Below are 63,222 nucleotides of genomic sequence, written 5' to 3'. Positions count from 1 at the left end.
TGAATGAACACATCACAAAGTTTAATCAGTTGGTGGCTGATTTGTTTAATTTGGATGTGATATTTGGAGATGAAGATTTAGCATTGTTGTTGCTGGCTTCTCTTCCTGATGAATTTGACCATCTTACAATGACTCTAATCCACGGGAATAAAGATGTGACTTTCAGTGAAGTTCGTGCTGATCTTTACAGCCATGAATTGAGAAAGATAGAAAAGAAGGAAAAGGCAACTGAAGTAGAAGCTCTGGTGGTTAGAGGCCGTTCATGAAGCCAAAAGAAAGGGGAAAAGGAAAGTAGATCCCGTTTAAAAGCCAGAGTTGAAAAAGATGAGTGTGCCTTTTGTCGTGAGAAAGGTCATTGGAAGAAAGATTGTTCAAAGCTGAAAGCCAATGGCAAATTAAAGCTGTTATTGATTCAAACATAGCTGGGTATGATGATGCAGACTCAGACTTCTCATTAGTTATCATGGCATCTATAGACAATTCATCAGCAAATTTGACAAGTTCTGGTGAGGTATGGCTACTAGACTTTGCATGTAGTCATCATATGAGTCCCCATCGGGACTAGTTTTTTAACTTTAAATAACTTGAAAATGAAATTGTCTATACGGCAAATAATGTTCCTTGCTTCACAGAAGGGATTGGTTCAATCCATTTGAAGAATCATGATGGGTCAATCAGGATCCTAACTAATATTGATATGTACCGAGTTTGACAAAGAATCTCATTTCAGTGGGAGTCCTAGAATCAAAAGGACTCACTATAATTGCGAAAGATGGAATGATGAAAGTCATCTCGGGTGCACTTGTGGTGATGAAAGGAGTTCGGAGAAGGAATAATTTGTATTACTATTAGGGTAATACAATTATTGGATCAATAGTAGCAGTTGTTTCTAGTAATGACAAAGAGTTGGAAACAACCAGATTGTGGCATAGGCGCTTGGGACATGCAGGTGAAAAATCCTTGAAAAGTTTGGCAGATTAGGGATTATTGAAAGACGTTAAAACCTGCACGTTGGACTTCTGTGAGCATTGCACCAAAGGAAAGCAATTAAGAGTGAAATTTGGCACCGGAATCCATAATACCAAGGGTATTTTGGACTATGTTCACTCCGACTTTTTTGATGATTTCTCTCGAAGGGTTTGGGTGTATACTTTGAAGTCAAAGGATGAAGTGCTAGGAGTTTTCCTTAAATGGAAAAAATTGGTAGAAACTCAGACTGGCAGACGCATCAAATGTCTCCGAACAGATAATGGAGGAGAATACAAAAATGATGCTTTTGATAAAATCTGCACAGATGAAGGCATTGTTTGGCACTTCACAGTTAGAAATACACCGCAGTAGAATGGGGTGGCAGAACGCATGAACCGAACATTATTGGAGAAAGTTCGGTGTATGTTGTCTAATGCTGGGTTAGACAAGAAATTTTGGGCTGAGGCTTTGTCATATGCATGCCATCTTATTAATCGATGACCATCAACTGCTATTGGTGGCAAAACACCTATAGAGGTATGGTGTGGAGAACCTGCTAATGATTATGATTCCTTACGTGTATTTGGTTCCACTGCATACTATCATGTTAAGGAATTGAAGCTGGATCCAAAAGCTAAGAAAGCCATTTTCATGGGGATAAGCACAGGTGTTAAAGGCTATCGGCTATGGTGTACATAATCAAAGAAGATAATCTTTAGTAGAGATATCACTTTTGATGAATCTACCATGTTAAAAAAAGGTGATAGTAGAGCAGTCAGATGGTACTCCACAACAGGTGAAGGATACTCGACAACAGGTGGAGTTTGATAGAAAAATCCCAGTGACAGGTACTGAACCTGTAGAAACTCCAGAGGTAGAAGGAGGTTCAGATGAAGAGGAGGTTCAACTCCAAGAACCTCCATAGCAACTTGAGTCAATTGCACTTGATAGGCCAAGAAGATTTATAAGAAAGCCTGCTCGTTTTGATGATATGGTGGCCTATGCATCTTCAATTGTAGATGATAGCATTCCATCCACTTTTAATGAAGCTGTCAAAATTTCAGACGAAGTAAAGTGGAGAAAAGCTATGGAAGATGAAATGAAGTCCCTTTATAAGAATCAGACGTGGAACTTAGTTGATCCACCAAAGGGAAAGAAGGCAATAGGATGCAAATGGGTATTTGCAAAGAAAGAAAGATTTCCTGACAAAGACAGTGTTTGCTATAAGGCAAGGTTGGTAGCTAAAGGTTACGCTCAGACGGAGGGAATTGATTATAATGAAGTGTTTTCTCCAGTTTTAAAACATTCCTCCATTCAAATTTTGTTAGCCTTGGTAGCATAGTTTGATTTGGAACTAGTTCAATTGGATGGAGATTCGGAAGAGGAAATCTATATGACTCAGCCAAAAGGATTCAAAGTTGCTGGAAAGGAAAATATGGTATGCAAACTTGAAAAATCGCTTTACGGATTGAAGCAATCTCCGAGGCAGTGGTACAAGCGATTTGATAAGTTTATGCAAGGGCAGAAGTACACAAGAAGCAAATACAATCATTGTGTGTATTTGCGCAAGCTACAAGATGGCTCTTTCATTTATCTACTTTTTTATGTTGATGATATGCTGATAGCTTCAAAGAATAAAGAAGAAATTTAGAATTTGAAGAATCGGTTGAATCAAGAATTTGAAATGAAAGATCTGGGAGAAGCAAAAAGGATTCTTGGTATGGAAATTACTAGAGATAGGAAATTGGGGAGACTTTGTCTGAATCAGAAGCAATATCTGAGAAAGGTACTAAAGTGTTTTGGTATGGATGACAAAACCAAACCTGTTAGTACACCTCTTGCTCCTCATTTCAAACTTAGTGCTGCTCAGTCGAAAAAAATGATGCAGAAAGGGAATACATGTCAAGAGTTCCCTATGCAAATGTTGTGGGTAGCTTGATGTATGCTATGGTGTGTACGAGGCCTGACATTTCACATGCAGTTGGAATTATGAGCAGATACATGCATGATCCTAGCAAAGATCATTGGCAAGCTGTGAAATGGATTCTGCGGTACCTTCTGAACACCGTGGATGTTGGATTGATTTTTAAGCAGGATAAGAATAGTGGTCAACGCGTAGTTGGATATTGTAATTCTGATTATGCCAGTGATTTGGACAAACGTCGATCAACTACTGGTTATGTGTTTACTCTTGCAAAAGCACTAGTTAGTTGAAAGTCTACTTTACAGTCAACAGTGGCTTTGTCTACAACAGAGGCAGAGTATATGGCAGTTACAGAGGCTGTGAAGGAAGCAATTTGGCTTCAAGGATTGCTTGATGAATTGGGAATTAGGCAAAACAACATTGTTGTACATTGCGATAGCCAAAGTGCTATTCACTTGGCAAAGAACCAAGTTTATCATGCAAGAATGAAGCATATCGACGTTCGATTTCATTTTGTTGCAGAAATTCTGGAGGAAGGACAAGTTCAACTCCAAAAGATTTAGACTGCTGAGAATCCTGCTGATATGACGACAAAAGTGGTGACAGCTGTCAAGTTCAAACACTGTTTGGACTTGACCAATATTGTTAAAAATTGAAGCTTGATACTGCCAAGCGCATTTGAAGACATTGCAACTTTGTGAGAGAGAGAGAGAGCAGAAATTTGTATTGGTGGAATTTTTGCCAAGGTGGAGATTGTTGGTTTGGTGGCTCAATCCCACATCGGGATTTTAGCAAGGGAGAGGGTGGCCTCTCCTCTATATAAGGAGCCTACCTCCTTCAATTTTAGATGTCCTAACTTGTCTTTCAATACCTAGTGGGTTAGACAAGTTTCTCTCCTCTCTCAATTTGTACATTTCTTCAGTGAAATATAAATTTGGTAGTGTCCGAGGACGTAGGCAAAATTGGCCAAACCTCATTAAAAATTCTGGTGGTCTCTCTTATTTATTGCTTTGTCTTTATTTATTTAATAGCTATTGTTGGGCAAAAATATTATAGTGGTTATTGTCTGATTAATTGCATGTCCAGGTATTCTGTCAAACGACACGAATTTAGTCTAAGGCAAGTGGATTTTAAGTGAGACTGTTTGTGACTCCTCCACTTGTCTGGAAATTTACCTGGTTTAGTTACTCAGTACAGTAATTCACAAATTATTTTTAATCTGGTGGAAAAAGCCCAATTTCCACAACACTTATTGAGATCGATAGAAATAGCAATCCTAGCAAATTTGCCTCTAATAAAATTACTAGTGTTGTAGTCAATTTTAACCACTCTCCCAATGACGTTTCCAATTATTTAAGAACTGCATTATGATATAGATGAAGGGATAGCCCTGGAAGGCGAGCCCATACAGTAATAGCTCGAATGGAAGTGTCATGTAAGTCAAAACTTGCAATCCAAGGTTCCATAGTAAGGTAACTTCCCATTGCAGTCCAAGGACTATCAAGCAAAGCATGCTGATAGTCCGTTTCATTCGAGAATTTTACCCTAAGGTATCCATTTCCCAGCTCCCATAGTTGATGGTTGCTAAGGTTCTAGAGAGACTGTATTTTAGTACATAGTGCCTTTTATCCAATATACCTACCCACCAGCCTTACCAACACAACCCTAGACCAACGTTTGGATAATTTGTCAGTCAAACGATGGAAAACTGTTACTTCAGGACCCTCCCCCGTTTGAGATATTGTTATATCACCATCTAAAATCTCAATCTCCTCGTTAACGGTTCTCATATCGACATCTTCTTCAACACCTAGAGCAGCTTTATCCCTAAAAGAAATACCAAGTTGGAATGTACCAATGTCCTCTGCATGATGACGAACCTTTTTGGTTACTCGATCAGACTCTAGTGGCGGTGGGGCGGCCTTGGCCGCCGGCTCATCTAAGGCCATCAAACCCTGAACGATAGTGTGGTCTTGAAAGCAACTCAATAAAAGATTCTTCGGCGGGTGTTTTCCACCTTTCTCGTGTCCATTCTGATCATCAGCCTCTTTTAATCAATCCACATAGTATGGCTGCTCCTGCGCCTCATAGTCGTGCCTTTCGTTTTCAAGCAGCTTGGATGACCCATGGCGATTTTGGCCCTTTTGTGCAGGAGGCGTGGGATATGAATAAATTGCTTGTAAACAATATCTCGTACCTCACATCTCTCCTTAGAACATGGAATAAAGACATTTTTGGTAACGTCTTATATCAGAAAAAATCCTTTTAAAAAGGATTGTTGTCATAGAGCGGGTGCTGGAGACTGATTTTCGCAAAGACTAGTGGACTTGGAACTGACTTTTCGAGCTGAAGTGGATCAGGTTCTTTTTCAGGAGGAACTTATTGTTGAAATTTTGGAAGGAAGAATGGAAATGCACAAGATGATTAATAATGTTTAGCACTTCATGTTTTGCACTTCATTGAATTAACAAAGGAATGTGCCTATTTATAGGCTTACAAGTGAATCAAATAAGATCTAAAAATACTCCTAAAAATCATCAATCCTAATAACAAAAATATCAAATTCTATGCAGAAAATCTGCACTAAATAAAATTGAAATCTCAACAGATTTTTTATAATATTATTTTGAATTAATCCTAACATTCTCTCTTAATTCAAACATAATATTTTTATTACAATAATTAACAATTAAAATTTTTAATCTAGCATTTGAAGCACCTCTCTTCAATTAACTTTGTTGAAGTACCTCTCTCCAACTCATCATTTTGATGCACTTCTCACCAAATATTGATGCATTTCTCACCAAACTAGCAATTTTTTTTTTGAAGCATTTCTCTTCAAATATTGATGCACTTCTCATCACTTTCTTTTGTTTTGGAGCACATCTCTCTAATGTTCTCTTGGAGCACGTCTCTCCAATACTTAAAGAGGAGTTCCTTTCTCTTGCACAAAATTTGATTGATTTTTATACCTGCAATCTTTTTGAATATGAAGGCAGGTTTTTGCTTTGAATTTTTTGGCTTTTTCTTCATTATGATTCTTAATTTGAACCATAGTTGGGTTGGATGACAATGGAGGGATTTCTTTTTCTGTTTTAACATGCTCCCATAAGTCATAAGCTTGTAAATAAGCTTTCATTTTAACAGCCTATAGCTGATAATTTTCACCAACAAAAATTGGAGAGGAAAAAAATGGAATAGTGTTTGTAGCCATTTAACGGACAGGCTCTGATACCATGTTGAAATTTTGGAAGGAAGAATGAAAATGCACAAGATGATTAACAATGTTTAGCACTTCATGTTTTCCACTTCATTGAATTAACAAAAGAATGTGCCTATTTATAGGCTTACAAGTGAATCAAATAAGATTTAAAAATACTCCTAAGAATCATCAATCCTAATAACAAAAATATCAAATTCTATGCAGAAAATCTGCACTAAATAAAATTGAAATCTCAACAGATTTTTCATAATATTATTTTGAATTAATCCATACACTTATTTGGTATCAGAAATCTAGGGTTGAGTGGATACAATGGGGAGACAGAATACCTCTTATTTTCACCATAAAACCATCAAGGGGAGAAAGCAGAACTGCATTAAAATGTTGCGAACTGAGTAGGGGGTCTGGTTCACGAATCCTATGGAATTGAAATGTTTAGCGAGAGTGTTTTTTGTGGCTTTATATACGGAGGAGGCCATGATTTCACCAATATTTCCTATAACAGGTAAGTTTCCAGCTATTCCCTTTGCCAATTTGAATTCGTTATTGGATCCAGTTGATAATGAGGAGATTCGGGAAGCTCTATTTGGCATGAAGCCATGGAAGGCTCCGGGTCCAGGCGGCTTTCATGCAGGATTTTTCCAGCGATATTGGCCGGTGGTAGCTGATGCTATTTATTCTAATGTCCGGGAGCGAGGCTTTTAATGGTAATAGAGTTGATCTGGCTATTAATCATACTACTTTGGTATTGATTCCTAAAGTAGCGCATCCCACCTCTATTCCTCAATTTCGACCTATTAATCTTTGTTCGGTGATTTATAACATTATTACTAAGACTGTGGTAAAATCACATTCTGCCTCTAGTTATCAGTCCTACTCAGACCAATTTTATTCCAAGAGGGCATATTACTGATAATGTTATTATTGCAGAAGAGGTGGTTCACTCTATGCGTAAGAAGACAGGCAAGAAGGGATTCATGGCCATTAAAGTGGACTTGAAGAAAGCATATGACCAATTACGCTGGGATTTCCTCCATGATTCTCTGCTGGATTTGGACTTGCCAGTCTTTTTAATTAACCTTATCACGGATTGTGTCTCTACTTCTTCTATGCAGGTTTTTTGGAATGGGGAGCTTTCTGATGTTTTTCACCCTTCTAGAGGGATTCGCCAAGTAGACCCTCTCTCTCTCCATATCTTTTTGTTATCTATATAGAGAGACCGGTTCTTTGTATCTCTCTTATGATTGATCAAGGATTATGGAAGCTGGTCCAATTAAATAGGGGTGGTCCTCCTCTTTCACATTTATTTTTAACGGATGATCATTTTTTATTTGAAGAGGCTTCAGAAGCTCAAGTTAGTGTTATTAATAATGTGCTTGCCGATTTTTGTGCCTACTCTAGTTAAAAGGTAAATAATTCCAAGACTACTGTCTTATTTTCCAAGAATGTGTCCGGGCTTTAAGAAGAAGTCTGTGTGCTAAGCTGAGTTTCAGGGAGACATCTGATTTTGGTAAGTATCTTGGTATGCCTCTTTTGCATGGATGCATTACCAAATGTACCTACCAACATATTTTGGATAATGTTTCAAATCTTCTTTCTGGGTGGTCGGCGTCTCAGCTGTCCCTAGTAGGACGCATAACTTTATCTCAGTCGATTCTAGTGATGCCTATTTATTCTTTGCAATACACTATTCTTCCAGTTGCGGTTTATAATCAGGTTCAACAGTCTTGTCGTAATTTTGTTTGGGGTACTACAGCCATTCAACGGAAGATCTCTTTGGGGGATTGGGCTTTAGAAATTTATCTACTCTTAATGTAGCGTTCATGATGAAGCTTGGTTGGCACATGATCCATGATTCTGAGGCTTTATGGGTGCAGGTTCTGAGGTCGAAATACAAAATGGAATGGGATCCTTGGCTTGGGGAAGTGACGACAGCTTCTCCTTCGGTGGTTGCCAAGGGGATTAGTCAAGCTCTTCCTCTTCTCAAGTCAGCGATGCAGTGGGTTGTGGGGAATGGGCTTTCTATCAGAGTTTGGTTAAATGCTTGGATTGATGCTACGGTTGTGTTGATTTGTGAAGCTTTGGTAGAAGTCCATGTTCATATGCAGGAGGATAAAGTTGCACAATATGTAACGACTGAAGGGAACTGGAATATAGACGTGCTGGGTAATTTCTTAGCTCAAGACTTGTTGCATCGTTTGATTGCTATTCCTATCCCTTCCCCGACTCTTGGAGCTTATTCGATATATTGGGGCTTGTCTAGCTCCGGTCAGTATACTATTAAGTTTGCTTATGAATTTCTATCTGCTGAGGAGAGACAAGAGACTCATCCTATTTGGAAGATTATCTCGCGTTGGCCAGGTCCACAAAAGGATTAGAAGCTTTCTTTGGCTGCTGACTCATGACAGGCTGTTGACAAATGAGGTAAGGGGAAGGAGGCATCTAACGGAGGTGAGTTGCTCTCTCTGTGGATATAGGATTGAATCGGCTCTATATCTTTTTCGTGAGTTTTTTTTTTTTTTTTTTTTTTTTTTTTTTTTTTTTTTTTTTTTTTTTTTTTTTTGCAAAAGAAATATGGTGTTCTACTGTCCTAGTGCAAATCAGCAGGGCTTCCTTAATATTTCTTCATCGATTCTTGATTGGATTAGTTGGAATTTTAGACGTAAGGATTGGTATTTTAAGGATGAGTATTGGGTTTCTTTTTTAGGCTCCATCTGCTGGTACGTCTAGAAGTCAAGGAATCTAATTGTTTTCAGGGGAATCCATATATGCGTCTGATGTTATTGATAAAGCATATTCTTTTGCGAAGGACTATAGTTTGGTGGAGGATCATATGACTATTTTACGTGCTCGTATGGTGACTAAAGTTCAGTGGGTTTCGTGGTAGGCTCCTTCATTGCCTTTTGTGAAGCTCAATGCTGATGCCTCAATTCCAGTTGCGGCTGGTCATACTTATGCAGGTGGGATTATCAGAGATGCATTGGGTATTTGACAGGTGGGTTGTACTGCTAGCATTGTTATTACTTCAATGCTGGGTGCGGAGTTATGGGCATTACACAATGGTATTGTGCTGGCTATTCAACGTGGTTACACCCATGTTCTGATTGAGTGTGATAACTTATTAGGTGCAGGCTATAGAAGGCTTGGTGGGACCTCCAGCGAACCTGCTCTCTCTGGTTAGACAGATTCGTGCTTTATTGAGTTCAATTCCGTTTTCTCAGATTGTGCATTTATATCGTGAAGCAAATGCAATTGTGGATTGGCTCTCAAAGTTGCTTCCTCCTTTCCCCCGGGCATTTATATTTTGGTTGAGCCACCTCCTGGTCTAATAAAATGGCTGGATTATGATTTGGTTAGTGCCTCTCGGAGTAGGCTTGGTAGCTAGTTCTTGTTAGCCTCCTTTTTCTTACAAAAAATAAAAAAAAAAAAAAGAAAGAAAGAAAGAATATAAGCTTCTTTTTCTTGTGTTTGGCAGAATGGAAAATCAGGGTCTCATAATCTAAAAACTAAAACTTTTTAGAGAAAAATTGCTAAAAGCAAATTACCAAAATATAATATGCTAAAAAAAATAATCAAATCCAAAATTTTTTAAAAACAAAAAACAAAAAATATTAAGAAATCCATCAAAATCAAACCGGTTTAGTTCAATTAAATTACAAAGAGTGAAATGTTTAAAGATGATACAGTAATAGCCAAACACTTTATGCCCGTTGAATATGAGCAAAAAATCACTATCCAGTTTTATTGAATCTTGAATTCAACAATTAATTATAATACAGGCAGTTTATCAATCATTTAAGCACCAAAATTATGTTTTAAATATAATTTCAAGGACTTGAAATTACCAACATAAAAGTTGAGTTTTGAATTTGACCAGACACAACTACAAGTATCAAATATAGCTATTGAAGCATTGTCGCCTAAAACCCCACATTTCATTGCTAGGTAGCTCTTTCGGTGCAAGAAGACCACCATTCACTCTTCAAGCTTCTAGGAAAGTGACTTCTCATTTCTCCTAACTTGCCACTAATTTTGCAAATCGAAACTTCAAAGTTTTTAATTTTCTTCCCATCTTTTCTCCTTCACCACTGCTTGCCTATTGCTATTTTTGGTACCCTAAGACACATCCTAGTGGGCTGAAGCTCTTGGCAATGGCATTCTAGACCACTGCTCACTGGTCGTAGGGGTGGCCATGGTTCCGGAACCACCGGTTTCGGTTCCGAAATCGATAGTTTCAGTTCTAAAAAATTTAAAACCGGAACCGAACCGAAAATTGACAGTTCCGGTTATGGTTTGGAACCAAACGGTTACGGTTCTGGTTCCAGTTCCTTAACAGTTTCAAAATTGACGGTTCCAGCCGATTCTCCAATCTGTTTTCTGGCGAATCGCATAATTGTAAAATAAAAAATTAGAGAATATTTTTTCTTCAAAATTTAAAATTTAAAAATTTGTTAAATAATTTCTAAAAAAAATACCCTTAAAAAAATTAAAAAATGCTTGAACTTAATTTATTTTAAAAAAATTCAACTTAATTTATTTTTTGTTTAAAAAGTTGGATAATTTGAAGAAATTAATTGACAATAATTTGGACAAATAATTGGAGATTGGACTTAGAAAAAAGTTGAGAGAATAATTAGAGATCGGAATTTCAAAAATTAATTGACAATAATTTGGATAAATAATTGGAGATTGGACTTTGAAGAAATTCTTTTGCAATATTTTGGACAATAATTTATAAATGAAAATTGGAGAGATTGTAGAATAGAGAATAATATAGAGTAGAGAGTGTAGAGATAATTTTGTGTGAGGGGATTGTAAATGGAAAGAGATATTTATAATAAGTCCAAAATCATTTTTCTACAAATACCCTTAAAACTAGCAGTTATGTAGCCGTTTACAGTTATTAGGAAGGGTAATTTGAGAATTTCATAAAACTATTTGAAAAAAAAAAGTTGTTGGAACTGGTTGAATTCGTCGGTTCTGGCCGTTTGACATAAAATTCAAAATCTGCTTGGAACCTTCCAACCATAGGTTCTAATCGGCTGGAAAAACCGTTGGTTCCGAATGGTTTTGCTCGGTTCTTGGAACCACCAATTCATGGTTTCAAAAATAGTGGAACCATAATAAGCTCGTAGACCACCGGTTTCAGTTCCGATTCGAACCGATTCCTATTTTGAAAATCGTAATATGGCTACCCTTACCAGGTGGTGGTGTGCGGTTGTGATAGCGCCACCTTCCTTCTTTCTCCTTCTAGTTTCTGCATTTGTACATGAAATGACTTTTGGTTTTTTCTTTTTTACTTTAAGTGAAATAATGAGTTTTACTTTTGGTATAAATAGTCTAAAATTTTTTATAAAATATACTTAAACTAGTCATAAATCTGTGCTTCTTGCGCAGCTATTGATATATTGTTTAAACTGTTCTTTTGTAACATTTTTTTACAATTTTTATATTGAAATTCAAGTAGAAAAGTGATTTGAATAAGTTATTTTAATGTGAAAATAATTTTCTTCTATTTTTAATGAGTTTTAATAAAAATTATTTTAATGTTAAAACCAATAAGATAGTAAAATTAAACATAAATACATAAACTTTCATTAAATAATAATATAAATAGTAAAATTAAACATAAATACACAAACTTTCATTAAATAGTAATATAAATACTTTTATTAATTAGTATTGATTATTTTACTACCTACCTTTTACTTTGAATTATTTAGAATCTTAGATATTATTATTATTATTATATATTGAATAATGTTACTCAGATTCCTTTAGAACCGTCCATCGTACTGTGAGAATTCTCATAGAGCAACATTATCATTAAAACGTCAAAATTTCTAACAGAAAATAAAAAAGAAAATAATAAACATAAAAATAAAAAAAAATAAGCGTGAGTTACTAATAGTGTAGTGTTATATAAAAACTCTAATTTGTGGTTGAATTTAAAATTCACTAGATTTTAGATAGAGTGTATAATTTAACAACTAATATTGTATTTTACAATAAATAATTATATATAGATAAAGTTTAGAATATATAATTATATATAGATAAAATTGAATGATTTAAATAATTCATTATGGATAATTTAAAATATTAATTAAATAAAAATAGTTTAAAATATTAATTAAATTAAAATAGTTAAAGTACCCGGATAATATAGAAAAATAAAAAAAAATCTATTTCTGAAAAAATAAATAATAATTTTCACTTGATTTTACAAATAAATAAATAAATAAAAATCAGAAAAAAAGAGAATTGAATTACATAAACAAATAAGTGCTAAAACTTTATTATACTTCTAACAACCTGATTTCACTTTTTAAGGCATTTACCATTTAAAATATGTGCATGTGTGTGTGAGTGAGAGAGAGTGAAATTAGTACATTACCAAGTGGGTGGGCATTGTGAAGTTCTGGAACAACATCATCAACATTTTCTGCAGTTGCCTTAACCTGGGAAACAACCAATGAAGCTTTAAACAATTGGAACTCTGATATTTGCCAATGAAAAATAAATAATAAAAAAAACACCAATGACAACAAGTAAATTTCGTGACTTCCCACTTGCAATCTTGTATTATATTAATCACACCTTGAAAAATTGATCTCTCATGTTCAGCCTACCTTCCATCTGTTAACGCTTTTAATCAATTAAAATTTACACAAATTTATTAGTAATTTAGGTGAAAGCTTGCCAATTATTTTGTTTGTATACATTGTTCATTTGTAGTTTATAACTCATATCAAAACAGTAAAACATACAAAAGGATTAATGCATTCTAAAGAAGGAAAAAATAATAAAATTGTACATAAAAATTATTACAATAATCAACATAGAGTAGCTCACGCATTTATTGAAGGATTAGATGAGAAAAAAAAAATAATATTACAAATATTTGTAATAATATTACAATATTTAAAAATAATAATATTACAATAATATTAGAATCAATAATATTATTTATATATATATATATATATATAATCCTGAAGAAAAAATATTTTGAAATTTCTGACGTAAGGCTCTCCTTTTTTAGCATTCTATTTTCCTCTTTTTAGAAAATTTTGGATTTTTCCTTTTTTTATATATTTTCCTATGTTTCAATTTGATATATATATTTTTAAAATTATTTTCTCTAAATAGATATGTATTATTTTGAATTTTTTTGAATACTTTATTATCCATAAAATAACCGTAGTCAGTATATATATATATATCTTCTATAAAATAATTTGAAGCTCGCTCATAGTATCATATCTATTTTCTGATAAAAAATTATCCAGAGTCGTTCTGTTAAAAATACTTTACTTTCTCAGCTTTATTTTCAATTTTTTTTTTTTTGGCTTTATATTTTGCTTAGTGCTCTTTTTTTCAGGTTTGTGAAGAAGGAGCCTACACTTTTTCTAATCGTGTCATCCTTCATAATTTTCATGGTATTGCTCAGATAGTGGAAACAATTTGTGGGTTCTTAAGGCTCATAACAAGATTCTTTTGGTTGCTCTTTTTATTTATATAATCCATTTGTATAATTAAGCAAATATATTTATGTTTTGCCTGGAAATTAGAATAGTAATTTAGTAATATTATTATTTGGATGCCTATTTGGGTAAATATTCTTTATGTTTGTGTGTCTAGGGCATATGCATAATTATTATTATTATTTTTTTACTTACCCTGTACATTTACAGATGCAGTTGCAGCTATTTGTCTTTTTACGAATATTTGGGTTTAAAGAAAATGTTGTTCTTAGCCTTTTCTTTATCAGGCAAGGATTTCTCATTTCTCTCTATATTTTTTCCATCTTCAAGATTAATCTGTTTTTCTTTCTAACTTTATTTTTAATCTTCTTCTCTAAACATTACGATTCTTAATATTTAAAAAAAAAAAAAAATCTTCTTCTTAGATTCATAGATTCTTTAAATTATCATGATTTCAAATTTTAATTTGTTGGTTAAGATGGTTCATTAATTATATTTTATAAATTTTGAAAGAATGATTCTTTTTTATTTTAGTTGATTTATTATTTGTAGATTGGAAGTTATAAAGAGCACTTTGATCCAATATATGAGTAGAGAAAAACAGAAAAGCATGGAGAATAAATAAAAAAATAAAAAAATTCGGTTATTAATTAATTTATTTATTCTGTTTAAAGAATAAATAGGATATATAAAAAATAGTTAAAATTTCATACCAATATATATTTATTAAATTAATAAAATAAAGTAAATTATATATAAATGAATCTTTTTAATATTATATGAAATACAATTTACAATTATAAATTATAAACTATAAAGTATATATACAACAATAATGAAATACATGAGAAAATGAATATTTTAAAATGTATTGTTAATACAATTTATAGATTTTAAATTCTAAATAATAAAGTATGTATTACAATAAAGTAATTAATCCGCGCAATGTGCAGACCTTTATCTAGTATATACAAAATCTAGAAGCAAAAAATATTTTTAAAATGCTGACATGGCGCTTTTTGCATTCTATTTTCTATTTTTTTAGAAAATTTTGAACTTTTTCTTTTTTTACTATGATTTTTTCTTTGTTTCTAAAAATTTGATTTGTCATTAAAATATTTTTAAATTTAGAAATTAATATTTTATAATAATAGCCAACTTTTTTGAAATTGTCTCTAGGATTTGATAGGCAATTAAAATATTTTTTAAATTTAAAAATTGATATCTTATGATAAAAATCAACATTTTTGAAATTTAATCTCATCTAGCTATATACTTTCCTTCTGTTGAATCTTTATTTTTAAATATTTATTATTTTGTATCTCTAAACCTGTTGCCTGGTCTCTCCTTCTAGTGTTCTCATTTGATAGTTTTTATTTGCTTTGAATTTCTATTTTATAGATTCCTTTATTGTGCAACAATTCGTAGTGGCAAATCAAGGTACGTGCTTTAGTGTATTTTGCTCATTATTTTCATTTGATAAGCAGGATTTGACTATGAAGAGATTGAGAGAGCTTAAGTCACACCTTAATGATTTTCAAAATGAAAAGATTTTTTTTCAATACTTCTGCTATGAATTTGCTGTTAAAATAGAACTTTCATTTCAGTTTTATTTCATGCTTTTTATTATTTAATTTTTAGAGCTTGCAGTTAAGTAAAGAGAATTAAGAGTAAATAAAAGGATTAATAACAAAATATAATTAAAAAATCTAATTATTTGATGAAAAATAATGTTTGATATTTTTTAGCTCTTAGAAACATAAGACGAGAGAAGAGAGGAGCATAAAAAGCTCTGCACCAACTTGGTCCTTCCCAAAAATGGAATCTGAATCTCGAATCATTCTTAGGTTAGATTTTCTTTTGCTTGCTTTCTTTCCTTTCTTTGAATTCTAAATAAGAAAACTAGATTTATTTATAGGTTCTCTTTTAATATTTGATCTTCTTTTCTCATTATTTAATTTCTCATTTTTTTCCTCTTTTGTTTCACTTAGTGTTTTCGCACCACCCCCGAGCGACCCGAAAAGCGTTCACTTTTTTATTTTTTGAATGGAAAGTGATTTTATTTAGAACAATGGTGACAAAACACTTTGGATGTGATGCCGATAAATCGGTCTTACAAAATATTTTTGAGTCGCCACCCATTATTTTGGCAATGGGATCGTTTCCAATAAAAATGACTCCATTTAAACCTAATTTTATTTAAGGCCAAATTATTTAGAAAACTGGTCAGGCGCACTAAGGCGATTCTGAGTAAGGGAATTGGGTACGTCGGCCCGTTGGAAGTCGACGCCCGGAAAAACCGACCTCTTTTAACCTACGATTTCTAATTTATTTTAGTTAGAAAAGCCAAATTGTTTATTTATTTAAACCCAACCCGAATGAATCGAACCGAGTTCTTATATGGAAAATTAATTAATCGTCCCAATTAAATTCAATCATTGCATCCATAATCATTTAAATCATCCACACAAAAGCACTTAAATCAAATAAATAAAAAACCCGCTCTTGCCTTATGGTTAAAGGCGGGCCACAAACCAAACCTCAATATTGTAGTGGTGTTGCTGGTTGAAAGCATTATAAATCTCATCTCATGTCATCTTCTTAGTATTATCCAAGGCCACAAACCTTCGGAGGGTTGCGCTAGTCAAGGATTGTTGGAACAACTGAGCAAGGAGCTCATTGTTCACCCGAAGAGGAGAGAGGGTGCCCACATATATTTTCAAATGAACTTTGGGGCATGCGGTGCCATCAAATTTATCCATGCTTAGCATTTTGAATTTTGGCGGTAGCCTGGCTTCAAGGAACAGTGGCAGAGAGTCGACATTTATGAGGTCCTGATATTTCTTGATGCTCTTCAAGAATTTCTCAGAGAAGTCCATCTTCTCCATCATCTTATTCATTGAAAAAGAAGCCAAATCGCCCCCAGTCTGGCTCGTGGTGGCAGTAGCATTAGAGGTGGCTCCGATTTCAGGAATCAACCCTTAGGTAGTCTGATCATCGTTGGGTGGAACCACATGCTGGTCATTGGATCCTCCATTCTGGTCTGAGGGATACTACCATTCTGGCTAGTAGTAACAGGTTCCTAACTTCCCCCATTACTATAACGCCCCGTTTTTTCTGTGTTTCAATAGTAGTTTACCGGTCTGTGACTAGTAGCACCGGTCCGGAAGTCGGTATTATTTTTGGTCCAGAAAAATTACTATTTATGTTTTATATTTTATTTAACATTTTTGGAGCATGTATGCATGGTTTTTATGGGTAGAAAGTAAGTAAGGAATATTTTTGGAGAAATTAGATAATTAGTGAATAGTGAATTATAGTGTTATATTAAGTAAGGAAATTTGAGGAATTATTTTTATGGAGGAAATTTGAGGAATTATTTTATGGAGTAAATTAGAGAGTTTTGTGGAGATAAATAATATTTTGAAGGAATTTAATTGGAGAATATTTGTAGCCATTAGATTAGATTACTAGTGACTTAATCCTAGCCATCCAATTTGGGGAAAAAGACCAAAATACCCCTTAGTTGCTTTATTAAAGGCAACCATCAATTATTGAGCAACAAGTTTTCCTTCTTCTTCTTTTCCTTACACGTCTCCTTCTTCTTCTTCTTCTTCTTCTTCTTTTTCTTCAATTCTTACTTAGTAAACACATCAAATTCACCCCATCAACTTGATTTAAGTAATTAATCTTAGAGAGTGAAGCTTGAGAAGTAATATTTGGTGACTAATTTCAAGGAATTTGGTGATTTTCCTACTTGGGTCAAGTAAGTGATTTTATGATAAGTTAATTATTTTTGGGTTTAGAGTTTTCTTTTAGCATATACATGCTTAATCATGCTCCAATTACTTCTTTTATTTGTTTTCTTTGTTTGATTTTGAGTTTCTTACATGTAGCGAGTGGAGAGCCTTCTAATAAAGATAAGGGCAAGACCAAAGCTTGAGAAGCTTTGATTAAAGCTTATTAAAGCTTGTTTTGAAGGTTAGTGTTCATAAACACAGTTACCTTACTCAAATTTTTGATTTTGTGCCTTTATGCTATTATGTGGATATTTTGGGATTTTGTATGAAATGATTGATTTGTTGAATTTTGGTTGCACTTACATGCTCTTGGGTGATGTTTGATGAGTATTTATGTTGTGGTAGACATTTCTACCTTGTATCTTTGTTGTTCATGTTCCTTTCATAGTTAAAGTAAGTTGAATTTGGGAAAAACGGGTTATTGAGTGAGATTAAGGACCATTTTCTGATCCTTTCTAGTTTCCATTTGTGTCTGAGTACTTCATAAACGTTGTAGGTCTACCTCTTAGCTTTCCAACCCATCCTCTTGTGTCCAATTTGGAGATACATAGCTCAACTTATGGGTAAAACACCCAACCTGACTCTGTTGTGTTGGGCCACATGCATCAGTGAATTGAGTGCCCATTTTGACCACTATAATGACAAGATTAGGTTCTGAGTTCTTCATAAAAGTTGTTTCCCTATGTCTTGAGACTTCCCCCGTTCTAGATTGGTTTAATTTGAGTGTTTGGTTAAGTCGGAATTCAATAAACAATGGACTTGGTTCTGCTGAATCAGGTCTGGTATGTTAGTTTGTGTTTCTAGCTTTGTTTTGTTATCTTCCATATTGATCTGGGCTGTGATTCCTTCATAACATTTGTATAATTTTGTCTTAGCTTTCTAATGAATCTGATTTCATTTAATTTGGAGACCCATAACTCAACTTATGTTTTAAAAACACAGCAAAGATCAATGTTACTTTTATGCTGGAAATTTTCTATGTTAAGTCATTTTGTTTAAATATGAGAATTTTTATGAATTACTTAAGTTGAAATTAAGTTTTTATTATGATTTTAAGAAGACTTAAGAAAATGAATTTTATGAGAAATGTTATGAAGTAAGAATGAAAAACAAGAATTTTGGGCTCTAATATACTTGGTGTGAATTTGATGCATGATTTGATTTTATTATGTATGATGAGCATGCTCGGCATTTGATGCCGTTATGATAAGAAGCTATGATCATATGCTAGGCATGTGGGTGTCTTATGTTAGGGCGGACGTGCTCTATATGTTATGAAAAGGTTGGCAACCTAAGGCCATTATGAATAAGCTATGAAAACTTATCTGCTTCTTTTTCTCCTAAGTGTATGTGAGCCCTTATAAAATATTTTTAAGGAAGTGAAATAAATGAGATCACATTATGTTAATAACTCGTAGTTTACCATAACTTATTTATGAGATCAAATGAGTTTCTAAAGCATGATGTGTTGGTGTACATATGTAATGCATGTTCAAATTTAATGATTTTATGTATTTAAATGATTTTTTAAGTAAGTTGTCATCACAACATTGGTTTGTTGTGTTTTATGAGCACCACTGAGTTTTATACTCAGCGCGTTGATTTTATCACGCGCAGGTTGGAGATTGTGCTTGCTGCTTAAAGACCTGAAGAGTAGCATCAGAGCTGAAGAGATATTTTGGTAGTTACTTAGTATTTTATGTAACTAAGAATTATGACATGTATAAGTATTGCATTTTTGGAGACTGTATTATTTAATTTATAACTTAAGCATGTTATTGTAAATTATTTTGGTGTATATATTGGGAGATAAACTTGGAACTTATTTAATGGTTAGAACATTAGAAGTTGATATGTTTAAATGAATGTATTGAATTGATGAATATTAAAATGTTATTGAGGAATTATGTAGGTATGAAATTATAGAAGTGCTATTGTATTGTTATTGGAGTTTGATGGGGTTTGGAGTTTGAATTTGGGAGTGCTTTGTATTCATATGTTTGGCAACTTCTATTTTTAGGGGAAACTCTTGCAGTTTTTCTGTAGGACTCTCCAAATCATTTTCAACACAAAATACTATTACTTGCTAAACTTGTGAATACTAAATCACTTCTAATTCATAATATGATTGTTTGATTTATATGTAGGTTAAGACGGTGCCTTCGACACCGAATGTGGCATCCACCGTCGGGTCTTTCGGGATCAGGCGGCGGGTGTTACAATTACAATTTCCCGCTGATTAGTGATATCATTCCGTAGAGAGTCATTTTGTTCAGTGAGCATGGTCCAAAAATGGGTCTCTCGGTCCCGGAGTAACTCTTCTATCATAGCTCTAAGATCAATAGGTGCAGTAGTAATTACTGTCATTCTCTGGAAGAAACAAACAAAGGAGGTATCAATATGTAGCTTTTGGTCAAGTTTAAAAGCATGCATTATCAGGGTTTAGAACTTAGATTAGTTCTTGAGGTTTTGGTGTTGGGTAGATGCTAAGAGGGTATAGTGTTGCTCGGATCGATCTTTAAGGCTTTTGGGTAGCTCAGGTTGATGTTTGAGGCTGTTGGTATTTTGGAAGACAATGCTCAAATCAGTATTAGAGGCTTTGATTAGGGCATGTCCGCAGTTTAGGTGTTTAGGTTGGTGTTTAAGGCTTTTAGTATTTGGAGGTGGTCAGTTGAGGCTTTTGGTATTTAGTGGCACTCAGATTAGTTTTTGAGGCTTTGAGGGATGTAGTGTTTTGGTAGCTCATGTCACTGTTTGAGGCTTAAGGAATTTGGAGACAATGCTCATATTAGTATTAGAGGCTTTGATCGAGGCATTATCCCCGATTTAGGTACTTAGGTCAGTGTTTAAGGCTTTTGATACTTGGAGGTGCTCAGGTGAGGCTTTTGGTACTTGGAGGTGCTCGGGTGAGGCTTTTAGTATTTAGTGCTGCTCAGGTCGATGTTTGAGGCTATTGGTATTTCGGAAGGCAATGCTCAGATTAGTATTAGAAGCTTTGGTTGGGGCATTATCCCCGGTTTTGGTGCTTAGTTCTATGTTTAAGACTTTTGGTTATTGGGGATGCTCAGGTCGGTGTTTGAGGCTTTTTGGTGGCTCAAGTCAGTGTTTGAGGCTTCTTGGGTGAATGAGGTATTAGCTCATGGGTCAATTTGTTATCTCGAGATTTTGATGATTAAAACAAAATGAATAAATTTAAATTATATTATTTGTGCTAATATCATTTTATGCAGATCTAAATATGGAAAATAAATAACAAGGCAAAATCCTACAAATATAAGGATAAACAAAGATCATAAAGACCATTGAAGATCTTAGTGGTTAGCTTTGTAGGATTTACTATAGGATAAAGAGAATGTTCATTTGTAATTATAAAATTAATTTCTTCTCTCTTTATCAAAAGAATTTTCGAAAATATTTCTTTAAAAATTGAAAGCTTTCCATTTCTTAATTATTTTACCTAAAATGAAAAAGATTATGTCTCAATCATTTTGGTAACAAATCTCTTAGAAAAAGCTTTTTTTATTTTCGAAAATTATTTTCATAAAGATTCAAAATTTATTCACTTACCTAAATTAAAGAGACTTTGTCTCAATAAATTTTTGATAATAGAATAAATCGAATCAGATTTTTATGCTCTTTATTTCTGGAAACAAACTTTTAAGGAAATCCAAAATCTTGTCTCTTATTTACTTACCTAAATGAAGAAAATCTTGTCTTAATCATTTTTGGTAAATAAATATCCCGAAAAAGATTTTTCAAATTCTTATTTTCGAAAATCTTGTTTTTAAAGGAAAGTTTGATCTTCTCTTATTCGCTTAATAAAAAGAAAGAATATTGACTCAAAATATTTGGTAACAGAGATCTCAGTATCTTCTAAAAATGGAAAGTCAATATTCTGATTTGTAAAAGATATTTCACTTTCTAAATACGGGATTCTCATCCCTCTCTATAAAAGGCATCTTCTCTTTAAATGACGCAAGGGCTTTTGTTTTAAGAGTATACGTCCATTGATTAAATCTTTTATCTCTCAAAACTTACTCTCAAACCCCCCTTATTTCTTTTCATCTTATTACTTCACGTTTTATCTTTAAAAGAGAAAAGAAATTTTATAACAACTTCTTTTGAAAAACAGTTCTGATCTTTAAAACGGTTTTCTAATCTTAAATACTGTTTTTCCTGTGCTTATATTTGCATTTCTGTCTGTCTATTTAGATTCTGTAATTTTTTGTAGACAGGTTTTTATTTGAAAACATGTGTGTAATAGCTTAGGTGAAAAGCTATTGTGAAATAGGTTATCAAGCGACCTTCTCCGTGAAACCAATTCTAATGTCTTGATTTGAGTTTCTATTCTTTGCCAAAAACAGAAAGGGTTGAGGTTAACTAGAACCTTGGAAATTCTAGTGCGACAAAGGGTAGATCTAGGAGTTGATCTATTGCCTTGTACTGTTGGTTTGTTTCTTACCCTTGAAAAGAGATAACATAGTTGAGGATCTCAAGATGAGTCTTGGGGCATGGATGTAGGCGAGTTAGTGCCGAACCACTATAAATCACTGTGTTAATCCTTTTATTTTTTGAAGTTCTGCTTGATACTATTTTACTCACACTTCTGTTTATATTTTAGAAATGCTAAAGTTGTTAATGGTTTCGATGTTCTAAACTAGAATAAGATTTATCTTTACTGAACATTAAAACTCTAGACTTCTGCATAGTGAATATACCAAGTTCTAAACTGTTCTTCTAATTTCGGTATATTTCACTATTTGGGTTTCTAATCATTTTTCTAATCTTGATTAAAGCTTTGTGAAATAGTTCAGAATTCAATAACTATCTCTCACATAGTCTTTTATATTTGTCTAAAATTTATGAGGAAATTCTAAACGTAATAGCTTTTCTTCATAAAGAAGTTTTGAAATTGAACAAAACATTGTGAAGCAGTTCTAATTGATAGCTACACTTTGAAAGCCTTTCTATTCTCTGAATAGAGCATTGTGAGAAAGTTCTAATCACAATAACTTACTCTCACTAATGCATCATTTTTCAGCTGCATTAGTATTCTGAGTTTTGATTTTAAAGTTAAATTTTTATTTTTAGAAAATCCAATTCACCCCCCTCTTAGGTTGTGCCATACATATTCGGGACCCACAATCTGTTATCAGAGCTTTGGCTCTTGACTTACTAAGCTTATCAGCTTAAGAGATAAGATAGCTCCACTTCCTCTTACATCTTTAGAAGGTCAATATGTTTCTAGACCACCTTTGTTCAATGGTTCTAATTACTCTTATTGGAAAACCAAAATGGAAAATTTCATAAAATCAATTAACATAAACTGCTGGAGGAATGTCATTACTGGTCCTCGCATTCCTATGAAAATTGTAGAAAATGAGAGAGTTAGAAAAACAGAAGAAGAATACACGGATGCTGATTGGAATGATATTTCTATAAATGCAAAAGTTATTAATATTCTTCACTGTGCATTAGATCCAGCAGAATACAACAAAGTTTCTAGATGTAAGTCTACAACAAAAGTCTGGGAAAAACTTAGAGTTACCTATGAGGGTGCGGATAGAGTGAAAGAATCCAGAATAAATATCCTTTGGAGAGAATATGAAATGTTTAGGATGAGAGAAGGAGAAACTATTGCTGAATTAAATTCTAGATTCACTAATATAGTTAATCCTTTGAGAACTCTTGGAAAGGAAATTTTAGAAGATGAGCTTGTTAAGAAAATCCTTAGAATTCTACCTAAAAAATGGAATTCTATAGGAACTGTTATGAATTACAAAGAGACTCTTGTTACTTATGTTTACTTGATAGGAGCTCTTGTTGCAAAAGAAATGAAATCTTCTTTGACTTTAGAAGATAAGAAAAAGAAAGGATTGGCTTTGAAAGTAGTTTCTAGTGAAGAAAGTTCTTTTGATCTTGATAGTGATGATTTAGCACTTGTTGCTAAAAGATTCAAAAAGTTTTATAAAGAGAGTGGAAGGCCACAGAAAAAATTTATCAAAAAGAACTTTCCACCTAAAAATAGCAACTTACCTAAAAAAGAATCTTCTGTAGTGGTTTGTTATGAATGCAACAAGCCCAGCCACATCAAGCCCAACTGTCCTAAGTTGAAAAAGATGTCAAAGAAAGAAAAACTGAAGCAAGCATTCATAGCTACTTGGAGCGATTCAGATGTTTCTAATTCTGAAACCAAAGTGACCAAGAAGAAACTGCGAATATCTGTCTAATGGCCACTATCAATTCTGACTCCAAGGAAATCAGCACTCTAACTTCTGCACAGAAAACCGAAAGTAATGAAACAAATACAACGGTCCAAAAGCGTGAAGAAAGCAATGTAAGGATTTCTGAACCTGAATCTGAAAATGATCTTTTAGATACTTATAATAATCTTTGCAATGAATTTGAAAAACTTCTTAGAAAACATAAAGTTCTAAAGAAGGATTTCAGAAACTTAAAGACTGAATGTAATCATTTAAAAGATGCTTATTATCAAGAAGTTACATGCAAAGATCTTATCATAGAGATCAAAGATCTTAAAGATTGTAATGATAAATTTTCTGAAAATCTAAAGCACTTTGAAGAAAAATGTAAGAATCTGAATTCTGAAAATGAATCTTTAAAAACTGAGATTAGAATTCTAAAATCAATTTCAGAGTCGTTTTCTAAAGAAAAGATAAGTTCTAGCTATGATGGCATTTCTAAACAGAATCATAGTTCTAATAAGAAAATTATTGTTTCTAATGTTGTGACTTTAGAACATAAAAAATCTTACAGTCTCAACAGAAAGAAAAATCATAGTAAGCTAAATACACCTGTTACCACTAACCCTCCAAGACCCAATATGAGTTGGGTACCTAAAGCTGCTTGATCTTTTCAGGTGTGCCTAAGGAGTGAGCTGAAAATGGAAATGTGGTACATGGACAGTGCTTGCTCTATGCATATGACTGGTGATAGAAAGAAATTCACCAAATTAGAAAAGAAAAAGGGAGGTACAGTAAGCTTTGGAGACAAACCAAAAGGTAAAATCGTTGGTATTGGTGTGGTAGGTTCTAATCCTACAATAGAAAATGTATGTTTAGTAGAAGGATTACATTATAATTTGTTAAGTATAAGTCAGATTTGTGATAAAAATAGAAGAGTGATCTTTGAACCCTCTTATTGTGAAGTTCAAAACATGCATGCCAACAAAACTTTATTTGTTGGAAAAAGTTTTGAGAATATATACCTGGTAGATCTCTCTGATATGCATAACCTAGATATATGCTTAGTTTATGTTGATAATTCTAGTTGGTTATGGCATAGAAGACTTGGACATGCAAGCATGCACCTTATTTCTAAATTGTCTAAGAAAGATCACATTTGTGATGCTTGTCAATTGGGCAAACAAACCAGAACATCTTTCAAATCTAAGGGCATGGTTTCTACTTCTAGACCTTCAGAGTTGCTACACCTTGATTTATTCGGACCTATTACTCCTTCTAGTCTTGGAGGAAAATTCTATGCATTTGTTACTGTAGATGATTATTCTAGATACACCTGGACACTCTTCCTTAGAAATAAGGATAAGTCATATGATATGTTTGTTCATCTTTGCAAGAGAACGCAAAATGAGAAAGGATACAACATCTCCGCAATTAGAAGTGATCATGGAGGAGAATTTGAAAATCAGAAATTCAATGCTTTTTGCAAAGAATCAGGAATCTTCCATAACTTCTCAACACCTAGAACACCTCAACAAAATGGAGTAGTGGAACGCAAGAATAGAACACTTCAAGAAATGGCCAGAACCATGCTGAGTGATTCTAAACTACCAAAGTATTTCTGGGTAAAAGCAGTAAACACTGCATGTTATATTCTAAACAAGGCTTTGGTAAGATCTAAAATTAAAAAGACTCCATATGAGCTATACAAAGGTAGAAAACCAAATATTGGTTATTTTCATATTTTTGGGTATAAATGTTTTATTCTAGATAACAAGAAAAATCATCTTGCTAAATTTGATGCTAAATCTTATGAAGTAATTTTTCTAGGATATTCTAGTAATAGTAAAGCATATAGAGTGTTTAATAAGAAAACTCTAGTTGTAGAAGAAACTATTCATGTTGTGTTTGATGAATCTGACTCTACTTCTAGAATTTTAAAAAATGATGATGTTGTATATTCTAATCAAGAAAAGTAGAATGAACAATCAGACCAACTAGAACAGCTAGAAAATAAGCAGAACGTTGATAATCAAGCTGAACCAGAAGATGAACATGAAGATCAGAATGCAACTGAAAGTCAAATGCCAGAAACAGAAAATGAAAATGCTCAATTACCAAAAGAATGGCGATTTTATAGGCATCATCCACAAGAGGATATCGAGGATAATCCTTCAGAAAGGATGATGACCAGAGCTCAATATAAGAGATATTTTGGTAATTTTGCTTTTGTTTCTCAATTAGAACCTAAAAATTTAGAAGATGCTCAAAATGATGAAAGTTGGATTCTTGCTATGCAAGAAGAACTAAATCAATTTGAGATAAACCAAGTTTGGAAACTTGTTTCTAGACCTAAAAACCATTCTGTTATTGGAACAAAATGGGTGTTTAGAAATAAGCTTGATGAACAAGGTAATGTTGTGAGAAACAAAGCAAGGTCAGTGGCTCAATGGTACAACCAAGACGAAGGCATCGATTTTGATGAGACCTTTGCCCCGGTTGCTATACTTGAGGCCATTAGAATGCTTTGTGCATTTGCATATTTTAAAAACTTCATGTTATATCAAATGGATGTAAAAAGTGCTTTTCTAAATGGTTTTCCAAATGAGAAGTGTATGTAGAACAACCACCTAGTTTTGAAGTCTATCATAAACCAAACCATGTTTACAAACTTACTAAAGCTCTTTTGGTTTGAAACAAGCTCCTAGAGCTTAGTATGAAAGATTAAGTAAGTTTTTATTAGAAAATAGTTTTTCTAAAGGAAAGGTTGATACAACACTATTTATTAAGAATAAAGTACATGATGTTCTAGTTGTACAAATCTATGTTGATGACATAATCTTTGGTTCTACTAATGACCTTCTTTATAAGGAATTTTCAAAGATTATGCAGGGTGAGTTCGAAATGAGCATGATGGGAGAATTAAACTTCTTCCTTAGACTTCAAATCAAACAATGTGAAAATGAAATTTTCATAAACCAAGGAAAATATACTAGAGAATTGTTGAAACGGTTCAAAATGGAAAATGCCAAGGTATGTAGTATACCAATGAGTCCATCCTCAAAATTAGAAAAAGATGAAAAAGGTAAGGATGTGGACATCAAATTGTTTAGAAGTATGATTGGTTCTTTACTATATCTAACGGTAAGAAGACCTGACATTCACTTTAGTGTTTGTTTATGTGCTAGATTTCAATCATATCCCAAAGAATCTCATTTAATTGTTGTAAAAAGAATTCTAAGATATCTTTGTGGAACCTCTAATCTGGGTCTGTGGTGTTCTAAAGGTGATGCATTTGATCTTGTTGGGTATAGTGATTCTAATTTTGCAGGAAGCAGAATAGATAGAAAAAGCATGTCTGGAACTTACTAGTTTCTAGGTAGTGCACTTGTATCATGGTTTAGTAAGAAATAGACATCAGTTGCTCTTTCTACTGCAGAAGCAGAATATATTGCTGCTAGAAGCTGTGTTGCACAAATTCTATGGATCAAGCAACAATTAGCAGACTACGGTCTGAAATTAGAAACAGTACCAATTAAGTGTGACAGCATAAGTGCCATCAATTTATCTAAGAATCCAGTCCAGCATTCTAGAACTCAGACATCACTTCATATGTGATCATGTTCAAAAAGGTGATATGGTGATTGAGTTCATTCCAATAGAAAAGCAATTGGCAGATATCTTTACTAAACCGTTGAATGAAAGCTAATTTTGCTTAATTAGAAGAGAGCTCGGTATGTTTGTTCTAAGCTCTTAACTTTAGAACTCTGTAAGTATATTCTAAACTTGCTTTCTATATTTGAAATTAAAAGAATTGATTTGTGTTATATATATTTTTTTTTGTATTCTATTCTGTGTGATTCTGAAAAATGTTTTTGTCTAAAAGAAATGCATATTGCTCTGATATGGCTTTCTAATGTCATTATCAAGTTCTCTCTTTAGACAAAATTCAAAAATAGTCATTTTTTTTTTGTGTGTGTTTGTTTTACTATGTTTTATGTCTTTACTTTATTTAAGTTTTGGCGGTATTATTTTTTTTTAAATTCCTTGCGTCGGTTTGAATTTCCCTAAAATTGTTTTTATTTCTTTTATTTTATTTTGTCTTGTTAACTTCTCTTTTAAGTGTTTCTCTCTTTCCTAAAGGTTATATTTTTCTCAACTTAATCGTTTTTGCTTCTCTATTAAAACTGCTTTGTCATCTCTTTTTCCCTTCTTGCAACGAAACCCTAAAATGCTTTTTTGCTTCAAACCCCTAACCATGGCCGGATCGAGTTCCACCTCTTCCTCCTAAGACTCCCTGACGGAACAAGAACTTCAACTTTTCAAGAGGTTATCAAAGAAGTATGAACAGAAAGAGTCGTAACAGAAGAAATCTATTGAGGAATCAAAGAAAGAAAAAGCGAAAACAGAAAAATCAAAGAAACAAGTTATTGGTTCTCACGGCAAAGGTAAATCTGTTCTTTCTCCATATTCTCTTATGCGCTCTTATGTAATAGACTGGAAGTTCTTTGGAAAGCACGAGTTCAACTTTAGGGAACTTTTTGAGTTCCAGGGATGGATTGATTTTTTATCCTTGAACAGACCTTGTTATGAGAATGTGGTTGAGTTTTATGGTTCTTTTAAAACCAGTGGGTCAGAATCAATTACTGTAAAAATTGAAGGAGAAATTAAGGCGTTGTCTTACGCTGACTTGAGCAAGATTTTCAATATACCAAATACTGGGTCTAGGGTAACGAAAATCAAAGATATTTCTAAGGTAAACAGATACAAAAAGGAAAAATTTATAAAGAAAATTGTGAAGAAAGCTTCTGCAGAAAAATAGGGTATAATTGAGTCCAAATTTAACTGACAGTATGAAGTGGCTGTATAAATTGATTGTGCACTATATTTATCCAAAGAGTGCTTTGCTCACTTATGTTAATCAGGTTGAGATGTGCATAATGTGGCACATAACTAAGAAACCACCCTTCAATCTGTATCACACTATCTTTGATAAAATGCAGAATAGCCCTAAGAAACTACCTTATGGCATGGTACTTACCCCTGTGTTTGAGTTTTTGAAAGTGAATTTAGATGATAACGAGGGTCACAATCAAAGCTGGACAGTGGGTCTTTCAAACTGAAAGATGAAGAAGGAGATGAGGAAAAAGAAAAAGAAATTGAAGAAAAGAAAGAAAAAGAAGAAGAAGCTGAGAAAAAGAAACGAAGAGAAGAAAAAGGGAAAGTTAAATTAGAGGAAGCATAGAAGAAAGAAAAGGAAGAGAAATTGGAAGAAGAAGAGAAGGAAGAAACAGAGGAAGAAAAGGAGACAGTGGCTGAGATTGAGACAGAATTTGAAAGGGAAATAGACGAAGAAAAAGAAAAGGTAGAAGTTAAGACTGAAGAGAAGAAGAATTCTGAAAAGATTGAGAAAGAAGAGACAGTAGAGATTGAGGATGCCAGTGATGCTGAGACAGAAAAATTGGAGTTAAGTGAAGAAGAAAAGGAAACTGAGGTTAAGACTGAGAAGGAATCTGAAGTTTTGTCAGCTCAAAGGAGTAGAGAAGTTATGTTGGGCAATATTGAAAAAGAGCTTATAGAAGAACATAATAAGGAGATTGATGAGGCAATAAAACAATGCAAAGTTGTGATTGAGCATAATCTATCCCTCATTGAATCCTTAGAAAGAATGAAAACTATTAATGAGAGAAGGCTAGCTACTATGAAAGTCAAGGGAAAACCCTACACTCCTGCCTCAGAAAAACCAAAGAGAGTAAAGCACACTGCTGGTAAACACAGAGTTCATGGAAGGAAGCCTCCTCTGCATCCCTCTGCTAAACATTCAGAAAGTTCTACTAAAACTGCTCCTACACAAAACCTCAGAAGTTCTAAGAGACTTAGAGTTGACTCCAAGCCCCTCTGATTTCTTTTACTTGATATATCTATGTTTTGAACAATTTTTTTTTTTTTTTTTTTTTTGTAGGTTGTGTTGTTTGAATTCTGTTTAAATTTTTTTTGTTATGTTTATTTGCTTGTTTTGCTCTAGTTTTACTAACCCTCTTGTATGATGACAAAAAGGGGGAGAACACAGGATACTCTAATGATTAAGCACTTATCTCAACTGCTAGTATGTGTTAATTTTAGTACTTATATCTAAATGCTTATCATGTTCTAATCTGTGTTATTTTGTTTATTACAGAAAATAGAATATGGGCTATATGTTTTATATGATAATCTGATTAGTTAGATTTTTAGAACTTAGTTATCTATTCTAACGTATGCTCTACAGGTTAGACTTAGGACTTATGTTCTATTTCTAATGTCAGTTTCTATTCTTATCTTGTTGCTCTGATCATATGCTCTGATTATTAGAACTTAGAATATATTTTTTTTAATTATATTTTATGTTTAATATCAGTTTCTAAAACTATTTTCTGCTCTAAAACCCCATAGATGTTTTACTGCACTTATTCAAGGGGAGCTTCATATATCTTCTAAACTTGCTTCATGATAGAATATGTTATGTTTAAAACTTATATCTTATTGACATGCATAAATTTAGGGGGAGCACATGTTTTTATGTTTGATAAATTTATTGGTTTTGTCATCATCAAAAAATGGGAGATTGTTGGCTCAAGGGTCAATTTGTTATCTCTAGATTTTGATGATTAAAACAAAATGAATAAATTTAAATTATATTATTTGTGCTAATATCATATTATGAAGATCTAAATATGGAAAATAAATAAGCAAGGCAAAATCCTACAAATCCAAGGATAAACAAATATCATGAAGACCATTGAAGATCTTAGTGGTTAGCTTTTTAGGATTTATTGCAGGATAGAGAGAATGTTCATTTATAAGCACAAAATTAATTTCTTCTCTTTTTATCAAAAGAATTTTAGAAAATATTTCTTTAAAAATTGAAAGCTTTTCGTTCCTTAATTCTTTTACCTAAAATGAAAGAGATTATGTCTCAATCATTTTGGTAACAAATCTCTTAGAAAAAGCTTTTCTTATTGTCAAAAATTATTTGCATAAAGATTCAAAATTTATTCACTTACCTAAATTAAAGAGACTTTGTCTCAATAAATTTTTGGTAATAGAATAAATCGAATAAGATTTTTATGCTCTTTATTTTCGGAAACAAATTTTTAAGGAAATCCAAAATCTTGTCTCTTATTTACTTACCTAAATGAAGAAAATTTTGTCTTAATCATTTTTGGTAAATGAATATCTCGAAAAAGATTTTTCAAATTCTTATTTTCGAAAATCTTATTTTTAAAGGAAAGTTTGATCTTCTCTTATTCTCTTAATAAAAAGAAAGAATATTGACTCAAAAGATTTGGTAATAAAGATTTTAGTATCTTCTAAAAATGGAAAGTCAATGTTCTGATTTGAAAAAGAGATTTCACTTTCTAAATACGGGATTCTCATCCCTCTCTATAAAAGGTGTCTTCTCTTTAAATGACGCAAGGGCTTTTGTTTTAAGAGTATACGTCCATTGATCAAATATTTTATCTCTCAAAACTTACTCTCGATCCCCCTTTATTTCTTTTCATCTTATTACTTCACGTTTTATCATTAAAAGAGAAACGAAATTTTATAACAACTTCTTTTGAAAAATAGTTCTGATCTCCAAAACGGTTTCCTAATCTTAAATATTGTTTTTCCTGTGCTTATATTTGCATTTCTGTCTATTTATTTAGATTCTGTAATTTTTTGTAGACGGGTTTTTATTTGAAAACATGTGTGTAATAGCTTAGGTGAAAAGCTATTGTGAAATAGGTTATCAAGCGACCTTCTCCGTGAGAGAGATTCTAATGTCTTGATTTGAGTTTCTATTCTTTGCCAAAAACAGAAAGGGTTGAAGTTAACTAGAACCTTGAAAATTCTAGTGCGACAAAGGGTAGATCTAGGAGTTGATCTATTGCCTTGTACTGTTGATTTGTCTCTTACCCTTGAAAAGAGATAACATAGTTGAGGATCTCAAGATGAGTCTTGGGGAGTGGATGTAGGCGAGTTAGTGCCGAACCACTATAAATCACTATGTTAATCCTTTTATTTTTTGAAGTTCTGCTTGATACTATTTTACTCACACTTCTGTTTATATTTTAGAAATGCCAAAGTTGTTAATGGTTTTGATGTTCTAAACTGGAATAAGCTTTATCTTTACTGAACATTAAAACTCTAGACTTCTGCATAGTGAATATACCAAGTTCTAAACTGTTCTTCTAATTTCAGTATATCTCACTATTTAGGTTTCTAATCATTTTTCTAATCTTGATTAAAGCTTTGTGAAGTAGTTCAGAATTTAATAACTATCTCTCACATCGTGTTTTATATTTATCTAAACTTTATGAGGAAGTTCTAAACATAATAGCTTTTCTTCATAAAGAAGTTTTGAAATTGAATAAGACATTGTGAAGCAGTTTTAATTGTTAGCTGCACTTTGCAAAGTCTTTCTATTCTCTGAATAGAGCATTGTGAGAAAGTTCTAATCACAATAACTTACTCTCACTAATGCATCAATTTTCCACTGCAACAGTATTCTGAGTTTTGATTTTAAAGTTAAATTTTTATTTTTAGAAAACCTAATTCACCCCCCTCTTGGGTTGTGCCATTCATATTTGGGACACACATGAGGTCGGGTATATCTCTTCAGTTAAGGATTTGTGTTTCGGTATGACCACAATTGGTGTTTAGGTTGACCACTGGATAGTGTTTAAGGATTGAATTCTGGTTGATATTTAGGGTTGACCACAGGATGGTGTTTAGGGATTGACCACTTATTGGTATTTAGGTCGACCACTTGATGGTCTTTAATGATTGACCATTAGTTGGTGTTTAGGGATGTGGTCCATAACATGAAATGCTTGAATGCATGGAAGCATGCTAAAATGGTTTCATGATTTTAGGGTGCATATAATCCTGGAGATTGGTTCTAGGGCCATTACATGCTTTAGGTGGATTAGGTTTAAGGGTCCCATCCGCTAAAGTTGGAATATACCTCATCATTTGACCATGTCGTATCAAATGGAATGATTGGTACGCCAAACCCTTTACCCTACCAAAAGGATCAGAGGTACGCAGGATTGGGTGAGCAACTTTCTCGACCCAAGGCAGCTCTAAGGAAGATTGCCCCAGGTGATAATAGCAACTCTGCTTGCTTAGTTCTAATGATGGGAAAGGATCTCAAATGATGCATCTAAATTTATGCAAAAGGCTATTTTTTATTAAACCCAAACCGGAGATTCAAAGCCTACTCGGTAGTCCTCTTACTATATTTTTTAGTTTTAAAAAATGTTAAAGTCCCCAACAAAGTCGCCAGTTGTGCGTCCCTAGCCGAGCGCCGAGGGAGAGATCCAAAGGATGGAATCTAACCAATCAGGCCCATTGGTCGGTTCTTCACGGAACTGGTAGCAACTCCTTATAGTTCCTTTTTTGTTTATTATGGCTCCGTTTAGCGTTTAGGTGTGTCAGATTGGTTCTTTGAAACACTTTGATGGTGTGTGATGTATTAGAGTCACTACCTTAATTTGTTTTTATTTTCGGGGTAAAGATTAAGGACAAAAACCCCGTGACTGATTCCATTTTTGTTTGCCTTTTAGGATAAAAGCACTAGCCTCGAATCATTGGGTTCGGGGACTAGGTTTTTAGCTTCTTTAGTATGAATCTCATGGCTTGGGATTTAATCAAGAAATCAAAATAATGTTTTGCATAAATGTCAGTTTATCGATGCACGATCATACTTATAATGCATGGTAGTTATAGACAAACATTAAAAGAATAATAATAATAATAATAATAATAATAATAAGGTGTAATTCGGAGGGAAGCCCAACTCTAGCCTCATTTATCGAGGATCCTAGGTCATGCGACACATTTCCTTAAATCTCGATCGGTCTATTCGATAAGGGCCGCTACCTAGGCTGAAATCCATAGGTATGCCTTCGTACCTAATTTAAATGAGGATCAGGGTGTATGAAGTCTTACTATCGATTAGGATGGTAGGGTTTTGAAGGGGCCATTCATGGAGTGGGCTTATATGGTGCCAGAAGGACTGAACTTTGTTTGAAAACTAATTTTATATTGGGTGTAGGATGGATCAAGTTTAAAGCATTTTGAATGCCGCGAGCGAGCTGGACAGTTATAAAGTGTTGGACGGACCGGACTTAATTGCCAAATATTTGAGTTTGAGCAACTAGACCCTAGGATGAGGGGTTTGAAGGTCGGAGGGGGCGCATGCGTGCAACTTCGTTACTCCACATTGAAAAACGACTAAAGAGGTCGAGTCTTACTCCAGAATGCTTAAGTAGGGTACGAGGACCTGAATAAGTCTTATAATATTATATTATATTTAACTTTGGTCTAAGGAAGATCAAAGTGTGAGTGAAAGTCAAAATGATCAACTTTTGCGAATCAAATGGGGCTTTGGCTCAACTAAGAAAGAAGGGCAAAGTCGAACTTTATAGCCTTAAAATCGTTCACAAAGGGAGTGTCGTTGATGCTTGAGAAGTGCTCAATCAAGCAACAAGAGGTGCTTAAAATGAGGGGAAAAAGCGATGTTTACAGGGTGAGTTAGAGCTAGTGGGTAGCGAGCATGTCAACATCGGTACCATTGATGGCTGCACGGCAGGCTTTGTCGGTATTGGCTGGTAGGTGATCAGTACCGAGCCTGGGCAGCTCAGTAATAATCAGGATAAATTACTGTCTTGCCCTTTTGGCCTGATTTTCTAATTTTAGATTTTTGGGGTCCATTTGAGGCTCAAACGATGTCCGATCGAGCTTGTTCTCACGTCGTTCCTTAATTTATCTAGATTACAATAAATTATTGAGAGATTGAAGCAATCACTATTGACAATATAAAAAAGGTAAAAATAGAAAATATAATATAACAAGTATTAAGAAATATAGTTTTTTTCTCAGATAATTGATAAATTTAGTATTTAAACTTTTGATTTTTTTTATCAATTTAGTGTATGAATGGAAATCTTTGGAATGAGTGTTTCATTTTTTTAAAAAAAACAATGTCAATTAGTGATGTGGTCGCCGGAATTAGGCATGGCCACCGGTTCGGTTCTAACCGGAACCGAACCGTACTGTAGACGAACCGAAACCGGCGGTTCAAAATTTTGAACCGGCGGTTCAAAATTTTGAACCGGAACCGACGGTTCAAGGGCCGGTTAAGGTTCATGTGAATGTTAAAAAATGAACCTGAACCGGCCCGAAACCGGCGGTTAACCGTCGGTTCCGGTCCGGTTCGAACCGGATTCACATATAAAATTATTTATGAAAAAAAACATCATCATTTTAATTTTAAAAAAAAGAAAACATCATCATTCACCTTTTTTTGTTTTTTTAACATCATCAACGTTTAAATTTTTTTTACAAATACCTTTTGACCTATGTAATCATCATCATGAATATAATATACATTAAATTCACACAACGTTAAACTTAAAGTTCAAACAAAGTTCAAAAGGCTATAATTATTTTATTATAATTTAATTATTTATTTATTTATTATAATTTACTAAATTATCCAAAAATATAATTGTTTTTTTTTGTTGTAAGGGACAATTTGAGAAACTACATAAATGAAAAATATGTATAAATATGATGAGTTGATTATTTTTTTTTTCACAACCAATTATATTCTATCTCTCCTCTTCTTAATATTACTTTATTTTCATACATCCAAGTCTAAATTCTATTAAATTCATATTTCATTTATTCATTTTTTTTCCATAATTCCATTTAAAATTATGGCACACAATTCACAAATCTCCAAGGGAAAGCGAGTTGCTCAAAGCGTGGAAGAAATTGATTCAAATGATCCATTGTTTGATTTTTCACCACAAGAAGCAATATCTCCTAATATTTCAATAGGTAAACCACCAAAATCAGATATTTTCAAAGAAGCACTTTGCAAAAATTATTCAAGATAATGGAGAAATCAATGCGGTTCGATGTAATTATTGCAAAAAAGAATATGCATTCAAGCTTGGAGGAGGATATGGCACTCTCAGTAGGCATTTAAAATCACATCATCCAAGTGAGGTAGGAATGGATGTAACTCAAACTCAATTATCGTCATTAAGGTATGGTGATCCTAACACTCCTCTATTTAAATATAGTGATGAAACTAATAAAATTGAAATGGCTAAAATGGTTTGTATGGAACGATTATCTTTTTCATTTGGTGAAAAAATTGGATTTAATAACTATTGTAAAAAAGCATTAAATCCTTTAGCAAAAAAGATACCTAGGAATACACTTAAAAGGACTATTTTATCTATTTATTTAAAAGAAAAAGAAATTTTAAAAAATTTATTTGCAAATTTTAATGGTCAAATTGCCATTTGTTGTGATATTTGGTGTGATGCTTGGCAAACTCATTCTTATATGGGTGTTACATCCCATTGGATTGATAATGAATGGAAACTTGAAAAAAGAATTATTGCACTTAGAGTTTTTGATGACTCTCACACCGTGCATAATATTTTTACCATGTTAAATATTATTTTAGAAGAATATGGTTTGACTAAAAAAATTTTTACAATTGGTTTTGATAATGACAGTGCAAATACCGCATCAATAAATGAATTAAAAACTCTTTGTCAACCTAAATTTGGTGGACAGTTTTTTCACACTAGATGTGCATGTCATATTTTAAATTTATGTGTTCAAGATGCATTAACAACATTAAATGTATTTTTACGTCCAATAAAAAATGCTTTAAATCATTTATGGACACATGGATATGTTAGAAAAGAATTTTAAAATTTTTGTCACTCTATGGGAAAAAAATATAAAAAATTTTCAAGAGATATTTCTACAAGGTGGAATTCAACTTATAAAATGTTAAATGAGTCTTATGAATATAAAGATATTCTTTCTTCATTTATGCAATTGCATGCATCACATTTTCAACTTTATCCAACCAATTGGACTATTTGTAAAAAAATATTAGATATTTTGCAAGTTTTTGAAAATTGTACGAGAATTTTTAGTGGTGTTTATTATCCTACCTCCCATTTATTTCCATTTCATTGTTTGGCCATAAGTAGTGCCATAATTGAAAATGAAAATGATGATGATTTACGAGAATGTATATTCATGATGAAAACTAAATGGTTAAAATATTATAATGAAATTCTGAATTTAAATTTAGTTGCATTTTTTCTTTGTCCTAGATTTAAATTAATTGCATTACAAGAATTTTTTCGTCTTTATTATAAATCTTTTAATATTGAGGCAGATTATTTTTCTCTTACTAATAATGTTTTAAAGTATATCCGTCAATTGTATGATGAGTATTCTAAATTAGTATCTCCCCTTCCTCAAGTATCAGATTCACAAACTACACAATCCACTAAATTTCATTCTACACAATTTACCTTCATGCAAAATGTTTCAAAAAAATCAAGGGAGGGTCCACATTCATACACAGAAATTGAGACATATATTAGCACAGATTTTGAGTTTTTAGGTGATGTTGCGAATGAAGACCCAACAAAATTTGATATTTTGGGTTGGTGGAAAAAGCATGCAAATCGCTTTCCAGTCTTAGCTTCAATTGCAAAAGATATTCTTGCTTGTCCAATTTCTACTGTTGCAGTGGAACAAGCTTTTAGTGTGGGTGGACAAATTTTAGATCCAACACGATCAAGATTATCGCCAAATAATGTGGAAATGCAAGAGTGTGTTGACGATTGGACTAGAGCGGCGTTGAGAACTCAAGACCAGCAAAATTCAAGCGATGATGATGATTCGGACTCATTAACGGAGACTAGTGGCACCGATGACTAAAATTAATTGTAATAATTAAGAGGTTATTTTCCAATGTAACAAAAAAAAAAAAAAAAGAACTATATAGGCTTTGATTTTCTATATCAGTGAGTTAGCAAAATTTGTAAATTTAATATAATAATAGTTCTAAATTAATAGAAGTTTTTGTTTTAAAATTTTATAATAATTTATTTAGTTAATAAAATTTAAACATTTTAAAATTATTATTTATTCATGAATTCGAAATCAAAATTTTATTATTTTTTAAAAATTTGCGTAATGCCGGAACCGAATCGGAACCGTAATTTGAACCGTCGGTTCGCCGGAACCGTGCTGAACCGTGCCGGAACCGGAACCGGACCGAAACCGGAGGTTCAAGGGCCGGTTCCGGTTCAAAATTTTAAACTTCTCGAACCGGCGGTTCAATGAACCGAAACCGTCGGTTCATTGAACCCGCCATGCCTAGCCGGAATCATGATACAGCAAGTAGTGGATCCCATAAATGTGCACTCAGCATCCTATGTAGACTGATAGCACACTGCTGAGTTAGAAAACATTTAAGTTTACATGACAAAAGCAAAGAAAAGAAAAATATGCCCTTATTTTTTGTTCTCACCTAAACTACATTCCAAGTTGAATACGTATATCTCTCCCTCTCTCTTTCTATATCTTTCAATCTTATCTCCGTTTTTCACTTCCCTACAAAATGCAATCAAAGACCTGCGAATTGTGATCTTCTGTTTGTTTTCATGGCTACCATACTTAAGTCTTTCACCGTTCCTTGCTCCCCTGCTTTGCCTAAACCTATAATTTTTTTTCCTTTTGTTATTGCTTTTTCGATCTCTTCTATTAACTGAAATCGACCATGTGCTTACCCAAAGCTAGAGATCTCAAATTTAGTTTCAAATCCTCCATGACTCACACTTTTGAATCAGCAACTCAGATTCTGGATCGTTCTAGACTCATTGTGGCGCAAGAATTGTGTGAGACACAAAACGCTATTGTTGAAGGTTGAAGGTAGATTCAAATTTTGATTTTTTTTTCTTTAAATTATTTTTAAAATATTTTATCTTATTTTTATAAGTTAATTTATTTGGGATGTTTTCATTACAATGAGCAGAGGAGTTATGTTTTTAAGTGGAAAAGTGATATAAGTATTGATAGGAACTTTATTACAATTGCTAGATAAAGTTTATTTAAGCATTTTATAATTGAGCAATTACCATGATGATTAAGACTGTGTTGTAACTTAAATTAATACTAATATTAACAATTATGTGTTCAATGTTCTCTAATAAGTTCTATTAGAGTTGTTAAATTTTATATGAGTTTATTTATATTTTTAAACTATAGGTAAGTTTACAAGATTGCATATAAATTGAAAGAGATGGTTTGGTTTCTCACATCATTTTGTGTATATATATATAAAGGAGAATATGGCTATTCTCGTATTGCTTATGTGTTATCTTCAATATTATAAAGAAATCAATATTGCCTAATTATTATTCCTCTCATCTTCTTAAATTTGTAAAATTACTCTAATATTGTTAGGTATTTTAATGAAATTAATTAATGATAGATTATGCATTAAGCATATGTGAATGTCTTCCTTTTTACTTTTTTATCTTTCATTTTCTAATGAAAAATTATTTTTTTTTCTTGAAACTTATTTAATTAAATCGATGACGATTTGTGGATGAATTTAAAAAATTTTGTTTATCATGTTTCAAATTTATAATAGATAAATATAAATATAAATCGGTTTATATGCATAGTAAAATTCATTAAATCTACATATTTAAGGAGCTTTAAAATTGAAAGGATAAAAATATGCATAAATTTATAGCTTCCCTTATCAAACATTCTCTTTGATTTATAACTTTTTTATGAATTTAACTTTCATGCATTTTAATCACGAAATATGCCTTTATGCGGCTATTGGTATTTCTTATATTAAAAATTACAATAAGGTGCCTTTAAGATATATATATCACTAAAATTAAAATTCAAAAATAGAAAAATACACCTTTATCAAATTAAAATTTGAAACTTTTTCCTCTTTTTATGTTCTATTTACAAATTGGAATCTATAAATATTTTAATTTATAATTTTTCTACTCATAATTTTCCTGCATTTCATTTTTTTATATCTATATGAATTATGTCTTGCTTGAGTATTTGAAACTCTTTTATTTCTCCCATCCATTTTTCTCCTCATTCTCTTTCCTTTCTCTATCACGTCTTTTACCTCACATCGATTCTCAAATTTAATTCTTTTTCTGAATAATTCAAAGCATATATAAAATTTTTTATTGTATATTATATTGTATTAAATTACTATGTTTTCCGCATTGTTTGAAATCTTTAGTATAAATATATACAATGTTAAATTATTAGTTATTAAAATAGTCCTTTTTATTATTATTGTATTTGTTTTAAAAATGATGGTTATTATTAATTATATTATTTGTATTCGTATTTTCTTATTGCATCTATTTTATAATTCAAATAAAAAAAATAAAGATTACACATTCGCTTGAATTGTGAGGTACCGTCTAGTTTATTCAAAAGCAAAGAATAAACTGAAATGAATTATATTTAGTAAAGAATGCAAAGACAACGACCATGAAACTGATATGAATATATCAAGCCTCTTAGGCCGATTCAGCCGACATTAAATTTATATTACTCAAATAGTGCTTAAGTGAGCTTATTTATCAGAAGTTGAGATACTAAATTTATCATTTATCCTTTTTTTTTTTAAACACAATAAATATTTGAAAACAGAGAGAATAACGATTATTTATTTATTTAATAATAATGACCAAATCTAATTGAATTCAATTTAAATATTTGAAGAATTCATTTTAGTGGAAATCAAACTTTCGAAATCAAACTTGAAAATGAAAATTCAACTAAAATTAAGTTTCAAAACTCAAGTTTTTCACTAGAATTAAGATTGAGTTCAACATATTATTCTGCTCATATGGATTACACAAAAATTAAAAAAAGAAAAAGAAAAACACTTATTTTCTTTTTTCTGGGTGTTAGTTTTTGTGTAAGGGAAAGAGAGGACCGTAGATCATGTATGCTTGTCAAAACACTAATCATATCATCTAATCCCACAATGAATCCAATAATGAATGGTTGTTTGTTTTTAAAGTAGTAGTACATTAAACCAATAATCACAATTATTAAAATAATAATCAGACATATCGTATCCCTAAACAAGAAGAAGACAAATCTTTATGCCTTAATCTTAACCACAACATCATCCCAATAATCCAATGATGATCTAATTACCCACTTAATTGTTAATTATTTCTTAATTAACTTGTATTCAACAATTATTCCCTCCTAACCCCCCTCCTTCAGATAAAACGCATTTAACGACACACCTGAACGGACAATCTAACTACCATTACAAACACACCTCACATTTCCCTCTCACTCTCTCTCTCTCTCTCTGTTGAAAAGTAATCAACCTTTACAATTTATTTTCTCTCACTTTCTCTCTTTCCAAACAGAACCACTCTTTTCTTTATTTTCTTTCTCTGACATATCTCTTGCTAATCGTACTTCTCTTGTCCTTGTTTACGAGATTTGTCTCTTTTCTCTCGAAAGCACTTTAACCTTTCGATTCTTATTTCCCTCTCTTCGATCATGCTTCAAAGCTTAGTTCCTCAATCGCCAATAAATTCCACCCCTACCACTACCAATTCTACTTCCTCCATGAAGACAAAGCGCGTCGATAGAGACGCCTCAGGCGATGATCCTTCCTCCAAGCGACCTAATTTTTCCAGCGAAGCTACTGTCTCTGGCGATAAAACCACTGCTGAGGAAGATTCTACAGAGACTACAGGTCTTAGGCTTCTTGGCCTCTTGCTACAATGCGCCGAGTGCGTCGCCATGGACAACCTTGACGACGCCACCGATCTCCTCCCAGAGATCTCGGAACTCTCATCTCCATTCGGATCGTCTCCTGAGCGCGTCGGTGCTTACTTCGCTCACGCGCTTCAGGCGCGTGTGGTTAGCTCCTGCTTAGGTACTTATTCACCTCTAACATCCAAATCGTTAACTCTAACTCAGTCTCAAAAAATCTACAACGCTTTTCAGTCCTACAATTCTATCAGTCCATTAATCAAGTTCTCTCACTTCACTGCCAACCAAGCAATCTTCCAAGCATTGGACGGTGAGGATTGTGTCCACGTTATCGATCTCGATATTATGCAAGGTCTTCAATGGCCAGGGCTTTTCCACATACTCGCTTCAAGGTCTAAGAAGATCCGATCCATGAGAATAACCGGGTTCGGATCTTCCTCCGAGTTGCTCGAGTCAACTGGTAGAAGACTCGCCGATTTCGCCAGCTCACTCGGTCTGCCTTTCGAGTTCCATCCTGTGGAAGGCAAAATTGGAAACGTAACGGATGTCAGTCAACTCGGGGTTAGATCAAGAGAAGCGGTAGTGGTTCACTGGATGCATCACTGTCTTTACGATATAACAGGAAGTGATTTAGGGACGTTGAGATTGTTGACTTTGTTGAGGCCCAAATTGATCACGACCGTTGAACAAGACCTAAGCCATGGGGGCAATTTTCTAGGGAGGTTCGTGGAGGCCTTGCATTATTATAGTGCTTTATTTGATGCATTAGGGGATGGATTAGGTGCTGATAGTGTAGAGAGACATACGGTGGAGCAGCAGTTGTTTGGATGCGAGATTAGGAACATTGTGGCCGTAGGTGGGCCCAAGAGAACAGGTGAGGTGAAAGTAGAGAGATGGGGAGATGAGTTGAAACGGGTCGGGTTCCAACCTGTATCTCTTGGGGGAAACCCGGCTACTCAAGCTAGCTTGCTACTAAGTATGTTCCCTTGGAAAGGATATACTTTGGTTGAAGAGGAAAATGGTTGCTTGAAGTTGGGATGGAAAGATTTGTCTGTGTTGACTGCATCTGCTTGGCGGCCGTTGGATTAGATTACTTTTATCAAAAAAATGGATTGATGAAAACGATGAGATCAATCATTGGTGTAATCGAGTTTGCACGTTGATAGGGGGGGAAGAAGACAAGAAGTGCTGAGTCAATTATTAAATGGCGTTGATAGTCTTGAAGAAAAATCAGATATTTGTAATAAAAAAATTGAAAGAAATGGTAATGCCATTGTTTAGAATTTTTATTCTTAACAATTTCTTTTTCCCATTCCTTTAAAATTTCCTATGTATTCAAAAGATTTTTTTTTTCTTTCTTGATTATTAGGTGACGAAGTAGGTTTTTTTTTTTTTTTTTTTTTTTTTTTTTTTTTTTTTCACTTTTATGTAATTCTTTGAAAAGGAAAAGTCTTTTTTTTCTTTTATTTTCAAGAAGTAAAGTTCTTCAATCCCATTAGTGTGGAAATAGTTATTTAAGCATGTAAATGTTGACTTTTTTTTTTTTTTTTTTTTTTTTTGTAGGCATGAAATTGCTTAATTCAGTTGGATATACGAGATGCATGTTGTTCATGCTTTCATGAAAGGTTTGTCTAATGACAAAAAGTTATCCTGATCCTGTGAAATACAACGCAGAGGATGTGCTCACAATTACTCAATCCATTCACTTTTAAGCGCTACAATTTAAATGACACAATAATAAAAAAAATATATTAACCTTAATTCTAAAAAAGAAAAGCTTTAATTCATCAAGGAAAAATTATAATTTTGTCCCTATAATCTGCAATACTTAATAAATTTGTCTTTATATTTTGAAAAATACACTGTGATAATCCCTAATGTTTTCCCGTTACATGGTTTTATCCTTCCATCTATTTTATTCCATTTTAGCCGTTAAAAACATTGGAAAATGCAATATTGGCCATCAGTACAAAAGCTTTCTAATTTAGGGAAAATAAAGGTTTAGGAGGGAAGGAAGAATTGATTTCTCACTTCAATTCCCATTAAGCAATCTCAAACCCTAATCATCCCCATTTCAATCGAAAAACGTAGTTAAGTAGAACCATATAATTCGATTTAGTTGGAGTAAATCATGGAGGTGTTGCTTTAAACGCTAATATTTGATACGTAAGTCATGATACATAAAGTTCTAATAAGATATAATCTCCAATATTTCAAATTTACATATCATATTTGATACGTAAACTAAAACATGATAAGTTATATTACCAACATGAAAGTCTTTAGCTCTGAAGCTGATCTAAAATTCAAACAGCACAATCTACATGTGATAAATATCAATTCGCAGAGTATAAAATTCAATGGTGCTCTACAATCTCAAGCATCCAATGTTGCAAGGACAACATGTAATCATAGACAAAATCATATAATCATTGAAGGTACTAATCATGCCTAAACAAATATTTCACTTGTAATCATATTAACCATGTTAAATCATAAGTTCTCATATTCAAGTCATATATCATCATTTAAAGTATGAATACATATTTGGAAGCCAAAAGCATAAGGTATTAACTTGTAAAAGCACATAACACATAAATAGTATGAATCTAAGTGTATAAATTAAAAGCATAAGGCATAAGCTTACAAATGCATTTATTTCATAAATACATCTTATTAAGTCCTTTTTTTCATTTTCAATTTGTGGGGCTCATACACTTAGTAAAATTAGAAACAAATGAGATTTACAAAATCAGAAGGCTATAAAAGCCAAATAGAAATAGAGGGCTTTAAAAGCGAATCAAAAACAGATATTGCACGTCCATTTATACAAAGAGCACCAACATGTTATCCATGTGATCATAGCTATATCCAGACAATCAAAGTGGCATAATTATGATGAGCATGCTCAAAAATATAATAATCTTAATCAAGCATCTCATTCCTATCAAGTATAATAAGAGCCCGAAAACATACTTTGTTTCTTTAAGTTACATGGTTACTTATAAACTTTACTTTCATTAATAAACACATTTCCACAAAGGTGTCTCAGCTTTCAATTAAAGCCATAAGGCACATAAACTTTGACACTTTTCAAGACATAGGAGAGAAAATATAGCATAAAGGTTTTATCATAAAAGCCACACTTTTCTCCTTTAATTCAATTAAAACATCAATTTTACACTTAGAAGCATAATTAAACTCTAAGCATGCATATACTTGAGCAATTACTCAAAGTCATAGCATTTTCAAGTCATAAGAAGTTTCAAGTCACATATGTCATTTTTAATAACCAAGCTTCCTTTTTCTTATTCAACTCAGTCAAAATACTCATCATGCTCAAAGAAATATGTTTACACTTAAAGCTTACATCAATTCATAGACTTTCCTAAAATTCCCTATGGTTCAAGTCATGGGAAAATTTGTCATTTCTTATGATTTTAAAAAGATATCAATGCCATGTTGTAAATACATTCTAAGCATCATTAGAGAATAAGAATTGTCATTTAAAGGCTAGGAATTTACAAAGCTATCGTTTCCTCTATGGTTTAGCCAAGTGAGGTTCCACACTAAAAGTAACATTGTTAACTCTCAATTTTTACCCTTATGATCGATGATGAAAATCCTTAAAATCTCTAATTAATTTACAGTTGATAATTTTTCGGATTATTCATTTTTATAATTTTCTTAGATAAAAAATATAGCGGGTTTTTGTGAGGTAAATTGGAGTACTTATAGAATTGAAATCTTGGGCTTAAAATTTATTTTAAAGTGTTAGCTTGAAATTAATTAGAGGTTAGTTCAATATTATCTCAAAATTAATTAAAGTTTAGTTTAATTTAAATATTAGCCTAAGTTATGAGCCCATAGTTAGCCCAAAATAAAGAGAAATCCTAGAAACACTAAGAGTTAACACATTAAAAAGGAGAGGAGAAGAGGTTAAAAGGCAAGGGTGGTATAAATAAAAAGGTAGGTAGGAAAAAAGAGAAAGGACGTAAAAGTTAGAGGAGGAAAAAAAAAAAAAAAAAAAAAAGCGAGATTAACATGAAAAAAAGAGAGAGGCAGAAATGGAGAAAAGAAAAAACGCTGCAAAGGAAAGAAGAAGACAACAAAAAGGAAAAAAAAAAAAAGAAGCAAGAATCAATTCAAGAATCGATGAAAAAATATGAATAACATCAGAAACTAAGAGCATCAAACCATCTTACCGTTTATATGCTTTGATTTATAACAATAAGAGAAAGTACCTAGTAAGTGTTTAGATTATGAGTTCTAAAACTAAAAAATCTAATATAAACCAAATGTATTTGATTTTCTTAAATAGTTTTGAAACAGTTCATTGTTTTGGTTTTATTTTTTCGGTTTAAATCTGATTTTTATTGAAGTAATTGCTTAAGCATGATTTTATGTTAAAAAAAATGAACCTGAGATATTTTAATTAATTGGGTAGTAATATGAATGAGGAACATGTTGTTTTGTGGCTTAGTTGAACAATCTGTGTGCTTAAAAATGTTGAAACTATATTTTTTTTATATCAGATACAGATTGATACGTAAGAGACTTAGCACCTATTGTTAAGCCTTGCGTATTTGTAATAAGCCTTTACGCACCAGTCATCTATTCGTTTGTCAAAGATAGATTGATGTGTAAAAAGCTTACGCACCTATTATTAAGCTTGACGTACTAGTAGCAAGTCTTTACGCACCCATTGATCAAAGACAGCTTAACAATTAATGGTTTTGATTGTTCAATTTTTTTTTGTTTTATTCATTTTGTTTTATTATATTTCTTTTATTTGTCTTAATTATGACCTTCCAGATTTATTTATTTATTTTATTTTTATAATTTATATAATTTTCTTTGATTTTTAATGTTGTTTTAGCTAAGTAAAAATAAGTTTCATTTAACTAGTATTAACTTTTTTCTTGCATCATAATTTAAATTATTATTCTTTTTTTCTTATTTTTGTAATTATAATTAATTATCTAAGATTTTATTATCTAGTTGGTTATTGCATTTATTTATTAGATGAATGGTTAAGGGTATATGATATATTTATTAGATGAATGGTTGAGATTGTTTGATTAAATTATTTATTTATTTACTTATTATTTATGGGAATGTAATTAATTAGTTGTAGGTTATTTATTTATTTCTTGAAAGGAGATGTAATTAATTATTTCTAGGATTATTTTTTTCGGGATACAATTCTTTTCTCCTCCCTCCATTTTCTGTATCTTTAATTATTTGTTGTGGTTGTTGAGGACGTCCTGGTTTTCCAAAAAGATTGAATATGGAAAGAACTGAACCGAATAAGCTTGATTGATTTTATTCATCAAAATGGTTTTCCTTTATTAAACCTGTTTAATTGATTTTACTTTGGTAAGAGTTTTATCTTGGAGTTGCCACTCTTATTAGAGAAAATTCTCAAATTAGTCGATTCTTTAGAATCAACTAACCGGGTTTTAAACTAGAGACGGGTTCGAGAGTTAGGTACAAAATGAGAAGGTGTTAGACACCCATTTCGCCCGGTTAAACCGGCCTCCTCGTTGCCATTAATTCATAACAATTAATAATGAAATTAACTTTTAATTGAGATGTAAAATGATTTTTATGCAATTTTTAGAAAACTATGTCATTCACACAAATTATTATAAGCATAGTAGACATAAAATATAAAACATATACAAAGAAGGAGGGAAGAGAAAAGAGTTACAAACCATCCTAATTATACACAATCTACCCTCATCCCTCCAAATTTTCTAAACCCAATTTAATATTACAAACAAGCAATAATAGGAATCTTTATGGACTCTTTACATTTTGCAATAATACAACATTAAAGTATAATAAGAATAAAACATTCATAATCAACACAAACACAAAATGGACATTATTTCTCAGAATCATAGAATCATAAAACCCAACCAACAATCATTCATTCATTCACATAATGGAAATATGATGCATGTTCATAATACAAGAGTAATGAATAAAAGAGTTCGTACAATAATGAGCATTAGGCAATGAATTTAAAGGCATAAAATTAAAGGGCAGAATAATAAAGTGCTTCTAAATTAAAGAATAGTAATTAAAGTGTAGGAATTTAAATGATTATATGAGATTTAAATTCATGATCTTGATGTTTATCTTTGAAAGGTGAGAAAATACATCAATCATTATCCTCAATCTCATTTTTATTGCTTATTCAATCCATACATGAACCACATAAATTGAGCATTAGTTTCATTGCTAGAGATAAATTAGACTAATATTAAAAAGGGAAAGCTTAACTCGTATGGTACACCAGAGTGACCTTACATCTATTATTAGTCATCAACCTTGAGAGAAGAGTTGACTAACCTAAGAACACTATCCCCTTCAGAAAATATATCACTGGGGCTTAAATTGCCGCGGCCTGCTTTTGAATGGTAATATGATCAATCTATCATCAGAATACTCAAGAAAGAAATAAAAAGAAATCAAACCTTACTTTCTGGCATTTAATTTCTTTAATTCTGCTATTTACTTTCTTTCATTTAATTTCCTTTATTTATAGCCTTTAATTTACCATAATTAAATTTCTACCCTCTAATATTATCTACTTTAATTTTCAGTCTTCACTGTAATTGAATTCTTATCAGCTTAATTCATGTCTTTTTAATTTTATGCTTACTTCACCAACTAATCGATTTAGCCTGATAATTTAGTATTCAAAAGAACCTAGTACTCGATCCTTCCAATTCCTATGGAATTGATATTTTTCTACACTACTTGTATGACCTGTTAATACTTGCGGTATAATCACTGTATAGCCGAGTGTTTAACAACTATCACCATACGAAAAGAGATAATCTTGATTGAACTCTACTCTTTTGTGTGAATGTGAATTTATAAGAAAATATATATTTTAAGCGTACAAGGAAGAATCAATTAAGAATTATCCAAGAAATGTTAATACAGAGTCTACATTTCTAGTAAATTAATTCATTTAAGGAATAGTGGGATAATAATTAATATATAATTAATATTCTTTTAAAGTCTCATATTTGACTATATGCACTGATTTTCCACAAAAAAGGGTTGAACTTTAACAGTTTTGGTAGTCTAAAAGGAAGTGATAAAACAATTGTGGACACTCTTGATGAGACTACTTATGCAAGTATGAAACTCGGAGGTCGCTTTCTATCGATTTAATGGTGAAATCCTAGAGTCGTTGCTAAGAAGGACAGAGCACAAGACCTATCTTGAATGTGCCACTGTTGCAGAACAAGGACTCATGTATACTATTGGACATGAATTTTACATTCAGTTTAAGCCAACCATATCTTTAGTTATGTGTTACACAAAATACTCAAATAATATTCTCTTATTATTTTATTTTATTTTATTTATTTTTGCATGTTATTATTATTAAATAATAAGTAGGGAATTGTTATATATATAATAATAATAATAATAATAATAATAATAATAATTCATAGTAATTTTATAATTGCACATGTATAGACCTTTTATAAGAGGGCATTATTATGAAAGGGTATCGGAGTTAGCTATTGACCAAGAGGTATGTATATACAAATCTTATGTGAAAATGTTCAATATTGGTTATAGCCATTGAGTTTTATTGTATAAGTAGACAATACTACAATTGGTTTTATGACTTTTCACTTTTTCTTTTTCTTATCTTTATTATATTACTTTATATTTTTCTATCTTTTGGGTTGACTTCTTGTGGTGGAAGGACTTAAAAAGGGCAATTTTAATTTCTTATTTAGGTATTATATTGAAATTTTTAATTAACTATTTGCACTTAGTGGGAAAATTACTATCCTAAAAATAGTTATTCCCTAAAAATAATTCTCTAATTTTTTTTTTCCAAATATTTTCCACATCTTTTCTTCATAATATATTTTTCTTCACTTATATTATTTATTTGCTAAAATTCTAGGATATCAATTTGTTAATTAATAAAATTGTCATTTTCTTCTAAAAAAAATTTACCAGAATCAACTTTAAACCCATAAAAACAAAAAGTCATTATTGCATATAATTAATTCATCCTAATTTTGTATCGAAAATCTATTATTGTCATAGCAATACCAAAATAATAATAATTTAATCTTTAAAACTCTAAAAATTCAAAATGACTACATGTAAATAAGTAAAAAAAGAAAAGAAATATTGTATAGAAGTTGGAAATTGCATTTATTACATAAACATATGTGAAAAAACAGGAAACCCATATGAATAACATCCCTAGCTAAACTTCAAACATGAACATATGCGCAACAATATGCAATTTCAAAACTCCTAATTAAGCCACATTAATTTTTCACTGAGACTGAGTTGGAGGATTTCCTGGTGGATTGTTTTCCGTATTTTTCGGTACTGGAGCATCACAAGGCTCGATGTCCATTTCACTAACATCGCCAATAACTTGTTGACAATAAGGGCATTTTGATTCCATCTCTGTTTTGAAGTACTCGACTCCGCAGGTTGAATGGAGGAAATGTTTGCATGGCAAGATGTAATGCACTGTTTGACCAACACTGAACAGCTCCAAACATATACAACATGAACTTGATTCACCAAGAAGCCTCCTTACATCTTCAGATGCAGTTTGATTAAACTCATTGAACTTTCGTAAATCTTCCTCATTCAAACGAACAGGACCTGAAATTAATGATCAAGTTAATTAATTAATTAATTAAGGAACTGCAAGCCAATACGATAAAAGAAGGATATCTGACTCTTGCCAGCCATCTCAACAAGATGGGATTTGTGACCGTGGATCTTCTCAATAGCTAGCTAGAGTTTTTTCTTTACTTCCTCTCTTTCACTTCCTGATCTGTTCTTGGAATGACTGCAAGGGTGTGCGTGTTTTTTTTTTTTTTTTCCTTTTAACATTCATATCCGTTCTAATATTGTATGCGAAAAGATCATGAAAAACGCATTTTAATTGGTTTCACTCAATTTATCTGCTTTCTCCACATCAACATATTTACAAGCATGAATCAACACATTACCGACATGAATATTAGCTTCAACTCCAATTCTTCCCGCGAGTTTTCTTATTAAGCTTCCATACCATTTAAATGACCTTATTATTAACCAAACTGAGAATTCTATAACATAGGAAAAAAATCTGTCAATGTGGCCTAAGCCCATAAACCTGAATTGCTTCTTTTTAAAATGTGAATCATTGTCCAATGTCCATCAAGGTTGTAAAGACTGTTTGTGACTAGGAATTGATGATTCAGTCTATTAGAAAAAAAGTTCAGGAAAGATATGAACTTTGGGTACATAAAGAAAGCTGCAACAATTGTGGAGAGATTAAACACAATCTTGGTCGTGAAAGAAAGCTACCCTTTACTATTATTGCACATATATTGCTTTAAACTAATTGGTTTTCATTGCTGAAAGACACTAAAGCAGCTATCTTTATGTTAATTCTTGTAAGGAATATTAAAGAAATTTTGGTTATAACGCAAGTGCTGTCAAACTGTGGTCAAGGCGTAGCAACGTTTTAAATTGATTTAAAGCTAAAGAAAACCAAATGACTAATTGATGCTGTTTTTCGAACTTCTTTTTTGCATTTTTGAACCTAGCAAAGTTTGCAAATGAACATTTTGTTTATGGTAAAAGGGAGCTAATATATAATAATTAGTAAATATATAAGAGTAATAGAAGAAATAAAACGGACCAAATTGCTTCATTTGCTGCTATGTATTCAGCTTCAGCAGATAAAAAAAGCAATTGAATTTTACTTCTTTGAACTCCAAGAAATCACATTTGAGCCCAAGCAAAAAAATGTATCCTGATGTGTTTTTTCTATCGTCAAGGCTTCCAGCCCAATCACTATCTATACAGCCAACTAACTTGCTGTTTTCTTCCTTCACATATTTTATTCCAAAATTCTTGGTACCTTAAAGATAGCCTAAGATACTTTTTGCTGCTGCAAAATGTAGCTTGCTTAGTTCTTAAATAAACCTGGAAATCAGACTCACAGAGTGTAGTATATCTGGTCTTGTATTTGTAAGATATATTAGTGATCCAACAAGACTACGATAAATCTTAGGATCAACTTTTTCCGCACCATCATTTTGCTGTAATTTTTCGTCAAGTGCCGAATAAGTTGCAACTGGTTTGCAGCTTTCCATCTGAAATTTTTTAAGCAACTCTGCAACATATTTCTCTTGAGAAATAAAAATCTCTCTCTTAGATTGCTTTACCTGTATCCCAAGAAAATATTCATAAGTCCCAAATCAGTCATCTCATCATTCCATTCCTGAATTCTTCAACCATGCAAGCATTAGTACTAGTAAATATTAAATCATCAATATAAAGACAACCTATCAAAAAATCTGCACCCTTTTGCTTCACATAAAGTGATGGTTCAGATTGACTTCTAACAAAGCCAATTTTGACAAAAATATGAGTCAATCTTGATATTGCAGGCTCTTGGTGCTTGTTTCAAGCCATAAAAGAGCCTTATGAGGCCGATAACATTTTTCTTCTTTTCCCTTTACAACATATATAGCCTTGAGGTTGCTCAACATAAACTTCTTCTAGTTCACCATTGAGAAAGGCTCACTTAACGTCAAGTTAAAAAACTTGTGACTCCAATTGAGCTGCCAATGCAAGAACAAGCTGAAAAGTTTTCCATTCGAACAACAGATGCAAATGTTTCTGTGAAATCTACACCGGTTGTTGCGAAAAGCCTTTTGGCGACAAGTGTGTGCCTTGTGTTTTTGTATGCAGCTGCCATCTTCAGTATACTTGGTCTTGTAGACCGATTTTAGGTCAATTGTCTTCTTTCCTTTTGGAAGATCCACTAATTCCCAAGTTTGATTCTTTTGAATGCTTGCTATTTCCTCATCATAGCCTTCTTCAAATCTCCTCTCTTGCAGCTTCTCCTAATCTACTAATTAGTAAATATATAAGAGTAATAGAAGAAGTAAAGCGGACCCAGTTTCCTGTTAGCCTCCTTTGTCGAAAACAAAATATATATATATATATATATATATATATATATATATATATATATATATATATAAAATTTAGTTTTGCTCAATCCCACATCGGGGAGAAGAGCATGTGAGGGTGGTGGATTGGCTATAAAAAGAAGCCAAAGTTTATGTTTCTAAACACACCAAAACACTTGAATGTGTTTTCTATTAAGGATTTAGAGCAAGTCTTTTGGAATCCCTTGGAGTATAAAATATTTGGGGTGTTTTGAGGGTGTCAGGTAGAAAAATATTTTGTAATTGTGGTTGTAACAATTTGTCACATAGTGAATATTTTTCTTGGTTGTCGTTTGGCAACGGCTGTGGTTTTTTTCTCCACTTGGGGAGTTTTCCACGTTAAATTATCGTGTTATTTATTCTCTTTAATTTCTCAAGTCATTATTTTATTTTCTCATTTGTTCCTGCTTGAAGCCGGTCCGAAGGGCGGGAAAATAGCAATTTTCCCAACAAGTGGTATCAGAGCGAAGCCGGTCCGAAGGGCTGGAAAATAGCAATTTTCCCAACAAGTGGTATCAGAGCCTAGTTGTTAGGCGGAGCTTTTAGTGTTAAGATAATTTCTTGTAATTTAAATTATAAATATGCAATGTGGTTGCGGCTTAGTCTGATCCTCCACATCAGAAATACTGTTGTTAGAAATTATTTTATTTTAAAAGCAAGTGGAGTTTTGGAAGTCTTGAAGCGGGTGGAGCTTTGCTTTGGTGTGCTTGAGTACCGGTGGTGAAGGTCCTGATGATAATTATTGAAGTTATTTCGGTACGAAAGTTCTGATAATATACCGTGCACGTAACTTCTGTCTAGAAGGCCGAATTTTAAGTGGGACCGCTTGTGACCCCTCCGCCCAACTGGGATTTTACGTGGAATGGTAATACTGTCTAGGAGATGTTGGCTCAAGGGTCAAATCTCGGATTTTGATGATAAATACAAAATAAATAAATTTAAATTATGTTATATGTGCTAATTTTATTTTATGCAGAATTTCTTTGGAAAGAATATCATACAAGGCAAATCCTACTTTGAGTGAGAAGATTTCGAAGACCTAGTAGCTAGGTATTTAGGGAAACTTTGTAGGATAGAGAGAAAATCCATATATGAGCACAAAAATCCTTTTTTTCTCTCAAAAAGATTTGTCAGAAAATTAGTTTTCTTCAAAATAATTTATTCTCGAAAATATTCCTTCAAATTGAAAAGATTTATTTTCCTAAAACTAAAGAGATTTTGTCACACCTTACCCTACTGTAAGACATGACATGTCGCCCGTAATATAATTAATAAGCACTTAATTCTTATAAATGCTTACTAAGTATACTACAAGGGACTTAATCCTTTTAATTCCTTCATTTTTATATCTTGTAGCAAAATAATTTAGTTATTAAATATATATAACTTCTTTTGGTAGATATTAATCTCAATATAATTTCTTAAACATATTATAAAAAAAAAACATAAAATAAAATGGTTCCATAACCCATAAGTCCATGGATGATTTAATTACATATTGGAGTCCTGTTCAAATCTTCGATACATAATAGAAATTAATTACTTTAATAGATTATAAATTTTCAAATTCATACAATCATAATTTACATGAATCTGCTCAAATATACATAAATGATCTGTTAATGTTTAATACATCATACATATTCCAAAAGAAGTCAAATATACAATAGCTACATCAGTAGCATACTATCTACATCAAATAAAAATAATCCTCTCTTGGTTCTTTTTCCTTTCCTTTACCTGCGATAGTACAAAAGCAACTATCGCTAAGCATATGGCTTAGTGGTGTACTAATAAAAATAATAAGGAATGACAATTCATAAATCCACCATGGTAAAGAAAATAAGAAACAAAATAAATCAATACCATTTAAATCATCAATTCATAATATAGTCTTTACAGCTTTTATAGAGTCAATTCTGAGGGCCATCAGTGTCTAATGTGCACATCTAGACCTGCTATCTACAACCTCAATCTGTGATATGATTTCAACAGAAGAGGGAGCGATCTACAACCTCAACATGGAGGGAGAATTTCATATCAATCATATATCATCTAGTGATGATATCCATGTTCAATCGATCGTAATATCAACTTCAACAAATGAAATGATATTCGGGGTAATAACCATATCTATCTCAGCTGTAAGACTTTTAAACAATTCCATTTATGTACTAATATCAAAATCACAATGGACAACATTTCATTTCACAACCACTGCTAAAAACATTCAATCACGGCCACCCCTCATACTACAGATATCAATTGGCCAACATCCTCCTCTTTCAAGGTATAAGAATCATAAAATTCATTTACATAAGTCATTCGGTCATATGCTTTCAAAATAATCTTTTTCCTCTTTAAAAACTTATGAATATAGTTATAATTCATAAAGCAAATCCATTGAAAATATTTTGCAAAATCAATTTCATTTTGTTTAAATAAAAGTAGGAAAGGAATAATATACACTAACCTGAACTAGATGGCTCCCCTAGCCCTTTTCCTCTAGTAATCACCCTCTCCTCAACTCCCTTTCTCTCAGCAGCTGTAGCATGATATTAATACTCACATTAAGATCATACTACACAATGTACACACGTGCACTTCTATAAGAATGTAAATTAAGCATTAGAATGTAGTCTCATGCTTTTTCTTTCATTTTCACTATACTTGTCCAAGTGTTATATGATCTGAGTTTAAGCATGAAACACTTCATATCCAACACTTAACCACATCCTAGACACAAAATACTAACAATGAAAACAATAGAAGTGAATAGCATGCTAAATTCGTTCAAGGTTTATGAAATGCAGAATTTCAGCATTTGAGTAGCTGGCATTGCGTTGACTATATCTTGAATTCCCCATATTCAATTGCCCTGAAATTTTGACAGCATGTTCCAAACATCTTAGGGTACTGTTCCAGAAAATTTCATAATTTTTAAAGCTCATTTGCATTTTTAAATGACATAATTATAGAATCTGAAGTTCAGTTTTTCTCATGCTGAGCAGCCTGCACTGATTTACTTATAACTCCATTTCCTTTTATCCAATGGCCTTTAAATTTTAACACGACCTACCCAACATCTCAGCCTATCTCCATATCAAATTTCATAAATTTTGGAGTTCATTTGCTTAGTCAAATAGGTCAATTACAGAAGCTGAATGTCAGGCAGCATAACTGTAACATGTCCAACAATGATAAGTTTATTTAAGCATTCTCAACTCACTTCCAGCACAAATTCATGCAATCCAACTCTTCTAGTACTGAAATAACATCATAATATAAGATATAGCAGAGTCCATAGTTCATAGAATATCAAAACCAAACTCAAAATCATCCATCTTGGTGACTTATGCAACTTAGACTTTGAATTCATGCATAACTACTTTCAATCATCTTAAATCACTTCTCATCACTTCATCTTCACCAAATCAGATTACACAAACAAGCACCTCACTTCAAAGTTCATGGAATTCAAAAAGTAATCCATAGAAATGAAGGAGGAAGTGAAAATAACTAACCTTTTCTTAAGAATTACTTGAAAATTCTTTGATTTTCACCTTCTTTTTGCTTGGTTTTGACTCAAAACCCTCCTCCTCTCTTCTTGAACGGTTTGGCCTGCAACAATGAGTGAAGTGTCGTGGTTCTTTCCTCTTCTTCAATAAAATTATATAATAAACTTTATTAAAAATTCCTTCCATGTCCTTTAAATGCAAATTGCACTATAATCCTCCCTTTTGTTTTCCCTTCATCCTTTGGCACTCTAATCTTTTTAATCATTTTACTTTAGTCCTATTAGGTATAAACCAAGTGTATTTAATATTCTAAACTCCACTTGGTAAAAATCGTACGGAAATTACCGTTTTTCAGGCTTTTCAGGTAAAATCGTGCTTTACCGAGAAGTCATTCATCTTTCAACTCATTTTTGATTTCCTTTAAGCTTTCACATGGATTTGTAAAGATCAATTAATGTTTCATTTAATTAATATTAATATCCTCAATCTATAGTGTTTCCCATTATTTTAAGTTTTCCTTTTATTCGGATAACCGAATTCATCGAAAAAGCTAAAATAGAAAGAACTACATTACAGATTTCTTCTCTTAATGTTTTTGGTAATAAAATCATTCACCTTTTCGGAAATATATTTTGAAAGATCTAAAGTGCTTTAAAATTTATTCTCTTACCTTAAAAATGAAGGAAAATCTCCTTCGGTTTTGGTAAGTGCATCTTTCCACAAATTCTCCTCAAAATAAATGCTGTCGAAGATCTTTTCTAAAGGGAAGTGAAAATCGGGTTTTATTCTCTTACCAAAAAGGTATAAAACAATTTTTGGTAACGAAGATTTTTAACATCTTCAAAAATTAGGAAAGAAGATATTCTGATCTCTTTCCAAAAGGTGACAGCTCTTCTGTTTCCTATATAAAGGAACATTCATGCCTTAAACATTTGGTGAAGTAAGAGTATTGGTTTTAAGAGCTCTCTCTCTCTTTGAACGAATCTTTATCTCTCAAAACTTACTCTACCCCCATTTTCTTTTCATCTCTATTCTTAACTTTTTCAATATTTAAAGTGAAAAGAATTTTTACAATTACTTTTGAAAAACAATTCAGTGTTCTAATCGATCTTCTAATCTGATGAAATTGTTTTTCCTGTGCTTATATAGGCGTTTCTTTCTGTCTATTTAGAATCTGTATTCTATAGTAGACAGGCTCTTTATTTGTGAAACTTTTGAGTGTAATAGCTTAGGTTAGAAGCTATTGAGATAGAGGTTATCAAGCGACCTTCTCCATGTGTGGGATTGTAATGTCTTGAATCGAGTTTTCTGTACTCTACCAAAAACAGAAAGGGTTAAGGTTAACTAGAACCTTTGGTAAATCTAGTGGGACAAAAGGGTAGATCTAGGTTTTTGATCTATTGCCTTGTACTGTTGGTTTGTCTCTTACCCTTTAAAAGAGATAACTTAGTGGAGGATCTCAAGATGAGTCTTGGGGAGTGGATGTATGCGAGTTAGTGCCGAACCACTATAACTCTCGGTGTTAATCTCTTTATTTCTGGAGTTTGGTTGATACTGTTTCTGTTACACTCTTGTTTAATTTTAGAAACGCTGAAATTGTTAATAATTCAGATGTTCTAAAACATCAATAAGTTTCATCTATCCTGAACATTAGAACTCTGGTATTCTAATATAGTGAATATACAATGTTCTAACTGTTGTTTTATTTCCAGTATAATTCACTGTTTGGGTTTCCTTTTTGTTTTCTAAACTTTATGAGGATGTTCTAATCTTGATAGCTCTCCATCGTAAAGTTGTTCTAATCTTGATAGCTCTCCATCGTAAAGTTGTTCTAATTTTTGATTAAAGCTCTGTGAAGAAGTTCTAAACTTAATAACTATCTTCCACTTTGCTTTATATATGGTTTTGCAAACTTTATGAGGAAGTTCTAAGTTCAATAACTTTCCTTCATAAAGAAGCTCTGATATTGTACAAGTCAGTGTGAAGCTGTTCTAATCAATAGCTGCACTTTGCACAGACTTTATATATCTGAAATTAGAACATTGTGAGGAGATTCTAATTCATATTCTACTCTCACAAAGTTCTATGTGTGTTTTTCTGCTATGCTTAGAATTCTAATTTCTGTTTAGAATTTCTAAAATTTATTTCAGTTTTTAGAAAACCCAATTCACCCCCCCTCTTGGGCTGTGCCATATATATTCGGGACCCATAATCTGGTATCAGAGCATTGGCTCTTGACTTACCTAAGCTTAACCGCTTAAGAGATAAGATCCCATGGCAACCCCACTTCCTCTTACTTCTTTAGAAGGACAATCTATTTCTAGACCTCCTTTGTTCAATGGCTCTAATTACTCTTACTGGAAAACTAGAATGGAGAATTTTATGAAATCAGTTGATATAAATTGTTGGAGAAATGTTATAACTGGTCCTCGCATTCCCATGAAAACTGTAGGAGATGAGCTAGTTAGAAAAACTGAAGAAGAATATACCGATGGTGACTGGAATGATATCGCTGTAAATGCAAAGGCCATTAATATTCTTCATTGTGCTTTAGATGCAACTGAATACAACAAAGTGTCTGGATGTAAATCTGCAACAGAGGTATGGGAAAAACTTAAAGTAATCTATGAGGGTACAGACAGGGTAAAAGAATCCAGAATAAACATTCTTTGGAGAGAATATGAAATGTTTAGTATGAAAAAAGGAGAAACTATTGCAGAACTAAATTCTAGATTTACCAATATAGTTAATCCTTTGAGAACTCTCGGAAAGGAAATTTCAGAAGATGAGCTTGTTAAGAAAATTCTTAGAATTCTACCTAGAAAATGGGATTCTATAGGAACTGTTATGAATTACAAAGAGACTCCCGTCACGTATGATTATCTTATAGGAGCTCTTGTCTCAGAAGAAATGAAATCTTCCTTAACAACGGAAGATAAGAAAAAGAAAGGACTGGCTTTGAGGGTAGACTCTAGTGAAGAAAGTTCTTCTGATCTTGATAGTGATGATTTAGCACTTGTTGCTAAAAGATTTAAAAAGTTCTATCGAAAGGGTGGAAGGCCACAAAAAAAGTTTAATAAAAAGAACTTTCCATCTAAAAATAGTAACTTGCCCAAGAAAGAACCTTCTGAAGTGGTTTGTTATGAATGCAACAAACTTGGACATATCAAGCCAAATTGTCCTAAACTGAAAAAGAAGTCAACAAAAGAGAAACTGAAGCAAGCTTTCGTAGCTGCCTGGAGTGATTCAAATGATTCTAATCCTGAAAGCCATGATGATCAAGAAGAAATTGCTAACATCTGTCTGATGGCTACTATCGACTCTGAATCTAAAGAAATTAGCACTCTGACTTCAACACAGAAAGCTGGAATCAACGAAAAGATTCATGAGAATGATGAAAGCACTGTGTGCCTAAGGAGCGAGCTGAAAACAGAGATGTGGTACATGGACAACGCTTGCTCTAGGCATATGACTGGTGACAAAAAGAGGTTCACCAGATTAGAAAAGAAAAAGGGAGGTACGGTAAGCTTTGGAGACAAAGCAAAAGGTAAGATCGTTGGTATTGGTGTGGTAGGTTCTAATCCTTCAATAGAAGATGTATCCTTAGTAGAAGGATTACATTATAACTTGTTAAGTGTGAGTCAGATTTGTGATAAAAATAGAAGAGTGATCTTTGAACCTTCTCATTGTGAAGTTCAGAACATGCATGATAATGCAACCTTATTCACTGGAAAAAGGTTTGGAAATATATACCTAGTAGATCTCTCTGATATGCATAACCAGGATATATGTTTAGTTTCTATTGATAATTCTAGTTGGTTATGGCATAGAAGACGTGGACATGCAAGCATGCACCTTATTTCTAAACTGTCTAAGAAAGATTTGGTTCGTGGTTTGCCAAAGTTGAAATTTGAAAAAGATCACATTTGTGATGCTTGTCAAATGGACAAACAAACCAGAACTTCTTTTAAATCTAAGGGCATGGTTTCTACTTCTAGACCTTTAGAATTGCTGCACCTTGATTTATTTGGTCCAATTACTCCTTCTAGTCTTGGAGGGAAATTCTATGCATTTGTTATTGTAGATGATTACTCAAGATTCACCTGGACACTCTTCCTTAGAAATAAGGATGAGTCATATGACATGTTTGTTCATCTGTGCAAGAAAATACAAAATGAGAAAGGATACAACATCACGGCGATTAGAAGTGATCATGGAGGAGAATTTGAAAATCAGAAATTCAATGCTTTTTGCAACGAAACAGGAATCTTCCATAACTTCTCAACACCTAGAACACCTCAACAAAATGGAGTGGTGGAACGTAAGAATAGAACACTTCAAGAGATGGCCAGAACCATGCTAAGTGATTCTAAACTACCAAAGTATTTCTAGGCAGAAGCAGTCAACACTGCCTGTTATATTCTAAACAGGGCTTTGGTAAGATCTGAACTTAAAAAGACTCCGTATGAGCTATACAAAGGTAGAAAACCAAATATTGGTTATTTTCATATTTTTGGGTGCAAATGCTTTATTCTAGATAACAAGAAAAATCATCTTGCTAAATTTGATGCAAAATCTTATGAAGGGATTTTTCTGGGATATTCTAATAATAGTAAAGCATATAGAGTATTTAATAAAAGGACTCTAGTTGTAGAAGAATCTATTCATGTTGTGTTTGATGAAACTGACTCTACTTCTAGAACATTAGAAAGTGATGATGTTGTAGATTCTAATCCTGAGAAACAGAATGAGCAATCAGAACAACTAGAACAGCCAGAAAGTGATCAGAACATCAATAATCAGGCTGACCCTGAATTAGAACATGAAGATCAGAATATAGCTGAAAGCCAAATGCCAGAAACAAAAAATGAAGATTCTCAATTACCAAAAGAATGGCGATTTCACAAGTATCATTCCCAGGAAGACATAATGGATAATCCCTCAGAAAGGATGATGACTAGAGCTCAACTTAGAAGACATTTTGGTAATGTTGCTTTTGTTTCTCAATTAGAACCTAAAAATTTAGAAGATGCTCAAAATGATGAAAGTTGGATTCTTGCTATGCAAGAAGAGCTAAATCAATTTGAGATAAACCAAGTTTGGAAACTTGTTTCTAGACCTAAAAACTATTCTGTTATTGGAACAAAATGGGTGTTTAGAAATAAGCTTGATGAACAAGGTAATGTTGTGAGAAATAAAGCAAGATTAGTGGCTCAAGGGTACAACCAAGAAGAAGGCATCGATTTTGATGAAACCTTTGCTCCGGTTGCTAGACTTGAGGCCATTAGAATGCTTTGTGCATTTGCATGTTTTAAAAACTTCATGTTGTATCAAATGGATGTGAAAAGTGCTTTTCTAAACGGTTTTCTAAACGAAGAGGTGTATGTAGAACAACCTCCGGGCTTTGAAATTTTTGATAAACCTAATCACGTTTACAAACTTACTAAAGCTCTTTATGGTTTAAAGCAAGCTCCTAGAGCTTGGTATGAAAGATTGAGTAAGTTTCTATTAGAAAATGGTTTTTCAAGAGGAAAGGTTGATACAACACTTTTTATTAAAAACAAAGCACATGATATTCTGGTTGTACAAATATATGTTGATGACATAATCTTTGGTTCTACTAATGACCTTCTCTGTAAGGAATTTTCTAAAATTATGCAGGGTGAGTTCGAAATGAGTATGATGGGAGAATTAAATTTCTTCCTAGGGCTTCAAATCAAACAATGTGAGAATGGAATTTTCATTAATCAAGCAAAATATACTAGAGAGTTGTTGAAACGATTCAAAATGGAAAATGCCAAGGTATGTAGTACTCCAATGAGTCCATTGTCAAAATTAGAAAAAGATGAAAAAGGCAAAGACGTGGATATCAAGCTGTTTAGAAGTATGATTGGTTCTTTGCTATATTTAATGGCAAGCAGACCAGACATACACTTTAGTGTCTTTCTATGTGCTAGATTTCAATCGTGTCCCAAAGAATCTCACTTAATTGCTGTGAAAAGAATACTAAGATATCTTTGTGGAACTTCTAATCTGGGTCTGTGGTATTCTAAAGATGATACATTTGATCTTGTTGGGTATAGTGATTCTGATTTTGCAGGAAGCAGAATAGATAGAAAAAGCACGTCTGGAACTTGTCAATTTCTAGGTAGCGCCCTTGTATCTTGGTTTAGCAAGAAACAGACATCAATTGCTCTTTCTACTGCCGAAGCAGAATATGTTGCTGCTGGAAGCTGTGTTGCACAAGTTCTATGGATCAAACAACAGTTGGCAGACTATGGACTGAAATTAGAAACAGTGCCTATCAAATGCGATAACATAAGCGCCATCAATTTATCCAAGAATCCAGTTCAACATTCTAGAACCAAGCATATAGAACTCAGACATCACTTCATACGTGATCATGTACAAAAAGGTGATATCGTAATAGAGTTCATCCCCACAGAAAAACAATTGGCAGATATCTTTACAAAACCTTTGAATGAAAGTCAATTCTGCACAATTAGAAGAGAACTTGGTATGTTAGTTCTAAACTCGTAACTATAGAACTCTGTAAGTATGTTCTAAACTGCTTTCTAATTTCGAGAATAGAAGATTTGCTGTGTTCTAATTTTTATTCTGTGTGAAAACTGATTTTTGTCTAAAGACGCACGTTTTCTTTTATGACTTTCTAAAGTCATTATCAGAATCTTGCTTTAGACTAAAACAATTATTTTATTGTGTTTGTTTTTATTATGTTCTTTTTTTTTTTTTGTCTTTAGTGCTTTGGCAGTTTGAGGGTTATATTTTATTTTTTATTTTATTTCCTTTATTTATTTTGTTTCTTGTGTCTTATTTGTCGTTTTAAATTCCATTTAAAAACTGTTCTTTATTTCTTTCTTCCGCCACTTAAGTATCTCTATTTTGTGTTAACCGCTTAATATTCTCTTTATCTTCTCTTTGAAAACTGAAACCCTAAGTTGCTTTTGAGTTTTTGCAACAATGGCCGAATCCAGTTCAAACTCCTCATCTGACTCTCTTACCGAGCAAGAGCTTCAACTTCTAAAGAAACTTTCAAAGAAGTATGAACAGAAAGAGATGAAGGAGAAAAAGGCAAAGGAGAAACCTAAGAAAAGAAAAATCGAAATGGGTACTTCACAGAAACAAGCAACGAAAGCTCACGACAAAGGTAAGTCGGTTCTCTCAACTTACCCTCTCATGCGTTCTTATGTGTTAGACTGGAAGTTTTTCGGTGGCAATGAGTTTAATTTTAAGGAACTCTTTGAGTTCCAAGGCTGGATGAACTTTCTTTCCTTGAATGCACTTTGTTATGAGAGTTTAGTGAAGGAATTTTATGGCTCGTTGAAAGCTAGTGGAACAGAGGCGATCTCTGTGAAACTTCAGGGTGAGTTTAGAGAGTTATCGTATGATGACTTTGGG

The 63,222-nt window shown here is 32.6% G+C and overlaps 1 protein-coding gene, 2 long non-coding RNA genes and 1 other non-coding gene across 5 annotated transcripts; 2 read left to right on the top strand and 2 right to left on the bottom strand.

The window, feature by feature from the left end:
- The first annotated feature begins 6,425 nt into the window (after positions 1-6,425).
- Positions 6,426-9,472, top strand: LOC149498359 (uncharacterized). 2 transcript variants are annotated; one of them, XR_016319437.1, is made up of 4 exons: positions 6,426-6,823; positions 7,047-7,626; positions 7,994-8,567; positions 8,824-9,472. It is a non-coding gene; the product is annotated as an uncharacterized LOC149498359 (long non-coding RNA). The 2 variants fall into 2 exon arrangements; XR_016319436.1 differs by having other exon boundaries at positions 7,047-8,567.
- A 31,156-nt stretch (positions 9,473-40,628) lies between these two features.
- LOC105641161 (GRAS family transcription factor) lies at positions 40,629-42,544 on the top strand. Its single transcript, XM_012225650.4, has one exon. It carries the CDS (start codon positions 41,043-41,045, stop codon positions 42,348-42,350), a length of 1,308 nt encoding a protein of 435 aa, XP_012081040.1. The 5' UTR covers positions 40,629-41,042; the 3' UTR covers positions 42,351-42,544.
- Positions 42,545-49,423: 6,879 nt separating this feature from the next.
- LOC110010274 (uncharacterized) lies at positions 49,424-50,147 on the bottom strand. The gene is made up of 2 exons (XR_016319771.1): positions 50,012-50,147; positions 49,424-49,934 (listed from the first exon to the last, which is right to left on the bottom strand). It is a non-coding gene; the product is annotated as an uncharacterized LOC110010274 (transcript).
- A 3,707-nt stretch (positions 50,148-53,854) lies between these two features.
- Positions 53,855-56,360, bottom strand: LOC149498358 (uncharacterized). The gene is made up of 3 exons (XR_016319714.1): positions 55,810-56,360; positions 54,759-54,830; positions 53,855-54,025 (listed from the first exon to the last, which is right to left on the bottom strand). It is a non-coding gene; the product is annotated as an uncharacterized LOC149498358 (long non-coding RNA).
- Positions 56,361-63,222: the final 6,862 nt, after the last annotated feature.

Source organism: Jatropha curcas, chromosome 2 (genome assembly GCF_041381405.1).
Source record: "Jatropha curcas cultivar XTBG-Jc1 chromosome 2, XTBG_Jcur_1.0, whole genome shotgun sequence".
Classification (NCBI taxonomy): Eukaryota; Viridiplantae; Streptophyta; class Magnoliopsida; order Malpighiales; family Euphorbiaceae; genus Jatropha; species Jatropha curcas.
Note: the sequence above shows the minus strand (reverse complement) of the source record. Positions and strands in the feature narration are given on the sequence as shown.

Bases quoted from the DNA above. Each gene is read 5' to 3' on its own strand.
- LOC105641161 (XM_012225650.4), top strand. From the start codon at position 41,043: ATGCTTCAAAGCTTAGTTCCTCAATCGCCAATAAATTCCACCCCTACC.